This window comes from Lolium rigidum, chromosome 1, assembly GCF_022539505.1.
Source record: "Lolium rigidum isolate FL_2022 chromosome 1, APGP_CSIRO_Lrig_0.1, whole genome shotgun sequence".
Lineage (NCBI taxonomy): Eukaryota > Viridiplantae > Streptophyta > Magnoliopsida > Poales > Poaceae > Lolium > Lolium rigidum.
Window position 1 is genome coordinate 59,323,811 of NC_061508.1, and position 72,089 is coordinate 59,395,899.

General features: G+C 45.8%; 3 protein-coding genes and 2 pseudogenes across 3 annotated transcripts; 4 read left to right on the plus strand and 1 right to left on the minus strand.

Annotated features, from left to right (window-relative positions):
- Window positions 1-596: 596 nt before the first annotated feature.
- LOC124673796 (xyloglucan galactosyltransferase KATAMARI1 homolog) lies at window positions 597-2,208 on the plus strand. Its single transcript, XM_047209836.1, has 2 exons — window positions 597-1,048; window positions 1,158-2,208. The coding sequence occupies exons 1-2, from the start codon at window positions 597-599 to the stop codon at window positions 2,206-2,208; spliced, it is 1,503 nt and encodes a 500-aa protein (XP_047065792.1).
- Window positions 2,209-5,030: 2,822 nt separating this feature from the next.
- On the plus strand, window positions 5,031-5,837 carry LOC124673825 (annotated as a pseudogene).
- Window positions 5,838-24,638: 18,801 nt separating this feature from the next.
- On the plus strand, window positions 24,639-26,656 carry LOC124673804 (xyloglucan galactosyltransferase KATAMARI1 homolog). The gene is made up of 3 exons (XM_047209847.1): window positions 24,639-25,090; window positions 25,201-26,119; window positions 26,528-26,656. Exons 1-3 carry the CDS (start codon window positions 24,639-24,641, stop codon window positions 26,654-26,656), a joined length of 1,500 nt encoding a protein of 499 aa, XP_047065803.1.
- A 7,426-nt stretch (window positions 26,657-34,082) lies between these two features.
- LOC124673813 lies at window positions 34,083-37,104 on the plus strand (annotated as a pseudogene).
- Window positions 37,105-40,878: 3,774 nt separating this feature from the next.
- On the minus strand, window positions 40,879-42,669 carry LOC124673833 (pentatricopeptide repeat-containing protein OGR1, mitochondrial-like). Its single transcript, XM_047209871.1, has one exon. The coding sequence runs from the start codon at window positions 42,667-42,669 to the stop codon at window positions 40,879-40,881; it is 1,791 nt and encodes a 596-aa protein (XP_047065827.1).
- Between the last annotated feature and the right edge of the window lie 29,420 nt (window positions 42,670-72,089).

A 72,089-nucleotide genomic window follows, 5' to 3' on the forward strand; every position in this document is an offset into this window, starting at 1 on the left:
AGTGCGTACCAACTACTAGTGCATATGTGTACAGAGGTCACGAATGATGAGGCGTACTTTACATGTCTAATAGACGCAACAGAAACATGCAACTGTACCATGTTAATCATCGTGCTTTATGTCGTTTGATATGCTTTGGAAAAATATCACCGACGAAAATTGAGCTAACCTGCTTCACACGAACTGAGGGATCATGCATCATGTGTAGGCTGAATATCACGATCGTGCGTCCCATGAACTAAGAACCAGAGGCAGACTTGGATGCATAGTGCATACTTCGTGTACCAACTGCAAGATGCCACGATGCAATTCTATCACAATGGCACAATTGCGTGCGAGCAACTGAGCTAGCTGGCTAGTTAACCACCGTAGTACGCCGACGATCAAAGGTCACATATAAAATCAACAACGGAAAGCCTAATATAACTAGTACCTAACATTGATTGAATATATAGGATAGTAACATTCTTCATAATTAGTTTGCTATTAGCTTATTACCACTTGGTGTGCTACAAAAACCCTAGCCATATCGATTATCATGCTGTCAGCTGCCTCCTCATCTAGCTAGAGCCTAGAGCTAGCAAAGCCAGCCAACCATGGAAGCTGGGTACCCTAGGTACCTCCTCTACGGCCTCCTCATCCTGGGGTCATGGCTCGTCTCCTTCAGCCTCCACTTCCAGTTCGTTCACATCTACCTCTTGTCCTCTGAACCCCGCTCAGGACCGGCGCTCGTCGTCCTCCGGCCCTCGGTTCCCATCGCGCTCGACGCCACCTTGCCTCGAGCTCCCTCAACCATCGGGGCCGATGAGAATGGCCGCCCTTCGTCTGTGGCATCGTCGCCGGCGTCCTGCGAAGGGAGGTACGTGTACATGCTAGATGTGCCTTCCCGGTTCGATGTTCTCAGCGGCTGCGTCGAGGGCGCTCCGGCGTTTCAGGACGAGTACAGCATGTGCTCCCTCTTGGTCAATGCTGGCATGGGCCCCGTGCTCCCTCCCGCCACCGGCGATGGCAGTGACGGTGACACCGGCGTCATCCCCCAGACCGGATGGTAAGCTCGTTCATCATCAACTGACAGTGTAGCCTCCATCAACTGATAGAGCTTGGCTACATTTATTATCAGCAATTCAGCACGCGTCTAAGAATGCACGTCGGTGCAGGTACAACACGTACCAGTACGCCCTGGAGGTGATCGTCCACAACCGTATGCGGCGGTACGAGTGCCTCACCGACGACCCGGCGGCAGCCACGGCGGTGTACGTGCCCTACTACCCAGCGCTGGAGCTCCAAGAGCATATCTGCGACCTCAATTACACGGTGCGCAGCGGTCCCTCCTCCGAGTTCCTCCGGTGGCTGTCGTCGCGGCCGCAGTGGGCGGCCTTCGGGGGCCGCGACCACTTCATGGTCGCCGCCAAGACCAGCTGGATGTTCCGCAAGGACGCGACTGGGGCGTGCGGCAACGACTTTCTCGAGCACCCCGAGTCCGGCAACATGACGGTGCTGACCTACGAGTCCAACATCTGGGAGCCGCGCAACAGGGAATACGCCGTGCCGTACCCAAGCTACTTCCACCCCAAGTCTGCCGGCGAGGTGGCCGCGTGGCAGGACCGCGCCCGCGCTGCGGAGCGGCCATGGCTCTTTGCCTTCACCGGCGCGAGGCGCGCCAACGGGACGCTGGTCATCCGCGACCGCATCATGGATTCCTGCGCGTCATCGAGCCGGTGCCGGCTTGTCGACTGCAGCCACGGCATACAGGGCAGCAAGACCTGCCAGTCGCCGCGGACGGTCGTCTCCGCCTTCGCCGCCTCCCGCTTCTGCCTGCAGCCGAGAGGCGACTCCTTCATGCGCCGCTCCTCGGTGGACGCTATAATGGCCGGGTGCATCCCCGTCTTCTTCCACGAGGGCTCCACCTTCCAGAAGCAGTACCGGTGGCACCACCCGGACCCGGACGGCAGCGACCGCCGGTACTCGGTGCTCATGGACGCCGACGAAATCCTGGAAGGCAAGGTGGATATCGAGGAGGTGCTGGCTAGCTACACAGACGAGGAGGTGGCCGCCATGAGGGAAGAGGTCATCAAGATGATCCCGAGGTTCCTGTACGAGGACCCCAGGGCGAGGTTCCACGGGGACATGAGGGATGCGTTCGACATCTCCTTCGATGCGGTAATGGGGAGAGTGAGCAGGATCAAGAACGGCGAGGATTTGGGATAGTTTTTTTAGTGGTATACGGAGTATAAAGCAACGCTGTATACTAATGAGTAATTCTCATTTTGTTGATAATTAACTTAATTCATTCCTAATAATGTGACGTCATCAAATGTGAATTACAATCCACGTTGAAACTCATGAGTTACGACTTACGACTCATATGCAAGTACTAAAATCTCAGTTATAACCAATAGGTCAACTTTAGGCATCATCCGGCTGTAAAAAAGCCACCTACCATCATTCTTCCGGATCGTCGGATCAACTTAACTGACCGAATCTCACGCGTCCGATCGTGGTACAAAAGCGGTTCGTATGCAACAATTTTTATATAGTATGTACTATTTGTCTCTAATATTTTTCATTTTGTCGCAAAAAAGTTGTACAATTTTTTTGTCAATGGTACAAAAATCCTAAATGTAACATTTTTCTCTGCCTATGTAACATTTTCAAAGATGCAACATTATTATACAATATTTCTCTACAATGCATCCAACATTTTAGTTCAATGTATCCAACATTACGTGATAACACATCTAACATTGGTGCGAATCTCAATGTACCAAAATAATGGTACACAAACTGTTGAATAGTCAATTTTTTTTAAAAGTTTCACAGAGAGCCAAGATTCTACCGTTTGGCATGCGAACTAAAGTGCATGGGGGGTAAAGCTAGCTAGGCACTTGCAGAGCTAGCTAGGCATTCTAATTAAGTGCATCGGGCCAATCTAGCTAGGCATGCTAAGAAAAGTTCGATGTGAACAAGCCGCTGCTCAGCCATGTGTGCGTGGACAGGCGCAACAGTGGTGATGTGCTGGCTTAGGCTGCGTGGGACAAGCCGCTGAACTGAAAATGTGGAGGCAACGCGTGAGCCAGGACGTGGAACGCGGTCCAAAAAACCGAGGAGCGCTCGTCTCGTCTAAACCTGTTGTAGCTACAACCGGATGACATAGAGTTTTCCTAACTATTATTGCAATCATAGTAGGATGGGAAAGAAATTTTGATCAAGGCATGTGCACATGCAATCCCTACTTTTGCTTTGTCATGTTTTGATTTAACGAAGGGCATGTGTGATCAAATCTCGGCAATGGTGTGTCGGTTCTGGTGGGCTCAGCAAAAGAATGAGAACAAAGTACACTGGCTAAGTTGGGAAACTTTGACACTACAAAAGAAGGAGGGTGGCTTGGGGTATAAGGATATGTATGAATTCGATATGGCCATGTTATCTAAGCAGGCGTGGCGCATACTCACCAATCCAAGCTCATTGTGTGCCCGAGTTCTCAAGGCTCATAGCAATACCTGCAAATGGCATTTCCTATACCTGGCGTAGCATACTGAAGGGTGTAGCTTTGTCGAAGGATGGTATTTGATGAGGACATCCCAACAATCAACACCACACCGACCAACAATGGACCTATCACAAGACGTCGTGCGAAACAAATTAGTGACAGGTGAACGCTAACTTAATTTATTCATATAACCTCAACCTTGATGATACAACTATGCTTTCATTTACTTTATTACTGGTTGAATTCAGGAACAAGGTTGAAGGAAGCCAACAACATTAAAAACAAAGTTATCAACAACAAGTTTCAACTAAATCTGATGCTGTCAAAATTTCCTCTGAACTTTCAACTGTTCTCGCACCCACCTGGATGAGAGGCGGGGCCTTTGGGGTATACCAACAGAAGTTACATCAAATTTACTTTCCAAAAAAAACCTCACATCATTTGAAGTTATGTAGGCCAAGTTCTGACTCTTTTGGTGAGAGGTGTACAAGCTGTCAAAAGTTCGCGAAGTTCCGAGGAGCTCTCCATTAACTCCCCAAGTTAACTGCTTATTCTCCCAAAGAAGCCATGCAAATGCTGAGTTATTTCCAACCCTTTCACACCTATCTAAGGGGGATTGTTCCAGCTATAAAACCACATCTCCCCGATCTTTGACCTTTTATCATACCATTCAGCTACAAGCTTATGGAGCAAGACTGCTATATATCTGAGAGATCCTTACTATCTTTGCTCTTGTGCGTTCATTCGGATTCGCGAGAAGGAGCCTCTGGTCCCCCCTATCTTGTGCTCTACGGTTCCGGCCGTTTTGTATGGGTTAGTCCCGACTTGTGGTTGTGCGATTGTTCGGACAGCGGGTTGAAGTTCTTGTAGCTTCTATCAGCCATCCCCAACGTACCAGTTGCATCCAACGTTGGTAGGTTAAAGCTAGTTATCCTCGGCTGCTTGCAGCTGTTTATCCTCCCCAATTTGATCATACAACGTGAAGATTGGGCCTCAATCAAGCGTGAACTCCTCCAACAGGCTCGTGCCTATCATCTGGCATCAGAGCTTTCGTTTACATGGTAGGATCTGCTATCTTGTTATCATTCCTTGCCAGCTGGACGGTCGCGTTGTGTTTGTTTGATGACAGATCAAATCTAGCATCAGGTGGGGAGTCATCTACTTCCACACTGCAGTAACCGCACTTCCGCATGCATATATCGCCCCGGTAATGAGAACACAGAACATTGTGTTTTGGAGTTGTATACACGAACAGATGGAGATATAGAGAGTGACACTACATTTAGCATCTTTGACAAACACATCAATACATTGAGGGTTTCCTCTCTAGATCTTTGACCTGATTTGATTCCCTCCATGTGGCAGAGAGCGAGCTCATCACTGACGTGCTTCATCTTCCCTCTTTCAACTGGAAGTAAAAGGTGCGTCTCAGACGGTACATCCAAAAAAAAATCATACTCTGTCCCGGCTTAAGATGCTCCCAAGTTGAGCTACATTGCATATCCTCACTCGCCACTAGTCACTACTCGTCAGCAGCGCAATGGAGGAAACCCCAGTGATTCCTCGCGTCCGGCTCGGCACCCAAGGACTGCAGGTGAGTCGATCGATCGATCGATCATCTTCCCTTCTCTCTTTCAGTCTCGCTCCCGCGCGGCACCCAATGTGTGAATCGAAATATCGAATGATCCAACAACGTGACGATGCTAGGTGTCCAAGCTGGGGTTAGGGTGCATGGGTCTGACGGGCTCCTACAACTCCCCGCTCGACGACGACGCCGGCGTGGCCGTCATCGCGCACGCCTTCCGCCGCGGCGTCACCTTCTTCGACACCTCCGACTTCTACGGCCCCCACACCAACGAGACACTCCTGGGCAAGGCGCTGAAGCAGCTGCCGCGGGAGCAGGTGCAAGTGGCCACCAAGTTCGGGATCCAGCTATACGAGTACGGCGCCGGAGCTGGCGCCATCTGCGGCAGGCCGGAGTACGTGCGCGCCTGCTGCGAGGCCAGCCTACGCCGCCTCGGCATTGACCACATCGACCTCTACTACCAGCACCGGATAGACACCACCGTCCCCATCGAGGATACGGTCTGACGCCTATTCTTCATGTCGTTCATTGCTTAAACGAATACTTGAATGGTGCGGTTGCTCACTGCAACTCTCGTGCTGAAGATGGGTGAGCTGAAGAAGCTAGTGGAGGAGGGGAAGGTCAAGTACATCGGGTTATCGGAGGCGAGCCCTGACACCATCAGGCGTGCTCACGCAGTGCACCCGATCTCCGCGGTGCAGATGGAAGTGGTCCCTCTGGGCTCGAGACATCGAGCCCGAGATTGTGCCGCTCTGCAGGTAAATTCGGCGTTGCAAATTCTACTTGTGAGCTTCCATTTTCTTCTTGAGGCTGCTCATAGTGCAGAGTAATTTAGACTAGTAACATATGTCATATTACTAGTCTAAATTACTATCTTCATAGTGGGTAGTAACTTAGATGTGGTGTCATGCAATGTGTCATTAATTATGTTGTAGACTCATATTGCCTTGAGATGTGTGATGTTATGGTAACATACTCACTCTCTTTTCTTCATTTATTAGTATGCCATGTCACCAAAATGCCTTGAGATGTGTGATGTTACTACCTATGTTACTCACACTATGAGCAGTCTGATAATGGACGCTTTATTACTCATAGAAAGCAATTACACCCGACCTCTGCATAGCTAAGATGCACACAGCTGTTTAAAGAGTTTTAATATTCTCGCGAGCTAAAAGGCGAATTACATATCAGATATGAGAAAATTTAAAACGCCTAAGGTGAAGGCGGAGGCCCAATCCGTAGATTATGCTGCCACTAATGTAGGAAAAATGTATCCATCGCCGTGTCCTCCAACCGTGTACAGACCTCCGTAAACAGGTCGCGGTTCTCCACCTTCTGCAGCGCAGACCACGAAAGGAGAGTAGCGGTACATCTGTAGATAACTTGCAAGAGAGAACAATTATTATCATTAATTTTTTTTTGTCATTTCTACACAGCCATATCGATCATATAATGGCAAGCGTTCCCACCCTAATAAACGTTCTAAATCTGTGATCGATCCCGTGGAGCCAACTACCGAAGATGTTGGTCCACTAGTTGGCGGATACAGATCAGAAGCTATTTGGATGCATGGCCATATAGATCTGGCAAAACGACATTGGAAGAACAAGTGTTTAATCGTCTCATCGTGTTGACAAAAAACACACCGCATACTCCCATGCCAGTTGCTTATGGGAGACAACCCATTATTTTACTTCTGCACTTTTGTTTTATATTTGAGTCTTGGAAGTTGTTACTACTGTAGCAACCTCTCCTTATCTTTATTTTATTGCATTGTTGTGCCAAGTAAAGTCTTTGATAGTAAAGTCAATACTAGATTTGGATTACTGCGCAGAAACAGATTTCTTACTGTCACGAAATTGAGCAGCCCCTTCTGTAGGAAATTTAGAAAAATCTGCCAATTTACGTGCGTGATCCTCAGATATGTACGCAACTTTCATTCAATTTGGGCATTTTCATCTGAGCAAGTTAAGTGCCCCTGAAAAATTCGTTTTTACGGACTGTTCTGTTTTGACAGATTCTGCCTTTTATTTCGCATTGCCTGTTTTGCTATGTTTGATGAATTTCTTTGTTCCATTAACTTTCAGTAGCTTTGTGCAATGTCCAGAAGTGTTAAGAATGATTATGTCACCTCTGAATATATGAATTTTCAATTATGCACTAACCCTCTAATGAGTTTGTTTTGAGTTTGGTGTGGAGGAAGTTTTCAAGGGTCAAGAGAGGAGGATGATACAATATGATCAAGAAGAGTGAAAAGTCTAAGCTTGGGGATGCCCCGTGGTTCATCCCTGCATATTTTAAGAAGACTCAAGCATCTAAGCTTGGGGATGCCCAAGGCATCCCTTCTTCATCGACAACTTATCGGGTCACCTCTAGTGAAACTATATTTTTATTCCGTCACATCTTATGTGCTTTACTTGGAGCGTCTGTTTGTTTTTGTTTTTGTTTGAATAAAATCGGATCCTAGCATTCTTTGTTTGGGAGAGAGACACGCTCCGCTGTTTCGTATGAACACATATGTTCTTAGCTTTACTTTTAATGTTCATGGCGAAGGTTGAAACCGCTTCGTTCATTGTTATATGGTTGGAAACAGAAAATGCCGCATGTGGTAAATTGGTATAATGTCTTGAATAATTTGATACTTGGCAATTGTTGTGCTCATATAGATCATGTTTAAGCTCTTGCATCATGTACTTTGCACCTATTAATGAAGAACTACATAGAGCTTGTTAAAATTTGGTTTGCATGATTGGTCTCTAGAGTCTAGATATTTTCTGGTTAAGGTGTTTGAACAACAAGGAAGACGATGTAAAGTCTTATAATGCTTACAATATGTTCATATGTAAGCTTTGCTGTACCGTTTTATACTTGAGTTTGCTTCAAACAACCTTTCTAGCCTAGCCTTGTATTGAGAGGAATTCTTCTCGTGCATCCAAATCCTTGAGCCAAAAACTATGCCATTTGTGTCCACCATACCTACCTACTACATGGTATTTCTCTGCCATTCCAAAGTAAATTAACTGAGTGCTACCTTTAAAAATTCTATCCTTTGTCTTTGCAATATATAGCTCATGGGAAAAATAGCCTTAAAAACTATTGTGGTGAAGAATATGTACTTATGTATCTTATTTCTTAATAAGTTGCTTGTTGAGCGGTAACCATGCTTCTGGGAACGCCATCAACTATTACACCTTTGTTGAATATCATGTGAGTTGCTATGCATGTTCGTCTTGTCTGAAGTAAGGACGATTTTTATGATCAAATGGTTTGAGTATGCATATTGTTAGAGAAGAACATTGGGCCGCTAACTAAAGCCATGATCCATGGTGGAAGTTTCAGTTTGGATAATCAATCCTCAATCTCTTATGAGAATATTATCTGTTGTTGAATGCTTATGCATTAAAGAGGAGTCCATTATCTGTTGTCTATGTTGTCCCGGTATGGATGTCTAAGTTGAGAATAATCAAAAACGAGAAATCAAATGCGATCTTTCTCCTTAGACCTTTGTACAAGCGGCATAGAGGTACCCCTTTGTGACACTTGGTTGAAACATATGTTATGCAATGATAATCCATGTTAATCCAAGCTAATTAGGACAAGGTGCGGGCACTATTGGTATACTATGCATGAGGCTTGCAACTTATAGGATATCTTATACATAACACATATGATTTATTACTACCGTTAACAAAATTGTTTCTATGTTTTCAAAATGAAAAGCTCTAGCACAAAAATAGTAATCCATGCTTCCCTCTGCGAAGAGCCTATCTTCTACTTTATTGTTGAGTCAGTTCACCTAATTCTTTCTATCTCAGAAGAAAACACTTGTATCAACTGTGTGCATTGATTCTTACATGTTTACCTATTGCACTTGTTATATTACTTTGTGTTGACAATTATCCATGAGATGAACATGTTGAAGTTGAAAGCAACTGCTGAAATTTATATTTTCCTTTGTGTTGCTTCAAAGCTTTCTACTAAGAATTTATTGCTTTATGAGTAATTCTTATGCAAGTCTTATTGATGCTTGTCTTGAAAGTATTATTCATGAAAAGTCGTTGCTATATGATTCAGTTGTTTACTCATTGTCTTCACCATTGCTTCGAATCGCTGCATTCATCTCATATGCTTTACAATAGTATTGATCAAGATTATGATAGCATGTCACTTCAGAAATTATCCTTGTTATCGTTTACCTACTCGAGGGCGAGTAGGATCTATGCTTGGGGATGCTTGATACGTCTCAAACGTATCTATAATTTCTTATGTTCCATGCTACTTTTATGATGATACTCACATGTTTTATACACATTTTATGTCATTATTATGCATTTTCCGGCACTAACCTATTGACGAGATGCGAAGAGCCAGTTGTTGTTTTCTGCTGTTTTTGGTTTCAGAAATCCTACAAAGGAAATATTCTCGGAATTGGACGAAATCAACGCCCAGGGTCTTATTTTTCCACGAAGATTCCAGAAGACCGAAAGGGAAACGAAGTGGGCCAAGGGTGGCCCCGCGCCACCCTATGGTGTGGGGCCCCCGTCAGCCCTCCAACTCCGCCCTTCCGCCTACTTAAAGCCTTCGTCGCGAAAACCCCAGTACCGCGAGCCACGATACGGAAAACCTTCCAGAGACGCCGCCGCCGCCAATCCCATCTCGGGGATTCAGAGATCGCCTCCGCACCCTCGCCGGAGAGGGGAATCATCTCCCGGAGGACTATTCATCACCATGATCACCTCCGGATCGATGTGTGAGTAGTTCACCCTCGGACTATGGGTCCATAGCAGTAGCTAGATGGTTGTCTTCTCCTCATTGTGCTATCATGTTAGATCTTGTGAGCTGCCTATCATGATCAAGATCATCTATTTGTAATGCTACATGTTGTGTTTGTTGGGATCCGATGAATATGGAATACTATGTTAAGTTGATTATCAATCTATCATATATATGTTGTTTATGTTCTTGCATGCTCTCCGTTGCTAGTAGAGGCTCTGGCCAAGTTGATACTTGTGACTCCAAGAGGGAGTATTTATGCTCGATAGTGGGTTCATGCCTCCATTGAATCTGGGACAGTGACAGAAAATTCTAAGGTTGTGGATGTGCTGTTGCCACTAGGGATAAAACATCAATGCTTTGTCTAAGGATATTTGTGTTGATTACATTACGCACCATACTTAATGCAATTGTCTGTTGTTTGCAACTTAATACTGGAAGGGGTTCGGATGATAACTCGAAGGTGGACTTTTTAGGCATAGATGCATGCTGGATAGCGGTCTATGTACTTTGTCGTAATGCCTTGATTAAATCTCATAGTACTCATTGTGATATATGTATGTGCATTGTTATGCCTTCTTTATTTGTCAATTGCCCAACTGTAATTTGTTCACCCAACATGCTATTTCTTATCGGAGAGACACCACTAGTGAACTGTGGACCCCGGTCCATTCTTTACATCCGAAATACAATCTACCGCAATACTTGTTCTTTACTTGTTCTTCGCAAACAAACATCATCTTCCACACTATACATCTAATCCTTTGTTTACGAGCAAGCCGGTGAGATTGACAACCTCACCGTTACGTTGGGGAAAAGTACTTTGATTGTGTTGTGCGAGGTTCCACGTTGGCGCCGGAATCCCTGGTGTTGCGCCGCACTACACTCCGCCACCAACAACCTTCACGTGTTCCTTGACTCCTACTGGTTCGATAACCTTGGTTTCTTACTGAGGGAAAACTTGTCGCTGTACACATCACACCTTCCTCTTGGGGTTCCCAACGGACGTGTGTCTTACACGCCATCACCCCCTCCGTCTCGTCTTCTGGCTCCGTGAGTCTTCGGGTGAAATATGGATTTTGCGATATTTTTCCGGTAATTTTCCTGAAAGTTGAATTTCTGCACAAAAACGAGACACGAGAGCAATTATGCTGAAAACAACATCAGTCTGTGTTAGTTGGGTTCAAAACATACAAGATAGAGGGCAAACAACCGCAAACGTGTTCAGAAAAGTAGATACGTTTTGGACGTATCATGCACCGCCCTAGAGAACAGGGTTATCATCACACTCCTGTCATGCAGATCACTGTAGAGCGGCAATATCCTGTGACAGGCGGGATTGGAAGTCTTCGTGGACTTTCGCACCCGGACGAGTGTCCTAATGGCTTCGCCTGCAAGGCTCCGCCAACTTCTAGAGCCGGCCATCGAAATAATGAAGCCGGCCCAACGATGAGCACAGCTAGCTCGGCAATGCCAAAGCAGGCCAATCCCATCTAAAGCCATCCAGACGATGCCAAAGCTGCCCAAGACCATGGCGCATCACGCCCATGGCCAAGCCAACCTAGACGAGGATCCAGCCGGCCCCGAGGCAACCGGCCACGGTCACAGAAGGTCTAGCTAATCTAGGTGAGTTGATAATAATTGTAGCCTTTTTGTGCTGTGGTCTAAGTTATTATCTCTATAGTAGGTAGTACTCACTTAGATGTGGTTTAATGCAATGTGTCATTAATTATGTTGTAGACTCATATTGCTTTGGGATGTGTGATGTTATGGTAAGAGCAATTCTAATAGTATAGCCAACTGTTGGCTATAACAAGATGTCATATGATTTGTAGTCATCATATAGCTAACATGTACAATAGTTGGCTATAAGAATGTAGTACTTTACTAATATATGGCCCACCTTTCACTCTCACAAGGTGCCTAGGAGCACGTGCAAGAGCTGGCTATTGCATAGTAGCCCACCTCCCTTCTCTCTCCTCTTCTCTCTCCTCCAACTCATCTAAAATATATTATTTAATGTCTTATAGTCAGCTGACTGGACTCTATTGTACTTGCTCTAACATAGCTAAATAGGAGCTAGGTTTAGGAAGCTAGTTCCCTTCTATAGCTAATCTAGGTTGTAACCTTGTTAGATGTGGTGTTCGTCTCTTCTGATAGGTTCCTGTCCCTTGAAGTAGTTGTTGACTCCTTGGTCTTCGGGTTGCACTGTAGATCCTCCTTTGATGCCTCCATATCTAAGCAGAGGATTTAAGAGTGGGATGAGTACGAGCGTACTCAACAAGTTCATTATAGGAAAGAGGTGTTTAATGCACTAGCTACAGCATTAGACCAGAAAGTCTAATACCAATGCAGGTTTTAATAACCATTTTTTCAAAAGGTTGCTTTTATTCAGAAGAACTATGTCCGTCAGCCTTCACCGGTTTACTAGAACTTCATGGAGTTCCTTTCCGGCAGCGTTCGCAGTTCCAATCCCGGAACAGGGAGTGACAGGTCACGATTCATTACACTCTGTAGAGGTGTGTTGCTTTACCCATAAGAGATCTTAACCTTGGTGCCAACCGGGCAATTTCCCCGTCCACACTTCCTTTGGTGTGAGGCCCGGTATAAGGTCATAGCCAATCATATTCCTCCGCTACCTCATACACCCACCCTTTGTTGCATCCCCGACCCTGGGTCCTCGCCGGTCCTCTTACACCAATTAAGGATGGACCCCGACCACGACAACAATCTGGGATCGAACCAAACTCCTTCGCCGGTAGATGCAACCCCTCATAGACCGCAATATCGTGGGGACTTTAGGCTTCCCCGACCACCGCTTGATCCTCGGGCTGCAAGTGTCTACGGACTATGCCGTGGGGACTTTAGGCTTCCCGACCACCGCTTGCACCTTTGGAATACAAGTGTGTACGGTGAAAGCGCGTCCGTTGATGTACAAGAGGTGGAAATACAATTGACTATTCCGTCCCACTCCGGATCTTATGGTTAACACGGTTATTACGGCACAAGAATCACTCGGACGACATTTGTTGTTTAATCCTAGATGGATATAAACCCTTGCAATGGAACCTCTACCATATCAACACAATCCATGGTTCCATTGCCCACCACTTAGTCATATTCATAGTTATGAAAATAGTGGTTTTGCTTTTTATGCAATAGTGATAAACATAATACTTTGCAAGTAATTTGGTAAAAATACTCAAATGACATGAGCAAGTGATGAACTTGCCTTTCTTGACTGCAAGATTATGCAGGCAAGGTCTTCGATACGCAATAACTCCAGATTCTGAAATAGCATCATCGTCCGGTAAGGACGATGTTTAAAAGATTGGCAAGGATGCAATAATGCATAAGTATGAGATGCAATCGCTCTAAGCATGACATAACCCCGATGATTTAGGATTAGTGAGTTGTAATGATTAGTTTCGGGTGTGTTGCACTTTTAGAGTGATTCACAAGCAAGGTTCTTATTAAGGTTGATTACTAGGTATCCTAAACAAGTAGTAGAATGCATAACAACAATCATACACACCAAGGGATAGTAGTTGTATAATAAGTAAAAGACAGTTGTCAATTTTAATTCCTATACTGTATGGTTGATGATTACTTGTTATGTACTTCAAAAGAATAACTTTTGAAGAACATGTTCTTTAATAAAGAACAAGTATGATAATTAGGCTGGTGGGGTTCTATGGTTGACTATGGTTCCAAGTAGCTTCTGGAATAAGGATTTAGATGGATCCTAACAAGGTTGAAAGTATATTTTTGGCAATTCATTAAACATGGGTGCTATCAAGGTTGGTATACCTTGTTGGTGACAGCTGGCTAGGGTTTATGGATCCTATTAAGCAGGGTTGATGATGATTCCTTACTTTCTTCAAAAGAATAACTTTTGAAGAACATACTTCTTAAATAGTAAGAAGTATAGCAATTAGGGTTGAGGTGGTCTAGGTTTTATTGTTGATTTTATTAATTAAGGATTAATTGGCTCCTAAATAGGATGATTCATAATTATCCAACACTAGTAGGGTTTAGTGGAGTATGGTATGTAAGATAAAACATTGGGCATAGTTGCTATGAGGATTCATCACCATGGTGTGATGCTAATTAAGGTTAATTAAGATGATGGTTTTGGTAATAGGAGCTAGGGTTTAGACTTGGTTGATCCTACTTGGTCAACTAGGTTGGATAGGTATGCATACATGGAATACAAAATTATTGATAATAGGGCTCCTACATTTTATGTGGCATGGCAAGTATTTAATTGCTAATTATGATTCTATGAATCAAAAGGAAGTACATGATCTCATGTTATATCTAGGGTTTAGGTTTTAGAAACAATTTAGGGTTCCAATTGATTAATGGAGCTAGTGTTCTCAATGGCATTAGGGTTTTAGAATCCCACATAAAATTATGAACTACTATTTTAGGTATAATGGAATTAGGGTGTCCTAATCTACCATCTAGTTCTTAAGGTAATAACTTCATTATAAAGTTGAAGTTATTAATCACTTTAAAATAAAAATAAAATTGGATTTGGCATTTTATTATTTTTAAAGATTTTAATTACTAGTAAAAATACCCGTGCATTGCACCGGAAGAAAAAAAAACTCAAATGTTACAGCGAAGCATCTGTGATAACACTTGTGTGCCACCATCGTTGATTATTTGTCACGTTTTTTCCTACCCATGACAAACATGATCAATTCTAAAAAAGATGAGCTTGGGAAGCCTTTGAACATTGAAGTTGTCTTATATTTCACCCAATTATCGTACAGTAAACTACAATCCCATGTTCCGCATTATAGTAAGATCACATGTTCCGCCATTAGTGAACTTATTAAGAGAAAAGCTTTCATCCAATCGACAACCCATGTATTACCTATTAAATGACTTTTCGGTTAGGATTTGAAAGAAGAACAATCTATACAATTTGAGGCCACTTGAGGCAGCCAAATCTGAACATATGCTTCTATGTAGGAGTAAGTGACAAATCAAGACGGTTCTATTTTAAGCATGATTTCCAAAAATCTTCTAACAGTATGACCATGTAAGATTTGAATGTAGATGATGCAGGCACATCAATTAGACCGAAACCTACTTTCAGACAGAAAAAATAAACGGCATGATTTGCTTTATCAACAATCACCTCACATTACTGATGTGCTCGAAGCCATAATATCGTTTCTTGTTCGACCATGCTATATACTCGTCACATCCAATGAAAAGTAGCAAATCTATCTATATCTATACCTAATAATAAAGAAAATAAGGCTTCTTGTTGGTCCGTCTGTTTTTGCCCCTAATTTTTGATCTAAATTACAGGGTTGCCACCGCTTTAGTTGAAAAAACGATTCGCTCTGTCCGTCGCACAAACCAACTCACGCAAGCCGATCAGCCCCCGTCGTCTGGTTCATCTCAAAAAAAAAAAAAGCCCCCGTCGTCTGGTTGGTTCATTGGTTGGCCCTGGTCCAGCAGCCCAAACATGTGCTCCAAGTCGAGCGCTATAAAGGCTGGCCCAGGTGGCCAGGTCAATCGATCAGCAGGCCCTGGTGTCGTCCTGATTCATGGCGATCGATTTATCGCTGGGTGTGTGGCTCTAACGTGCCCCGATCGATCGCTGGTTGTGAGCCGGTCCAATCAAGAGCTAGCAACCAGCTTTGATCGCACCATGCGACCGTGTACTAATCCAATTACAGGCACACCCTGGTTCTGTGTATACATATACCCATGAGATCGATCGAGGAGACGAGATCGACCAGGATGAAAACTACCCAATCTCGGCGATAAACCGGAAGCGTAGGCCTATCTCGACGGCACACAAGAAGCATCCACCAATGGCACCGTGAAAGAGCAGGGATCGACGCAAAAAACGGAACGCCATGGTTGGTGTACATGAACACTTAGTTCTACAGGTCGACCTAAAAACATGGAGAATTTGTCGTCGGTGTCGCTTCAGTCCTGCCGCTGTGAACTTTGACGTCCCTGGCGTTCTTCTGAGACGCGGATGCCCCTGAGGTCCACATTGGCAGCATCTCCTTCATGCTCTTCCGGGCGTCGGGCGTCCTGGTTCGAGTCTAGGTACGTCCAGTCCAGCATTTGCCGTGTCTCTCCATTACTGCAAAGGGCGGCAGCGAGCAAAGCGTTGGCTTCCTCTACTGGAAGTGGAAGGCCACACGACACGTCGAGCTGCGCGTTCCCGAGGGACTAAGATGAAGTTCCTGTTAGGTTTTAATCTTGATTATGTATCAGCATGTTTAGATTCATCTGCATGTAGTAGTTGTCGAGCAGGTGAAGCTACACTCCAGCGCGTATACGGCGAGATGCCCAGCTCGTGCGATGCGGGTGCACGGCGTGATGCAGGTGTTGTGCGATGCAGCAGGGCCGTGGGAAGCGGCGCGTAGAGTTGAGCTGATCCTTTGAGTTGCAGAGTCATGGACGACCAAGTGAATTGGTCTAGTTAGTTGCATGCATGAATTAGTCAGTGGGTTAGCCGCATGCTGGAGTGATTCCAGGAAACTGGGTTAGTGCGTTAGTGGAGTAAGTGCATGAGGTGTGAGTCCTTATCTTGTACTACTACTATTTAAGCCAAACAAATGAATGAGACGAGGGCAGCCGTAAGGGCAGAGAAACAATGTAGCCAATATGGTCTCACCGGGAGGAAGTTGCAAAGCAAATATTCTCCTTGGTGAGGTGTGCGTGCGTGTGTTGTGTAGTCTTTCTCACCATGTGTGTGTGTTCTTGTGAGGTGAGAGAGACAAGAGAGATTGTGAGAGATCAGAGGTAGAAGAAGAAGATGGGGCTGCGAGGTGCAGCCCCCAACAGTTCCATGCACACCAGCACCCATGTTCGTGTGCCGATCATGACGAGAAAGAAGCGGCAGTACATCACCTGTCGTTTAGACTAAATGGCCTGCACAGCTGGCTGCGCCCCACCCGGCGCCGCTCAAGAACTTCACAACTCTGATGTGATAACCCATGTGGCCATGTCAAGGTGCTTAATGTGTTCGGTTCGTAGGATTTTTCATGAAGACTGCTGCAGAAAACTGCTAGCAGAAATTGCAATGTTTCAAGGATCTTTCACTAAAAACGGTGAATTTTGCTTATGCACATCGTGGCATGAGTTCTGAGGCTATGAAGTTTTTACATCAGCTGCAACCTGAGGGCATGTCTCGGGATTCAGTTTTTTCATGATGCAGGAAGTAAAGCCTGCACCAAGTCCAACAATATTGTCCGCAACACTTCTTGCAGCTTCAATACAACATGGGAACGCATGCGTGCATTAATATGTACCAGGAGAGTCTGAATCCAGAGCAAAGGCTTATACTCCGTACTCAATTGATATCACCACCAAGACGAACAGTGTTGCCTCACGTCATGCAAACATCGCGACCCATTATTAATCTCTGCTGAGGATGGTAAGTACTGTAATAAGTCTATAATACACTAATAATAAAACAGCGTAGTGCATTTTTTTTGACAATAGCGTAGTGCATGTTCTCTGTCCTTATATGTGAATAGTTACAATTAGATGGAAGAGAGGAGGCATGATCAAGATTGGATGTTGTATAAAGCAAACTTATCTCCAGTCTATGTATGTGTCAAGTTTGAGGTTAGGATCACAAAATCCACTGGCCATCCTAATGCTAACAGTTCGGAGATGAGTATCTACTTCCACATGTGCAACAAGCCAATACGATTTGTGCAGGTTTCTGGCAAAACTCCTAATCTTCTTTATCAAGATTTACATTATTTTCCATTACTCATGGTTTGTGTTTCTCGCCCATTATTGATAAAATCAATGCTTTAAATAGCCGGCTACAGGCTATAACCGCGGCATCCCAAAACAGCTATATCCCGGCTATAGCTCGGCTATAGCCGGCTATTTAAGAACTTTTATATCTTTTAGCAGGCTAATGCAGTTAGCCGCATCATACGGGAGAGGCTGCCGGCTACAGGCTATAGCCGCGGTATCCCAAAACAGCTATATCCCGGCTATAGCTCGGCTATAGCCGGCTATTTAAGAACTTTTATATCTTTTAGCGGGCTAATGCAGTTAGCCGCATCATACGGGAAAGGCTATAGCGGGCCATAGCCCAGCTATAGCCGGCTATTTTAAACTATGAAAATTATACTAAACTGAGAAGTATTTATTTATTGTTGCATGTTTTGCAAGTTTCTCGATTTAATTTCAACACTTAATGATTGTATGAAACACGGAAATGTTTCTCATTAACAAGTGTCATCTAAATTTTCTTCCCCGATGCAACGCATGGGCAATTTTACTAGTCTATACCTAATAATAAAGAAAATAAGGCTTCTTGTTCGTCCATCTATTATTGCCACGAGTTTTTGCAGAAATTACGGTGAATGCCACCGCTAAGTCAGAAAAAACGGTTCGGTAATATGTACACGCGTGACCTCGCTCCCGATTTCGGCCCAAGTTCCCCGTTCCTCTCACCCGGACATCCGCGTCCCTCTCATTGGCCGTACTTCGCATGTATCTCACCGGAGAAGAGGGAGTAAGAGGAGAGGTGCTGGATGTACGTCGTCGGAATTGGGTTGGCCCGAGTACAGAGTACTCCAGGACTCTCACCGGCCGGACTCCCCCGTGCATCTCACCGGAGACGAGGGAGGAAGAGGACGCGTGCTGGATGGGCTTCGCCAGAATTATGGTTGGCGAGATGGGTGGCCACCGTCGATAGACGCGTGGGAAGTTGCGGCGCGGAGCTCGTAGGAGAAGCGGCGCGGAGCTCGTAAGCGCTGCGGCGGGAGCACCGTGGCGCCGCAAGAGAAAGAGAGAGCCATGGAAGTGGGGGCCGGCGCTGCGTTGGTAGCGAGGACTCCGGGGCTCCGGCCGGACGAAATGAATCAGGCCGAGCCGGGAAGATGGCGACGCCGGTGGCAACTGGTGGCCTGGGGTGATTCAGGGAGAGCCGTGGGTCGTGGGCACGAACGGATAAGGTGGGATATTTTTCTTTTCTTTGGGTTCGCTTCATCCGTCACTTTCCAGGTTTCTTGGCCCAGTTTAAATTTCTTGGTGGCCCATCTACCCACACGAGTTTACAAAGTCAGCTTCACTGCTAAAAAAAAACCTAATAAAAAATGAAGTTCACGATCCAGCTTCCGTGCAAAAAAAGAAAAACAATAACTACACGGCTCAGTCCATATTTGCATGTCCACACTGAGCTGCCGCGAATGCTCCGCAACACCAGGTGTCTAGGTGGGATAAGTCTTGGATCAATTACTTGATTTTTTCAAAAAAGCTGAAATTAGTACAATTTGTCTGGAGCGGGTAAAAAATATAAAACCTTGGGCCCATGGTTTAGAAGGGTGGTTGCTAATCGAGGAGCAACTAACATGAACACCCACCAGATCCCAGATCCTAGAAGATTCGTCGAGAAGATAACTCCACACGCCCTCCGTCGGTGCCCACCGGATCCTAGAAAATCCGTCGAGAAGACAACTCCACATGCCCTCCGCGGTGCTAGGCGCACCACCGGAACATGATAGGGAACGAATGACCTTTTTATAACTTTAGGATGTAGTCATCGCCTCGCCATCCTAAACAAGACACTGCATATTCCTAAAAAAGAAGAATTGAACCTCATGTCCGCATGAGCCCGCGATCCACCGCAAATCCAAGGCCACCGGAGGCGGGGCGAACCGATGGCGTTGCCGGCAACGGGGGTGGGGGGCGAAACCTTAGATTGGTTTTCTTGGACTGCCTCCTATTTGGTGTGAATATTATTGATACCATATCACATTCCATTTTTGTCGCAATTTATATTAATTTTCACACACCGATTTGTTCACTGAAAAGCTTGAGATATAGTCACCATTTGTCTGACCGGAGTCGCTTAGAGGTCCTCCTCCTACCAAGAAGCTGGTTGGATTCTACAACATGACACGTCCTTAATTACTTTATACGCTTGCATGACATAAATTTTATCTACCCGTCGCAACGCACGGACATGTTTCCTAGTATTAATTTAACATGGATGATAGAATTCCGTCCTGATAAGAACTGATATCAAGGAGTCTGCAAAAAGTACTACGAATTTCCAGCAACAGCAACATACCTTCGTGTGTTGCAGTGTTGCCTTGGCAGAGTTCATTTGCCGACGGATGATCAGGCACGTATCCTCTCTCATTCTCTCTCCAACCAATTCGATAACCACGCGTTATTTAATTTTGGGCAAGGTACCCATCCATTGAGTCTGTACCTGTCCGTGGCGTCATCATCCTGGTAGCTAGGTTTTAGCAGCATCGTTGACCCTTTCGCATTGAGCAGATACATAGGGTTCCAACACTGATCGATATTCTCTGCCATTAATTGTTCCCTCCGATATCAAGCTGACCCAACAACATAATTGGAATGACCGGTCAGCAGATACATACAGACACCGCTTATTAGAAGCCAAAACCAGCCAAATAAACCGAATCGAAGCATGAAAGTCTCATGGACGGCACTACCACCAGCAGCAAGAGCAAGATATTGTGGCTTGGTTCGCTGCAAATAAAATACTACAGCATGTCAGCATCTAGTCCAAAATCGATATACAAGGAATTAGGAAAATTCAGAACTGAGTTGCGGAGAGAGAGCAGGATGCAGTCATGACTCATGACATAGGTCGTCCCATCTATCCTACGAAGAGCTGGATGCCCAGTTGCTTGCCCACTTCCGAGACAGGCGCCTAGTAGGTAGCCTTTTTGATAATAATTGTAGCCTTTTTGTGCTGTGGTCTAAGTTATTATCTCTATAGTAGGTAGTACTCACTTAGATGTGGTTTAATGCAATGTGTCATTAATTATGTTGTAGACTCGTATTGCTTTGGGATGTGAGGCGCGGGAGCTCCACCGGCGGGAACATGCGACCGCGCGCAGGAGTCCGTCAGCGCGAGGCAAGGGAGATCGCCGGCGCCAAGGGAGGAAGTGCGCCCGTCGTCGCGAGGCGTGGGTGCTCCACCGGTGCGAGAAGCGCGGGAGTCCGCGAGAGCCAAGGGAGGGAGGTCGCCCGCCGGCGCAAGGCGCGGGAGCTCCACCGGCGCGAGAAGCGCGGGAACCCACCGGCGGGAAGGTGCGTCGGGTGGATTGGATCGCGAGATCGGACGACTTGGTGTTTATTCAAAATAAGAAGGGCGTAAATGAAAAAAACATTTTAAACTACACGTCCGACACATAAATCGTGACGAAGGGATAATGTGATGTCACGTTGATTGCAATAATGTGTGTACTTTTTGCAAAACTGATGTAAATAGCAGTTGAAAAGCATAGAGCAGCGAAACAATTGCCTTAAATGCATGAATAGGCAGGCAGCGAGGCATCAATTATTAGCACAGTAGCGCAAACTGTAGGGAGCAGCGACGCAGGCAGCGAGCAGCAGCGAGCAGCCCGCCAGCCACTAATCCTAGCGGGAGTAAACGGCCTAGCTGCAGAGTCCCGTTCAGCTTAAAAGGCCACAAACGGCATTTGGTGGGCCGCCACGGACGTGTCCGTTTACAGGTATAACTGCACCTTAGAGTGCCAACTTTTTAAGGGACCATAATGTAAATTGTACGGGACGTACGACGTACGGCCGATTCCCGTTTAATAGTAAAGATTCTTCCGGTTGTTAGGCTGCTCGTAACATATGTCATGTTACTTAATCTAGTGTCACCATGATCATCAGCCGACTAACAAGTACACTTCAACTTCAATGATGGAGCTTATGGACAGTAAAAAATTGAATGGACATATTTTACAAAGACACTGCCTGCTCAATACAAAAGAAATGCAGCATGGTTTTTAAGCACAAATGAAATATGCTTACATGAAGAAAATGCAGCCTGGATTGTAAGTACAGATGAGATATGCTTACATCAAGATTAGCGAACAAGCCAACGTGAGCTAGCTAACAATCTTTGCTGTCCACCAGAACTAAACGTGTATTCAGATTAGGAAAACAACTGCCATGCAGATCACTGTAGAGCGGCAATATCCTGTGACAGGCGGGATTGGAAGTCTTCGTGGACTTTCGCACCCGGACGAGTGTCCTAATGGCTTCGCCTGCAAGGCTCCGCCAACTTCTAGAGCCGGCCATCGAAATAATGAAGCCGGCCCAACGATGAGCACAGCTAGCCTGGCAATGCCAAAGCAGGCCAATCCCATCTAAAGCCATCCAGACGATGCCAAAGCTGCCCAAGACCATGGCGCATCACGCCCATGGCCAAGCCAACCTAGACGAGGATCCAGCCGGCCCCGAGGCAACCGGCCATGGTCAAGCCGGCTGCTCCTCAACCGACCCTACCGCGGCGCAGCTGGCCCCAGGCCAACTGTTTCCCAACCCTTTGACATACCTGGGGTCATCCCCCCGATGGCGTCCATTTGTTCCACGCCAACCGCACGCCTTATGCAGTTATACCCACTAGTATCAGGGACAATTTCAATATTCAACGGTAAGTATTTTACTCTAATTTATAATACGATATGATGGTAGCAAAAGAATTCCAATAAGGCCTTCGCAAACTAAGACTTCACTCTCAAGCACACATGTCTGTCAATGATATAAAAAGAGAGTTGTGAATGGTAGCCGCAAATCAAATGAAAATGAACAATTGTAAAATTAAGAAGAGGAGTAGATTTCCAATTGTTAATCAAAAAAGTTTATGTTTGTGAACTTTCAATAACTTAAAACATAAGCGCAGAGTGATTAGTGGAACGTTGCATGGATGAGATCATGCATGCAATGATCCAAAATTAACGTTATTATGTCTAGCTCTGGCTCATTGAACATGGGCATGTTTTCCTTATATAGTTGTGTGTGCCAGCGTGATAACTTGCACAATATCTATTTTCCTACACTCCCATTTCATTGAAGCCACTTTATTTTGTTATGGTAATTAAGGATGATTTTTTCCAGTCACCCTGATCGACGCATCAATATTTCATGAGCACATGGACTCCTCAAACTATAACATATTCTCTTTGATATACATATATGCCCCTCTTAGGATTGCATGTTCAACATTATAGCAGGTAATAACACACTTATGCAGATAAATACCAAACATATATATGATAAGGCAATAAAGATTCAGTACTAAAATTATGTCAGCTTGGCCCAAGTATCAAGCATTACACATACTACCTCTGTCCATTTTTAGATGTCAAAAATTTGTTAAATTCAAATGTATCTAGACATTTTTTAGACATAGATACATTTAAATTCAGATGAACCACTGGACATCTATTAATGGACGGAGGGAGCAGATAGTCCCTGCTCTCAAAACAATGCCTTCAACAAGATCATTGCCAGGCACAACCAGTTAAGGCCAGACCTTGGATTTTCATCCTGAAAGGTAAGGCTCTGAATTTCACCTGTGTTGCCGCCCCCACTTGCATATTGCTGTTGTGAAACTCAGAACATCAAGCAAACCCCTCAACAATACATAGACTCCAACATCCATTGCTAGTCCTCCAATCCGGCCTTTGAATGATATCCCCCGCCTCTGATTTCACCATGTACCAGAATGTCATCTGATGACAACATAGAACAGAGCTTCGCGTAGCTCCCTCTAGAACCAAATTGTCGGAATAAAAGCACGGGTGCGCACGACCGAATACCATCCGATCCAGCAAACTCTAGCCAAAAGATGCACTCTTCTATTCGCCGAAGCTTTTCGGAACTCATCACTCCAACTAGATCAAGATGGACGACAAGCCTCATGTAGGTCTTCAACTTCGCATAAGAGAGACCCGAGGACCGCCATCATTATTCAGGTCGGGCCCAGCGCCGCCGACCATCCCAGGCCGGCCGAGGCAACGCGGCGAGACACCTTGCAACCGGCGACAACCAAGATCACAGAGATGGAAAGGAGAAGACCGACCTAGGGTTTACACCCATCTGGTCCGTCCCACCTCGCACCTCCATCGCCAGCGGCCACCACCACCATCACTAGGACGATGCCCAGACCGGCGCCCAGGTCGCCGTCCGCCGCACCGCTGATGCCCTAGGCGCACCGCCGCTCACGCCGCCGCACATCGAGCAGCCAACACGCCGTGGTGCCCGACGAGCGCACCGCACCCAAACCGGGGAGGATCCTTCCCGCACCGATCCACCACGCTAGGGGACGAGTAGGCCCCGCCGCCGCCGACAACGACCTCATTCATATAAGATTTCCTCGAGAAAAATGGCATTTGACTTTAGTACATGTATTCTCAGATATCGTGTAGTGTCAAACATGGATGCACAGTGGGTACCAACTACTAGTGCATATGTGTACAGAGGTCACGAATGATGGCGCGTATTACATGTCTAATAGACGCAACAGACACATACAACTGTACCATGTTAATCATCGTGCTTTATGTTTGATATGCTTTGCAAAAATATCACCGACGAAAATTGAGCTAACCTGCTTCACACGAACTTAGGGATCATGCATCATGTGTAGGCTGAATAACGATCGTGCGTCCCATGAACTAAGAACCAGAGGCAGACTTGGATGCATAGTGCATACTTCGTGTACCAACTGCAAGATGCCACGATGCAATTCTATCACAATGTCGTAGTAGCTGGCTAGTTAACCATCGTAGTACGCCGACGATCAAAGGTCACATATAAAATCAACAACGGAAAGCCTAACTAGTAACTACCTAACATTGATTGAATAGGATAGTAATATTCTTCATAATTAGCCTATTACCACTTGGTGTGCTACAAAACCCCTAGCCATATCGATTATCATGCTGTCAGCTGCCTCCTCATCTAGCTAGAGCCTAGAGCTAGCAAAGCCAGCCAACTATGGAAGCTGGCTACCCGAGGTACCTCCTCTACGGCCTCCTCATCCTGGGGTCATGGCTCGTCTCCTTCAGCCTCCACTTCCAGTTCGTTCACATCTACCTCTTGTCCTCTGAACCCCGTTCAGGACCGGCGCTCGTCGTCCTCCGGCCCTCGGTTCCCATGGCGCTCGACGCCACCCTCCCTCCAGCTCCCTCTGCCATCGGGGCCGATGAGGATGGCCGTCCTTCGTCTGTGGCATCGTCGTCGGCGTCGTGCGAGGGGAGGTACGTGTACATGCTAGATGTGCCTTCCCGGTTCGATGTTCTCAGCGGCTGCGTCGAGGGCGCGCCGGCGTTTCAAGACGAGTACAGCATGTGCTCCCTCTTGGTCAATGCTGGCATGGGCCCCGTGCTCCCTCCCGCCACCGGCGACGGCAGTGACGGTGACACCGGCGTCATCCCCAACATCGGATGGTAAGCTCGTTGATCATCAACTGACAGTGTATACTCCATTAATCGATGGGGCTTGGCTTCATATATTATCAGCATTCAGCACGCATCTGAGAATGCGCACGTCGTTGCAGGTACAACACGTACCAGTACGCCCTGGAGGTGATCGTCCACAACCGGATGCGGCGGTACGAGTGCCTCACCGACGACCCGGCGGCAGCCACGGCGGTGTACGTGCCCTACTACCCAGCGCTGGAGCTCCAAGAGCACATCTGCGACCTCAACTACACGGTGCGCAGCGGTCCCTCCTCCGAGTTCCTCCGGTGGCTGTCGTCTCGGCCGCAGTGGGGGGCCTTTGGGGGCCGCGATCACTTCATGGTCGCCGCCAAGACCAGCTGGATGTTCCGCAAGGACGCCACTGGGACGTGCGGCAACGACTTTCTCGAGCACCCCGAGTCCGGCAACATGACGGTGCTGACCTACGAGTCCAACATCTGGGAGCCGCGGGACAGGGACTTCGCCGTGCCGTACCCAAGCTACTTCCACCCCAAGTCGGCCGGCGAGGCGGCCGCGTGGCAGGACCGCGCCCGCGCTGCGGAGCGGCCGTGGCTCTTTGCCTTCACCGGCGCGAGGCGCGCCAACGGGACGCTGGTCATCCGCGACCGCATCATGGATTCCTGCGCGTCATCGAGCCGGTGTCGGCTTGTCGACTGCAGCCACGGCATACAGGGCAGCAAGACCTGCCAGTCGCCGCGGACGGTCGTCTCCGCCTTCGCCGCCTCCCGCTTCTGCCTGCAGCCGAGAGGCGACTCCTTCATGCGCCGCTCCTCGGTGGACGCTATAATGGCCGGGTGCATCCCCGTCTTCTTCCACGAGGGCTCCACCTTCCAGAAGCAGTACAGGTGGCACCACCCGGACCCGGACGGCAGCGACCGCCGGTACTCGGTGCTCATCGACGCCGACGAAATCCTGGAAGGCAAGGTGGATATCGAGGAGGTGCTGGCTAGCTACACAGACGAGGAGGTGGCCGCCATGAGGGAAGAGGTCATCAATGTTATTTTGTGATCCAAATTCATATACTAAAGGGAGGCTAACTTCTGACGAGCGGAGCGAGGCCCGTCGCCGGAGGCTTGGGCCGAAGCGTAGCGTAGTCAGAAGTTAGCCCATACGTCGTGCCCTACAGGGACGCCTGCGGGGGTGCGGGGGGCGGCAGCCCCCCACGGTACGGATCGTTGCCACCGTCTATATATATTCCCTGTAAGCCGCCGCTAGGGTTATCATCGCATCATTGTACACCCACGGCGTTTGTAAACACCACCGAAATAGTGAAGTTTTGCTGGCTGGCGCCCGTGGTTTTTCCCTTGTGTGTTGCAAGGGTTTTCCACGTTAAAATCTCGTGTCCCCTGCAGTGTTTTACTTTTCGTTCTTCGTTTATTGTGCATCTCAAATATAACAATCAAGATGATCCCGAGGTTCCTGTACGAGGACCCCAGGTCGAGGTTCCAGGGGGACATGCGGGATGCGTTCGACATCTCCTTGGATGCGGTAATGGGGAGAGTGAGGAGGATCAAGAACGGCGAGGATTTATGATACGGAGTACTAGTAGTTTTTTTTAGTGGTATATAAAGCAACGCTGTATACCGAGTAATTCTCATTTTTCTGATAATTAACTTAATTCATTCTCAATAATGTGACGTCATCAAATCTCAAATACAATCCATGTTAAAACTCACGAGTAAGCACATGTCAAATAAAATCCAACAGTTTGGAGTATTTTTTTTTTTCCTAAGTTACAACTCACAAGTCACAACTTATGTGCCAGTAGTAAAATCTCAATTATAAGTTTATAACCAATGTTGTAACTCACGGAGGCAGGAACTATGAGGCAATCCAAAAGTCTGTGTTTTTTTTTCAAAATAATACAAATTATTTATTAATTTACGGAAATATTATGCGTTTTCAAACAATTTCATTTTTCCGACTTACTCAGTTTTCTAGCTGCCAATCGGCCTACTGTCCGCCAACCAGGCCGTTGACAGAGCTGCGACGGGGCTGATTGGTCACTAGGGGCGTGTTTGGTTGCCTGGGCCGAATTCTTGCATATCTACGCCAACGAGATGGGAGGCATTGCGCGTCGCGAACGGGTCATGGGCCACTTTTCGCAGGTCGTTTGGTGGCCTGTGCGGCCTTTTGCGCGCCGGAGAAGGAACCCAGACCCCATCGTTTGGTTGCCCGTTTCCAGCCCATTCTTCCCAGGTCGTGCAACCCATAGCCTGTTTGGTTGTAGATAGCTCAGTGCTGTGGTAACCCCTTCACTTAGAGTGGTGAGGTTACCCAGTATTGAATAACAACACACATCAGATTCAGTTGATCAGAAGAGATGTTGGTAATACACAACAACTAGTACTTAGTGGGCGATACATCACGAACGAAGCAACTACTTCGTGATGCATCACAGGTTCGTCACGAGGGGTTAGTATATACCACCTGGAATAAGTTCATCATTACAAATCGGGGATCAGGTTGTAGCAAGTCCTAGCTAATGGAGGGATACAAGATCACCTCCCAAAATCAGCGGATCATGGGAAGGAAGCAGAAGCACTAAGCAGGAAACTGGTTGCGGAGCCAGGTCCTAAGCCAGCTTCTCCTCTCCAGTGGCTGCATCTTATAGTAGACGGCATACTCAGCTTCATTGTCTGCAATGAAGTCGATAATCCTGACCAGCAAGTTAGGCTGGAACAGCTGCGCCTTGTAGACGAACCGGGGAGTGAAGATCGTCTTCATCTGAGCGTAGTTGGTGATCGGGGTGCCGATGTACTGACGATGCTTCGGGTACCGCTGCAATCGACAAGGAACACCTGTTAGTGCGGACGACATTGACATGTACATACTTTCAGATCTGTGCAGGAGCTCAATGAGGATTCGTACCAGGATGTACTCGTCCGCCACCCCTTCATCACCGCCGTAGAAGCAGCAACCATCTTCGCTCCAGTTCAGAATGCGATCGGATTTCATCTTCATGATGACGCTCCACTTCGTCCTCCAGTTTCTGATGTGGTTGTACAGCTGAAGAGTGGTGACATGTACGCCGGCGAATGCAAGAACATCCGCAGCTACCTTCTTCATCTGCTGCTCATTGAATCCCATGTTGAAGTAGACGCCGCTACGGACGAGCTGAACCAACCGGTTCAACACAAACTCTGATAGTTCAGGTTTTCAAACCATGACTGGTTTGCTTGCTATTAGAGATGACTGAGCATTCACAGTTGACGCAGACAGATCAGGGGAGCTCAAATGTATGATCGCCTACATAACAAACACTAGCAGATCAATGAACTACCACATGGACATCCTTAAGCACTAGCACATCTATGAACTACCCGTACGGCAGTACCACATCAAAGAACAACGAGGTAGGTAAGATCGGTCTTACAGTCAAAGGAGCCACACGCAACACCGAGGTAGGGGAAACATGGGACCCTAGCGAAGATGCAGGCAGCACCACCATCCCAGTGGAAGATGCAGGTAGCACCACCGTTCCTGTCATAGAGTCAGATGGAACATGGAAAACCTCCAGAACCTCCACCGGCGACGAAGGAATGTCCTACAATAGATTCGTTCAGACCCCAGTTATGTACCCAAAAGATCTAGATCTAAGACTAGGGTTTGCGGAAGCTTACCACAACCGAAGTTATAGACGCAGACGAAGAAGACGACCATCCTCCGCGGCCAGTAGCCGCCGTCGCCGACCGTGCGGGTGAGGTAGAGCCGGCCATGTCGCTAGATCGGGGATGCTGGATGAGCTCGAAATGAGGGAAAATGGGGGATTTGAATTTGCCGGTGAGAGAGCCGCCCCTATATACGGTGGCGAAAATTCAAGCGCGGCGACCGAATTCATGGCGCCGAGATTTCGCAGTCCCGCGCGAGCTCCCGCCATCTCCCGCGGTGGCTCTGCAAGGACGTCGCGTTCTCCACTTCTGCGGAAACGAGGTGGCTCGCTAGAAACGGCCAAACTGAGGGTTCCTCCAGGACCTGGCCCGAGCGTGCTTTAAGAACCGGTTGCTGCAAGAACGCGACGTCGACCAGATAACCAAACAGACTGAAAAAAACTGGATCAATACGAGCCAATGAGCATGCAGACTACCAAACGCACCCTATACTGCTGCTAGCCGTGGGTTAGGCAGCGCCCGAGGAGATCCTGGTGCAGTCGGGCGAGCGCGCTTATGCGTCCAGGCGCTGGCCCTGTGTGCGCACGCCATGGACGGAGGCCGACAGCGAGGCAACGATTCCACGCCTCCATGGTTAATTCCACACCTCCGCGGTCGATTTCGCTCCTTTGTGGGCGATTCCGCACTTCGTTGCATGAATGTGGGCAGTGGTCAGCGGATTGGAGCTGGCGGGGCGCGAAAATTTCTTGGCGAGCGGAGGCATGCGCGCGGAGCGGAGAAGTGCGGACGAGGTTGGCCGTCGGCGGTTAAGCGTGTTATGCGAGGTGGACATCTGGTCCTGGCTCCTGGTGCGGTCGGGCGAGCGCGCTTGCGCGTCCTAGCGCTGGCCCTGCGCCAGCATGAGGGGTGAGCCTGGCAAAGGAGCCGCAGGTGGCATGGAAGACGTAGGGCGACGCGGCCGGCCGTACATGGCATCCATCATGAGCTGAATCAGCAACAGCAAGAACGAGGACGACCGAACGGAGAGCATCTGGCTAGAGCTGTGGACAGCTCTCTCGGGCGGACAGAGGAACGCTGGCGCATTTCGGAGGGCTAAAATATTATTTAGGTGTGTCCATTTGCCTCGGTCCGCTGCTGCGAAAATGGTCATGCGTCTGTGTTGCGTCGGGATGGCTCTAGCGGGCCGACATATTTCCGGCGCCAGCAAGTTTAGGTTTAGAAAATTCAGAAAACAGGTTGTAGCTTTAAATTGGTTTAAATTTACACGAAATTATAGCCTCAAATTGGCCAATTGTTTGGCGAAGGTTTCAGTCGCCCAGGAGCTGGCTAAACACTTCTGCTCCGGTGCTCCTCCCCTGGAAAAATTCTGGGTGCGTTGAACACAACAACGGTTGAGATCTATTCATATGTAAGCGGGGATACAATCATAATTTCAGTGTAGGTCCACCGTCAATACAACCTTGTACATGCCCATATGACCAACGTTGTGTTGTACCTCGTTTTTGTACGACGTAGGGCTGTACTTAGACGAATGAGATCGTTAACTGATCAACATGACCTCTTTTTTTCTTACGCGAGGTACACATACCGTATCAATACAGATGGTATGTATGGACTGGATATAGGTTTCGGTGGATCCAACACAGAAAAAATAACCAATTATTACCTTTTGACTTCGTTTAGGGGGGAGCACCGGAGCAAGGCTCCTGGCTAAAAAAGTGAACCCGATGACCAAAAATTTGGCAGGGGTCCAAAGAGTTGGCGTTAATCCAAACGAAAGCCTAGGCCTGTGGTCAACGCCAAAAATTTGGTTGGGTAGTACCCGGCTCCAATCCAAACAGACCCTAAGTTCCCGGCCTAATCGGCTTGCAGTGGGCCGATCGACGGAGAGGCGCCTGACTGTGGGGAGGTGGCCGATCAGTGTGTGGAGTGCCGACTGAGTCGCACAAACGAAAAAATTTCAAAACACATAATATTTCTGTAATCTGTAAATTAATAAATAATTTATATTATTTTTTAAAAAATCGCCCAAAAGTCTAGGGTTGACTAAGAACCATATCAATTCCTAGTCGTCCAAAAAATAGCAAAATCATTATTTAATAGTTGTGGCTAAATAACCTGATACAACTACACCAATCTCGGCGGGACATCCTACTATCCCAATACTCCCTCCACTTTCCATTTATGACGCCTTTTAAGAGTTATGTTTGCTTAAGAAAATTATATGATCAAGTATATGAACATTATTTGCTGGAAATATGACAACACTAGAAAATATCTTCGGTACGATGATATCAATTTTATATTATACAATCAAAAAATTGTATATTATGCCATAAATTACAAGTGCCTCGTCTACCAAGTTTTTGTCAGTTTTATAGTAGAACGTAAAACTTTTTTTCTCTCACTTTGATGGCCAGTGCATGGCACATGTTACCCACGTAATATATACTCGGCCGGTGCATGGTAGATGTCACTTTTTTCCATTGCATGTGCGAATTTGATTTTGATCATCATCGTCGGCTCTTTTGAAGGCTTCTAGAGCCACGATGATGGTGTTTCTAGCGAACATTTTTGGGCCACGCCCGCTGTTTTGATCTAGTTGACATTGCTCAATGCAGCCGTTTATGGTTTGGATGATGAATCTCGATGTCAGCTTCTGGTATTTTTCGACAAATCGTACCCTTTGGATAAACTATTGTCTCAACTCATCGGCAAAAAAAAAACATTTTGGAATCTGACCCCTAAGTTTGGCACCAATGGGGATGTGGAGCCGAAACTGTGCCAATTGGCGTCAATATTTTCTATCCCCAAAGCAAAGTCAAACTAGGTTGACACTAATATCATTGGTGTAGAACCACTTGAATTTTTTTGTAAAATTTAATTGACGTCAAATCGAATTTCTTTGGCACTGACCTGCATAATTTCAGCTTCATTCTCAGGGGTCAGATTTCTAAATAGTTTCATCGAGCGATCAAGTGAGGCATTAATTTTGTCTCGGGATCAGCTTTATTAAAAAAAAAGCACGAGCTTCTCCCTTCAAGAAAAATGTGTGCTACGTTAGATTATTTGTTACTCGTAATTGTGGGCTATTATTTAGTACAAAATGATAAATGTAAGCAAACTAATTTAATGTTTCTGAACTTTGAATAAACATTAAACGAAGCCAATAATAATACGAGGCGAAACCATGGTACATGGATTAATAAAATATAACCCTTCCTCAAGCGTTCACTGCCCAACTGACTAGGGCCTTGTGCTTGTAGACAAATGTTGTAATGATGGGGGTGGCATCATTTTGACAGCATCTGGAGCTGCAGTTTTAGTCTCCAACAGACCTCAATAGTGATATAGCATAACTTTATGAGACATATCGATGCAGAAAATATGATACAGCACATAACAGACTTCACATAAACATAGTGCCAACATTAATGAATCACACATATGCTTCTAAACTCCTGATAAGAATAACATGAAACAAATACGGAGTAATAATAATACCAAACTACATCATGTTACGTTAATCAAAACAATTACCTCTGAACAGTCCTTGCCTGGCTAGGCAGCGGCCTTGCGTTTCTTTGATGACAGGTCAATTCTTGCATCAGGTGGGGAGTCATCTAATTCCACACTGCAGCAGCACCGCACTTCCACACGTATATATCGCCCCGATAATGAGAATACAGAACGTTGTGTTGTAGAGTTTTATACACGAACAGTCGGAGATATAGAGTGACACTACATTTAGCATCTTTGACAAACACATCAAAGCATCGAGGGTTCCCTCTCAGATCTTTGACATGTTGTCGTGAGAGCATCTCCACCAGCGGTCTCCATAGTGGCTCCGACAGCCTTTTGAGGGCTGGTGTCATTTTTGGGTTCGCACCGGTCCGCTCCAAAAGGCGTCGGCTAGTTTTCAAGCCCAATAGAATCGCCGGTAACCCCATACCGGCCCATTCACGAAAGGCGCGAATCGGGCGCGCCGGCACCTTGTGGCACGGTGGTTTTCGCGGGTGGGGGCGCCTGCGAGAGGACGCGATGGTTCGTATTGGCCTCGACGCGGGAATGTTGGTCATCGGCGTTTAATGGTCTGAGGTCTCCCGCGCGGAAACCGAGGTGGCGACGAGCGCATCGACTGGCCACGCGGCGTCCACTCGCCTACACCACCGTAAAAGCGAGTATTTGGCACCCTATTTAGTACGTACGCCATCCACCGCCGCAGTACTATCCTCTCATCTCCACCGCCGCCGCCGCCGCGCTAGTCTCTCCTCGCCACCTGAAAAATGCCGCGCCGTCTTAAGACAACGTACTCCATGCTTGGCCTCAACGGCGGCGGGCTGGCTGCAGCGCCTCCACCACCACCGCAGCCGGAGCCGCAACCCGACGCGGACTACAGCTCCGACGATGTAGTGAACCCACGGTCCGCAGTGTGGCACGAGGCCTACGTCGCAGACGCGGAAGCTGAGGCTGCAGAGTAGGCGGCGCAGTGGGGCGAGCAGCCACAGGCCCCCGCAGACCCAAACCAGGCGGCGATCCTGGCGTTGTTGAACGCGCATCGCTTCCGGAGGTTGAAGGAGGAGCCGTGGGAGTTCGTCAACGACGCGAACCTCGAGCACGCCCTCGAGATCTCGCGCCATCGAGTGGCCACGGAGGAGGCGGGACGCCTCCTCATGGAGGCGGAGCGACAGAAGCTCATCGCAACTATGAGACGTTCGCCCGCGAGCAAGCGAGGCGCGCCGAGAACGAGGCTTCTCGTCAAAGGCTGGCAGCGGGCACAGCGCCGCCGGCAAGCTCATGCGATGCTAGCTGCCATGCTCCACCGCCAGATGCGCGAAGCAAGGACCGAGAGGCGAGCACAGATGCAGGCGGCAAAGGTGAAGAACGACGACGAGGCAGGCCCATCGCGCGCCCCAACCGACGGCCAGTAGATTAGGGTTAAGTTTAAGTTTTATTTAAGTTTAAATTCGAGTAAATTTTATATAAATTTCTTATGAATTTTGGTTTTAAAGTTCATTCCAAGTTTCAAATTCTACGGAGGCGTCGGTGTGGGAGCAGCATCCCAAATGGAGAATGCTCTGGTAACGCCTCCATACGGCAGTGCCGGCGCCCCGCCGACACCTATTTGAGAGTCGCCGGTGGAGATGCTCTGATGTGATTCCCTCCATGTGGTAGAGAGCGAGCTCATCACTGACGTGCTTCATCTTCCCTCTTTCATCTGGAAGTAAAAGGTGCGTCTCAGACGGTACATCCAAAAAAATCATACTCTGTCCCTGCTTAAGATACTCCCAAGTTGAGCTACACTGCATATGCTCACTCGCCACTAGTCACTACTCGTCAGCGGCGCCATGGAGGAAACCCCAGTGATTCCTCGTGTCCGGCTCGGCACCCAAGGACTGCAGGTGAGTCGATCGATCGATCGATCATCTTCCCTTCTCTCTTTCAGTCTCGCTCCCGCGCGGCACCCAATGTGTGAATCGAAATATCGAATGATCCAACAACGTGACGATGCTAGGTGTCCAAGCTGGGGTTAGAGCATGTCTAACAGGCCCCGTATTTCGCTGCCCCGTATAAGTCTCTTATTTCGCTCCGTATCGAAAAACTGCTCCATTTCGAGCCATGCCGTCTAGCAGACCCCGTATTTCGCCCCGTATTTTCAAAAATTAAAACCCCGGGAAGTTCTTCTTCATTGATCATACTAGGGATCATACATACATTTTGATCATACTACAGATCATACTACATCTAAACCTACCTCTACTCGTCCAGGATGACGTAGGGGATGAAGGCGATCCTCGCCGCCTCCTCCCGCGCCTCCCGGGCCTCTCGCGCCTGCCGCGCCTCGAACTCCTGGACGGCGGCGATGGCCGCCGCCTCCTCCTCTCGCCTCCGCCGCCGCTTTCTCGGCGGCATCCGCCTCGGACAAGGCGACCGCACGGCGGTAGGCCGCCTCCTCTTCCTCCTCTTCCGCCGCCGCCGCTTCCTCCTCGCCGCCTCCGCTTCCTCCGCCGCTGCTGCGGCGGCCGATGGTCGCCCTCCATTCCGCCAACGCCGCGCGGTCGCGCGGCCCATCGCGCGCGCCATTTCTCGAACGCCTCGCCGCTCATCGGCTTGAGCGGCGGGTCCTGCTTGTACCACCGCCCACCCGCGGCGAACTCGCGGAGCGGGTCCGGCACGTACAGCGCGCCTGCGTACTTGCAGGCCGCGCGACGGCTCCCGGCGGCGGAAAGTTTGCACTTCGCCCGCCACGCTTCCTCTACGGTGTCCGGCGAGCGGGATCGCTCGATCCGCTCGCCGGCGAGGCCCCATCGCGGCGGCGGGAGTCCATCCTAGCTTTTGGGGTGGAATGCGTGGCGGGGGAGCGGCTAATTGCTCGCCGGAGCAGGAGGAGGAGGCGGCGGCGCGCGGCGGAGCTAGGGTTGCGAGTGAGGGGTTAACCCCTCACTCGCACCTCGCGCCCACTATATGTACGGGGCGACGGGGCCGATTTCCTGGGCCCCGTATTCCGCCGAAACGGGGCGGCCCGAATACGGGGCCTGCTAGACGGCCCAAACCGCGCCTGCCCCGTATGTCGCCGGAATTTTACGGGGTGGGCGGGTTATACGGGGCCTGTTAGACATGCTCTTAGGGTGCATGGGTCTGACGGGCTCCTACAACTCCCCGCTCGGCGACGACGCCGGCGTGGCCGTCGTCGCGCACGCCTTCCGCCATGGCGTCACCTTCTTCGACACCTCCGACTTCTACGGCCCCCACACCAACGAGACACTCCTGGGCAAGGCGCTGAAGCAGCTGCCGCGGGAGCAGGTGCAGGTGGCCACCAAGTTCGGGATCCAGCTACACGAGTACGGCGCCGGCGCTGGCGCCATCTGCGGCAGGCCGGAGTACGTGCGCCCCTGCTGCGAGGCCAGCCTATGCCGCCTCGGCATTGACCACATCGACCTCTACTACCAGCACCGGATAGACACCACCGTCCCCATCGAGGATACGGTCTGGCGCCTATTCTTCATGTTGTTCATTGCTTAAACGGTTGCTTGAATGGTGCGGTTGCTCACTGCAACTCTCCTGCTGAAGATGGGTGAGCTGAAGAAGCTAGTGGAGGAGGGGAAGGTCAAGTACATTGGGCTATCCGAGGCGAGCCCTGACACCATCAGGCGTGCTCACGCCGTGCACCCGATCTCCGCGGTGCAGATGGAGTGGTCTCTCTGGGCTTCTCTGGGCTAGCGACATCGAGCCCGAGATTGTGCCGCTCTGCAGGTGAATTCTGCATTGCAAATTCTACTTGCGAGCTTCCATAAATGACTGATAGTCCTGAATGACTTCATTGATTGTGTAAATAAACTGATTCTTCTGCTCTATGGACTCCAGAGAATTGGGGATTGGAATTGTTCCTTACAGCCCCATTGGCCGCGGGTTTTTCGGTGGAAGAGGAGTCACGGAACAAGTGTCCTCTGAATCTGATCTGGTACCAATACAGCCAGTTGCTTGATATGCAGCAGTCAGTTCTTTTCAGTTACTTAGGCTTGAACCCATTATCTTTTTCCCTTTGCAGAAAGGGCATCCACGGTTTTCAGCAGAAAATCTGGAGAAGAACAAGCATCTGTACCTGAAAATGGAAGAACTAGCTAAGAAACACCAGTGCAGCACTGCTCAGCTAGCTTTAGCTTGGGTTCTGCATCGAGGGGATGATGTGGTTCCCATACCAGGTTAATGTTATGAACCTTTCTCATGTCATTGACAGCACATAGTGTTAAACATGTAGGGTGATATTATTGAGCTCTCAATTGTCATAGTAGGTAAAAGCCTGAAGATCGTATTGGTTGCATATGCTTTCTCATAGAAGTGAAATTTGCAGTTTAAGAAATCTTAATGAAGTGTAGGTGACACAGAGAGACATATCGACTGCAATCCAAGCTTTCTTTGCAGAGAAACATGGTAGACGAACAATCATGGTGGTCTTTTGCTATACAGTAACATCTGTGCCATGGTGTTAATTTTGAACTGACATTAAACTGAACTGCAAAATGCTTTGATGCCTCCAAACATGGGGTAGTTCATCTACAAAGAGAACTCTTGTGTTTATTTTCACTTCCAAGTTCCAATCCCCAATTCACAGTAGTCAATTCCGTATTTCTAGTAGACTGGCATTTCATAACTGATAGCTTTGCTCTGCAATTTCTCAGGGACAACCAAGATCAAGAATCTGGAATCCAACATTGACTCCTTAAAGGTAGACCTCGCAGAAGATGACCTAAAAGAAATTAACAATCAGATACATGAAGAAGATGTGGCCGGTGGAAGGAGTTATACTTCCTTTGCCCATGCCAACTGGAACTATGCAGACACACCAAAGAAGTAATACTACAAAAGACATGACAGACAGTGAATATGTGAGAACTAAATGGTGCAGTCTGTACCTTGTGAACGTTCCACGCTAAATAATGTAGTGCAAATAAGAAAAGTGCAATGTCTCCAGGAACCATGTAAATTTATGTCTGCTCATATAACAGAAGACTGGGGCTGTAAGGCACACTTTGGCTCGCAAGTTTGCAATATTTGAGAAAGTTTGGATGGTACAAATATGAAATATGTAAGAAAGATTGAACATACAGAATAGCAGCGCCTGAATATAGGGGTGGGGGTAGATTGCTTAAACTTTTACCCTGTGATAGGACACATATTTCAAACAAGCATCGAGTAGTACACACATGGAGCCGCATGCATGGTTCTGACAGATATTTGTCATTGTAAAATGTGCGCAGCATGTAAACTATGAAATCACAAAATTTTATCATGTTTACTCTCATGAACACGAGTGGCATGCACATCTGACATCCTCGGCTCCACATGCTTTTGGTTCTCTCTTCCATAAGTAGAGCAGCTGCAGTAGCTTTCACAGACAGATGATTGCAGTCCAGTCCAAAGACATATGACCCAAATTTCATTTACTAACACAATTTTATTATCTGATATATCAAAGAGCCATCAGGCACCTGCATTACGGTTTGCAGTCCTGCACTGGATAAGCAGCAACTCTGGTGTGAGAATGGGTAAGTTTGCAATGAAATGACTAAATCAATGTTGATTATAGCAAAGGCTAACCAGGTTGGTTAAGAGCCAATGGGGAGCTCTAAGCCTCTAACAACCCAACGGATACCTACCACTGACTCCATGTGAATGTATTTGAAGGCCTGTCTGTTGCACTGCTTCCGGACAATCAATACTCCAGAGGAAGAGCAGGAGCATGGTACACCAGAGGCTTTTGTATCAACTCCAAATAATTCATTTCATTATTGCCTCTTTAATCTCCTACTTATTGACTCTGACTAGCTCTATTCTTTCCAACTGCAAGAATAATTCAGCACCATTGAATATCAGTTCAAATAATCTTCAAATGTCCAAACATTATCTGAATTTCCATAGATAATTTTTTTTCGAGAACCCGCAGGAGATCTGCGCGTCATTGTATTATGCTCGAAGAAGCGGACGAAGAGGTCCTTTACATCGTTGTTTACAACCGTAGGTAGCAAACAAAGATGCACCACCGAAAGAAAATGCCACACGGGGCCAAAAAAAAGGCCTAAGGCTACCAGCTAACTAATCTCTCTCGTAATCCCACTCCTACAAGCCAACCAAGCCCGCCACTCATCCGTGATCAAGTTAAGGGTGACCACCATGGATGTGCGCTTGCCCTCAAAGATCCTCGCATTACGCTCAAGCCAGATCATGCGCAGGGTGAGCATGATCAGCGAGTTTGCCTTCCTCCGCTCCGCCAGAACAAAGCAATGAGCAGCCTGAATTCACCAATCGTTGATGCCAATGGTGCCATCGGGTATGATGTCCAGCAGCCCCAAACGGGTGACCAGACCGGACCAGACTCCGCGCGCGAAACCACAATGAAGAGATAGGTGGTCTAGCATCTCGCTAGCAGCATCACAGAGCGGACAGAGAGTGTGAGAGGGCAGTCCACGGCGCAGCCGAGGTCTGCCGTCCAACAGCGCCGGCGAAGAGCCAGCCAAGCGTGCAGCTTGTATTTGAGCGGTGCGAAGGAGCTCCATACAAGTTGCGCGCAAGGGAGGCCGCTCATGCCTTGGAAGAGCAAGCGGTACGCCGTGCGCGACGAGAACTGGCCGTCCCCTCGCTACTTCCATCGAAAGGAGTCAGGCGCAAGAGCGTCACCCCCACCGAACGGCACACCCCTGACCGCTGCCCAAAGCCTCAGGTATTGCACGACCACGTCAACCGTAAGCGTGCCCGTGATGTCGACAGCCCAGCTGTTGCCGGCCAGGCCATCCTGAACGGTGCGGCGCCGCCGCACAGCCAGCCGGACAAACTAAGGTGGTCGGGCACGATGGCACCGGCCGTGAGACTGCCAAGCCAGGCATCCTCCCAAAACAAAACCGAGGCACCACCCCCAGCTCAATCCAAACAGAGGCGTTGAACAGCGCGAGGGAATCCTGGCACACTTGCACGCCGAGACCACTCCAGGGCTTGGAGCTCTCCGTCTTTTTAAGCCACACCCAACACGCGCGGAGGGCGACGTTCATCCGCCTCAGGTCATGCAAGCCCAGCCCGCCGAGGCTCTTGGGCTGGAAAACCAGGCTCCATGCTACGGCGCAACAGCCGCCTTGGGCATCATCCTTGATTGAAAATTCACATGCATAGCTTCTTGATTGAAAATTCATGCTCATATTGTTTCCATACCAAGGAAGTTTATACAGGATAAACTTCAACTTTATCCGTAGAGTATATGGGCTAATCAATTCTATTTCACAAGACCAATGGAACTATCACTATGTTATGCTGATATGGAATAGAATACCTGAATTGCCTTTACAAGAGCAGAATGCTCCTGGTTGGACGCATTATATCTATTCATTTCTGAATGTCTCCCATTCTTTCTTTGCAGCCTGCTCTTGCAGGGATTACCCGTCCACGGAGTGTTGCATAGAGTTTCTGTACATGTCAGCATGCATAACAAACAAGTATTGAGAAAATACCAAACTAAGAGAGAGGAAAATACAAGAAGACAATATTACAGGTTCACGACACGATCTGCGATTCATGCTTGGATGAAAGGAACAAGCAACAAAAGTAAATACTGAAAGCGGTTGGAATATAAATAGGAAAACCAAGGCAAGAAGAGAGGTTTCCTTGACAAACTTGAATCTTCAGACATTCTAAAATAATAATATCAAACTACAACAGTCAGTCAGTTATTTCATTTTGCTTAGTGAAATTTTGTATCTGCTGCTTGTACAATTGAGTAAAAAAATGTCATGTCAACACGTTTTGCATTTGTGAAAAAACATTATGTCTTTTTCAAATTGTGTAACCACGCTAGTGCATTTCAAAATGAAGAAAGGAACAGAGTGATAACCTCGATTTAATTTGACTCCATTTATAATACTATGGTCTTGTGACCACAAATATTAGAGTGTTCAGAAGCATCTTATTCTGCAGATTCAAAAGTCTTTTCTAACAAATAATTCCATCCTCGAAGGTTACAGAATTTGATACCAGATGAAGTCAGTGGTATATATTAATGTAAATAAAAAGCCACGAGTATAATCTATCATGGTACTGCAAGCTGGTTTGGAGAAACTAAAAAGCAATGTAAAAGAAATTGCTCTACAAATACAAAATTTTCTCTCAGCTCCCAGGAAGGAAAAAATATCATGAGTCAAATCCCACACAGACCTGGAAGTTCTCGCTAATACAATAATAGCATAATGCTAGTACGAACTATCTTTTTTTTAATCGAACTACGGCGGGCTTACGCCAGCCTGAACACTTTCATATATAACTCAAGAGTCTAGTACGAACTATCATCAGCCTACACCTTATAGGTGCAATATCTGATAAACTTTTGGTGACCATACACCTGGATGGATTAACCACAGAGCAAAGTTCAAGCTCATGGGGTTGGCTTCACTTGCAAGATTCTTCTCATATGGAAATTGAATCACATGAATTCACACTAATAAGCTGGGTTGTATGAATGTATCTGCTGACAAGCTTGTGAAGTGCTAACCATGTGAAGTCAGTGGCTCATTATCAGTATCCATCCATGTATTAGACCACAAAAGTCGGTCACCCTTTTTGGCCCAAAGTTTAACCCTGCAAATGGTCCAGTATGCCAGTATTTCACCAGTAATCCCTGCAAGAGCAGTGCCCATCTTCAAACCGATGGAATCTTGCTCTATCCCGAATGACAATCACCCGGCTATAAGCTTTGGAGATTAGCTTTGCTACTACATGACAGTCCCCACATATTCGGAGATTTTTTATCACCCGCAGGGTCTCCCCGGGTGGCGTAGCAATCAACCCAAATGCAATGGCCAGCTTTTCGCTATGATAGCACAATGCGTTCTGCTTCTCTTCCTCCCCAATGTCATGAAGCACATTGTCTGTCTCTGGCTCATATCCCAACTCACCTATTCTTGACACGATTCCCTCTAGTGCTTTGTATATCTCCTGCCACCTAGGGTGATCTCTATCACCATTAATAAACTTATGCATTACACCACCTATCTCAGTGTAACTGAAGCCAGGTACTTTCTGCACATCATTGCTTCGCATTGTATCACGAACTCGATCAACATCTGCCCACCGCGCCTTGGACGCATAAACATTAGAGAGGAGCACATAGTCACCGTCAACATTTGAACCAAGCTCAGCAAGCTTTGTGGCAGCTACCTCCGCGAGCTCAACATCACCATGCTTCTTGGACGCGCCCAGCAATGTCTGCCAGAGGACGATGTCTGCTGGAAAAGGCATAGACTTGATGGTATCATACGCCTCAGCAAGGCGGCCTGCACGGCCAAGAAGGTCCACAACAGCGCCATAGTGCTTCACATTAGGAGGAACCCTCATGCCATGAAAAACCCTGAGGCCATCGTCCACAAGCCCAGCATGGTTACACCCACCCAACACGGCTATGTATGTCACTTCGTCCGGCTCGATAGATGTCGGCATTTCATCAAACAACCTCAGTGCATCCGCCCCATGGCCATGCATGGAAACTGCTTGTATTGCGGTGTTGTACGACACAAGCGTCCGGTCTTCTCGTCTGATGGAGTGGAACACTTGTAGCGCCGGGCCCAGCGAACAGCACTTGGAGTACATGTCAATAAGCGCGTTGCAAACACGAACGTTGCCGCTGATCCCAATTTTACGGGCAAACTCGTGCACATACAGCCCGTCCTGCAACGAGCCAATCTGTGCACACGCAGAAAGCGCCGCGACGATGGTTAACTCGTTGGGTGCCTCCCTTGGCGGCAGCTCGTGGAAGCTCCCTGCCAGTCTGTGGAACAGCGCCAGCGCGAGGGTCGGTTCAGTCCCCTGGGCCAGCCCAGCAAGCAACGAGTTCCATGAGGCCACGTCCCGGACAATCATTTCATCGAACACCTTCCGCGCGGACCCGAGTTCGCCACACTTGGCATAGGAGTCGACCAGCGTGGTCATGAGCCGGACGTCGGGTGTGCATCCGAGGCGCACGACGAGCGCGTGGAGCTGGAGGGTGGCGGGGCCGTCGGAGCACCGGGCGGAGGCCTTGAGCGCGAAGGAGAGGGAGAGCGCGTCGAGGCGGGGAGGCGGCGGGGACGGCGAGGGGAGGAGGCGGCCGGCGAGGAGGAGGAGGGAGCGCGCCGGGTGGGGAGAGGCGGCGAGGCCTCGGAGGGCGGCATTGAAGTCGTTGGTGGCGGGAGACGGGAGGGAGCGGAGGAGGAGGAGGGCGTGCGGCAGCGCCTCCGGGTGCGCGGAGAGCGCGAGGCGGTCGAGGAAGCGCGCGCGGAGGAAGGTGTCGGAGTGGAGGCGGGCGGAGGTGAGGAGGCGCGCGTGGAACTGCTTGTAGTGTGAGAGCGTGGTCAGGCGCGGGAGGAAGGATTCCAGGTGCTGCACCGCCGCCGCCGCCGTTGCCGCCGGCGGGGGTGGCATTTGTGGCTGGACCGGTTCGGCGCCAATGATTCGGCTGCTTTCGCTGGACCTGCTTGAAATGTTGGACTGGATTTTCTGTTTTCTGCTTTCTTGGGCTTGCGTCGAGGACTACCACTCTTCATAGTTCATACACTTTTCTCACTTTTTTAGAATGAAACCTTTAGAAGTCGTTTTTTATCCATCATTTGAGCCTGGAATCACAAAATTCATTTTGAAATTTTATAGGTGGGCTGTTTGGTTGCCACAGAATTGGACCGTCATTTTATTTAGGAACCAGCAAAATGATGCCATATGTAAACATAATTCCGAGCTGAGACCTGTCATTTGCGTTTCTCTATGGAAGCCATTTACAAATTTAATATTGAATTCTGTTGTCATTTGCAATTCCCGTGGCAACCAAACAAGTGTTCATTTCTGAAATCACAATGTAAATGTAAATGAAATGAATACGTATTCATTTCAAAATACTGCAAATGAAATAAAAGACTGGCTTCCAAACGACTTCTTAGGGCTTTCGGTACTGGGCTTTGGGCAGCAGCGTGCTGCCTCGGTCGTCGGTCCTGTCTCTACCATATTTTCTACAGGCACCTTCCTGCGGGTTTTTTTTCTCTGTGGTCAGTTTTTTTTTAAGCAAACCCTGTTGGCGGTTATTTATTTATTAATTGAGAAAAGAGCTACTACATCACTTATTGCAAATGGAAAAACAAAATTTGGGGGATGGGTTTCATTCGAAGCCTCCCTTAGACAATGTTTAGAAAGAAATCTCATTTATTGTGCTACCCTTCTAGAAACATTCCACCAAACCTGTTATATATGGATTCCACATCTCGATCACTCCATCTACACGTCTGAATCAATTCGAGCGAATCAGACTCAATTGATACTCGATTGCATCCAATGATCTCTAAGTACTCCAGTCCCTTGGGCAAAGCCCTTTGTAGTCTACCCGCAAAAAAAAAGCCCTTTGTAGTCGCCGCATAAAAAACATTCAGCAATAGACAATAGGATCCTCACATCACCTTGACCTTGTGATCACGCAAGATGACCCTTGCGGCACCTATACCATCACTATGAAATGAAGCATCAATATTATGTTTAAATGTCCATGCCAAAGGCTTAACCCAAGATACTTCCTCCTCTTTTGCATTCGGTCGAGCTGCACCAAAAATTGTAGTCAGTGAATTGATTGCATGTGCTTATTTGGAGGGTTTTGCAACATATGCTCCTTTCACGAACTCACGAAGTTGCCTCCAAATATACAAGCATCCAACCGCAATAATTTCTTGAAACCCCAAGTTTTCGAGAACATGCGATTTCTTGCAGCGCCGGAAGGACTTCATCTTGAGCTTGAGTTTGGCAAGAGTACGACTAATTCATCCACGAGATATGATCTCGTTACCACTTTGGATCCTCAAGGGTAAAAGTTTACATCTATCTCGTTGCTTCAATCTAGTAGATTAGATCTTGGCTTTTTTCAGATTGGATCTTGGTTTTGTTCGTTCTAGCTGTATAATTTTTTGTTTTCTATGCTACGAACCCACCATGGTGGCCATGCCTTCTATTCCCTCGAGCACGACAACGGTGGACCTTACAACTTCTCCCTCTTCCCCAACCTTCGTGTTGAATCTTGTACCTCTGGTTGTAAGGAACCTCTAACCCTTGATGTTGTAGCTCCCCTAATCTGTTGACTTCCTCCAAATCCTCAGTGGTGTTGCCTGACATATTCTAGATGTAGCCTCCCAATATTATCCATGCACGATCTAGATATTTATGCATGCAAACCTTCAATGATTTCGCAAGATTCTGTGTCAAAGTCTATCCTCAATAGGATGGTTGAGCTTGGAAAGAGTGGGTAAGCTATAAAAATATATTTAGAGAAATCCGAATGCAGAAGGATGGCAATGACGTGCTTGAATTCCATGGGATCATAGTGACAAGTCTTAAGTTGCACGACCACCTCAGGAAGTGGCGAATGAGGTGGAACACAATATGGAGGATTGGAGAGCAAGGTGATGATGCGCGTAGATGACACGTCCGTTGGGAACCCCAAGAGGAAGGTGTGATGCGCACAGCAGCAAGTTTTCCCTCAGTAAGAAACCAAGGTTATCGAACCAGTAGGAGCCAAGAAGCACGTCGAAGGTTGATGGCGGCGGGATGTAGTGCGGCGCAACACCAGGGATTCCGGCGCCAACGTGGAACCCGAACAACACAACCAAAGTACTTTGCCCCAACGAAACGGTGAGGTTGTCAATCTCACCGGCTTGTCTGTAACAAAGGATTAGATGTATAGTGTGGATGATGATTGTTTGCGAGAAAACGAGTAGAACAAGTATTGCAGTAGATTGTATTCGATGTAAAAGAATGGACCGGGGTCCACAGTTCACTAGAGGTGTCTCTCCCATAAGATAAATAGCATGTTGGGTGAACAAATTACGGTTGGGCAATTGACAAATAGAGAGGGCATGACCATGCACATACATGATATGATGAGTATAGTGAGATTTAATTGGGCATTACGACAAAGTACATAGACCGCTATCCGAGCATGCATCTATGCCTAAAAAGTCCACCTTCGAGGTTATCATCCGAACCCCTTCCAGTATTAAGTTGCAAACAACAGACAATTGCATTAAGTATGGTGCGTAATGTAATCAATAACTACATCCTCGGACATAGCATCAATGTTTTATCCCTAGTGGCAACAAGCACATCCACAACCTTAGAACTTTCGTCACTCGTCCCGGATTTAATGGAGGCATGAACCCACTATCGAGCATAAATACTCCCTCTTGGAGTTAAGAGTAAAAACTTGGCCGGAGCCTCTACTAATAACGGAGAGCATGCAAGATCATAAACAACACATAGGTAATAGATTGATAATCAACATAACATAGTATTCTCTATCCATCGGATCCCAACAAACACAACATATAGCATTACAGATAGATGATCTTGATCATGTTAGGCAGCTCACAAGATCCGACAATGAAGCACATAAGGAGAAGACGACCATCTAGCTACTGCTATGGACCCATAGTCTAGGGGTGAACTACTCACTCATCACTCCGGAGGCGACCATGGCGGTGAAGAGTCCTCCGGGAGATGATTCCCCTCTCCGGCGAGGGTGCCGGAGGCGATCTCCCGAATCCCCCGAGATGGGATTGGCGGCGGCGGCGTCTGCGGAAGGTTTTCCGTATCGTGGCTCTCGGATGCGGGGGTTTCGCGACGAAGACTATATGTAGGCGGAAGGGCAGGTCAGGGGGCCACACGAGGGCCCCATACGCAGGGCCGCGCGGCCAAGGCCCAGGCCGCGCCGCCCTAGTGTGGCGGTGCCCCGTGGCCCCACTTCGTCTTCTCTTTGGTCTTCTGGAAGCTTCGTGGCAAAATAGGCCCCTGGGCGTTGATTTCGTCCAATTCCGAGAATATTTCCTTACTAGGATTTCTGGAACCAAAAATAGCGAAAACAACGAATCGGCTCTTCGGCATCTCGTTAATAGGTTAGTGCCGGAAAATGCATAAATATGACATAAAGTATGCATAAAACATGTAGATATCATCAATAATGTGGCATGGAACATAAGAAATTATCGATACGTCGGAGATGTATCAGCATCCCCAAGCTTAGTTCCTGCTCGTCCCGAACAGGTAAACGATAACAAACATAATTTCTGGAGTGACATGCCATCATAACCTTGATCATACTATTGTAAGCATATGTAATGAATGCAACGATCAAAACAATGGTAATGACATGAGTAAACAAATGAATCATAAAGCAAAGACTTTTCATGAATAGTACTTTCAAGACAAGCATCAATAAGTCTTGCATAAGAGTTAACTCATAAAGCAATAAATCAAAGTAAAGGTATTGAAGCAACACAAAGGAAGATTAAGTTTCAGCGGTTGCTTTCAACTTATAACATGTATATCTCATGGATATTGTCAATGTAACGTAATATAACAAGTGCAATATGCAAGTATGTAGGAATCAATGCACAGTTCACACAAGTGTTTGCTTCTTGAGGTGGAGATGAAGGAGATATGCCCTAGAGGCAATAATAAAGTGGTTATTATTTATATCTTTATGTTTATGATAAATGTTTATATATCATGCTATAATTGTATTAACCGAAACATTAGTACATGTGTGATATGTAGACAAACAAAGAGTCCCTAGTATGCCTCTTAACTAGCTTGTTGATTAATGGATGATTAGTTTCATAATCATGAACATTGGATGTTATTAATAAACAAGGTTATATCATTGTATGAATGATGTAATGGACACACCCAATTAAGCGTAGCATAAGATCTCGTCATTAAGTTATTTGCTATAAGCTTTCGATACATAGTTACCTAGTCCTTATGACCATGAGATCATGTAAATCACTTATACAGGAAAGGTACTTTGATTACATCAAACGCCACTCGCGTAAATGGGTGGTTATAAAGGTGGGATTAAGTATCCGGAAAGTATGAGTTGAGGCATATGGATCAACAGTGGGATTTGTCCATCCCGATGACGGATAGATATACTCCGGGCCCTCTCGGTGGAATGTCGTCTAATGTCTTGCAAGCATATGAATAAGTTCATAAGAGACCACATACCACGGTACGAGTAAAGAGTACTTGTCGGGAGACGAGGTTGAACAAGGTATAGAGTGATACCGAAGATCAAACCTCGGACAAGTAAAATATCGCGTGACAAAGGGAATTGGTATCGTATGTGAATGGTTCATTCGATCACTAAAGTCATCGTTGAATATGTGGGAGCCATTATGGATCTCCGGATCCCGCTATTGGTTATTGGTCGGAGTGAGTACTCAACCATGTCCGCATAGTTCACGAACCGTAGGGTGACACACTTAAAGTTGGATGTTGAAATGGTAGTACTTGAATATGGAATGGAGTTCGAATATTTGTTCGGAGTCCCGGATGAGATCCCGGACATCACGAGGAGTTCCGGAATGGTCCGGAGAATAAGATTCATATATAGGATGTCATTTTATGTGAATTAAAATGATCCGGAAGGTTCTACGGAAGGTTCTAGAAGGTTCTAGAAAAGTCCGGAAGAAATAAGGATGGAAGGTGGAGTCCCAGAGGGACTCCACCCACCTTGGCCGGCCAACCTAAGGGAGGAGGAGTCCCAAGTGGACTCCCCACCATGGTGGCCGGCCACCCCACCAAGGAAAGGGGGAGTCCCACTCCCCTAGGTTTGGACACTTGGAAGGTTTTGTTGGGGTCTTATTCGGACTCTTTGACCTAAACCTTGGGGCCTCCACCTATATAAAGAGGGGGAGAGAGGGGCTGGCCGGCCACTCAAGCCACCACCATGGCCGCACCCCTCAAGGGTGCCCTAGCCGGCACCCCTCTCCCCAAACCCTAGCGGTCTCTCTCCTCCACCATATCCCGCACGCTTAAGCGAAGCTCCGCCGGATTTCTCCACCACCACCAACACCACGCCGTCGTGCTGTCGGATTCAAGAGGAGCTACTACTTCCGGTGCCCGCTGGAACGGGGAGGTGGACGTCGTCTTCATCAACAACCGAACGTGTGACCGAGTACGGAGGTGCTGCCCGTTCGTGGCGCCGGAAGCGATCGTGATCAAGATCTTCTACGCGCTTTTGCAAGCGGCAAGTGAACATCTACCGCAGCAACAAGAGCCTCATCTTGTAGGCTTTGGAATCTCTTCAAGGGTGAGACTCGATATCCCCTCGTTGCTACCGTCTTCTAGATTGCATCTTGGCTTGGATTGCGTGTTCGCGGTAGGAAATTTTTTGTTTTCTATGCAACGTTATCCTACGAGTGGTATCGGAGCCGTGTCTATGCATAGATGGTTGCACGAGTAGAACACAATGGTTTTGTGGGCGTTGATGCTCTTGTTATCTTTAGTTTGAGTACTTTGCATCTTTGTGGCATAGTGGGATGAAGCGGCCCGGACTAACTTTACATGACCGCGTTCATGAGACTTGTTCCTCGTTCGACATGCAACTTGTATTGCATAAGAGGCTTTGCGGGTGTCTCGTCTCTCCTACTATAGTGAAGATTCAACTTACTCTTCTATTGACAACACTAGTATCACCGTTGTGGTTCATGTTCGTAGGTAGATTAGATCTTACTCGAAAACCCTAAACCACGTAAAATATGCAAACCAAATTAGAGACGTCTAACTTGTTTTTGCAGGGTTTGGTGATGTGATATGCCCATGATATGATGATGAATATGTATGAGATGATCATTATTGTATTGTGGCAACCGGCAGGAGCATTATGGTTGTCTTTAATTTTCATGTTGAGTAGTATTTCAAAGTAGTTGTAATAGTTGCTACATGAGGTGAACAACCATGAAGACGGCTCCATGAACCTTGACGCTACGCCGACGATGATGGAGATCATGCCCGTTAATGATGGAGATCATGTTCGTGCTTTAGAGATGAAGATCGAAGGCGCAAAGACAAAACGGCCATATCATATCACATATGAATTGCATGTGATGTTAATCCTTTATGCATCTTATTTTGCTTAGAACGCGACGGTAGCATTATAAGATGATCCCTCACATTAATATCAAGATAATAAAGTGTTCTCCCCTCGTATGCACCGTTGTAACAGTTCGTCGTTTCAAAGCATCTCGTGATGATCGGATGTGATAGATTCAACGATTCACATACAACGGGTGTAAGCCATGTTGCACACGCGGAATGCTTGGGTTTGCTTGACGAGCCTAGCATGTACAGACATGGCCTCGGGACAACGGAAACCGAAAGGTTGAACACGAGTCATATGGATGATATGATCAACATGTTGATGTTCACCATTGAAGCTACATCATCTCACGTGATGATCGGTTTTGGTGTAGTGGATTTGGATCGTGTACCACTTAACAACTATGAGGGATGTTGTATTAAGTGGGAGTTCATTAGTAATAAGATTAGAACATGAACTAATTATCATAAACATAGTCTGAGTAGTATTTTGAATTACTTTTTTGTAGTATTGGCATCCGTTTTCTGCTATGCGCTAGTCTTGTTATTGAGATAGAAATACTGTTAAAATATGATGAGAAACTTTACGGATTGGTACCGTATTGTTAATGAATCAAGAATTGATTAAGTCCTATTGCAAACTTTTAGTAAACCTCACATTGTTGATTCAAAGAGCTATGGTTTCAATTAGTACCTAAAGTTATCTTGTCTCCGTGAAACTTGAAGTTCAAATTTGTTTGAAAAGTAAGGAGCTGAAAATTTAGTTTTCAGAAATAATCAAGGTATGAGATATATGTGATATCTAAGACCTTATTGCAAGATGATAGAATATAAATTTGGTGAGACTACATAAACTCATAAGTTTTATGGGAATGTATGAAGGTTGAAGACGCCAGGCGTCACAATCCTCCAACTATTGGGGCACTAACGATATTCGCATATCCATGAAGTGACCATCCTTAATATGCACCGTTGCTAAGACTCGTAGTTTCGAAGCATCACGTGATGATCGGGTGTGATAGATTCTACGTGTGCATACAACGGGTGCAAGCTAGATTTGCACATGCAAATACCAAGGTTAAAACTTTACGAGCCTAGCATGTACAGACATGGTCTCAGAAAGTCGTCATGATATGATGGATAAAATTATGAGTGAAATTGTTCATCATATTACAAAGTTACTAATAAGTGAAATCTAGAACACTTATCATATGATGATCAACTTCAAAGTAAGAACCTCAAGGTTATTGGTATTTGACCAACAAACCTAGAAGTTATTGATGTTGAAGTGTTTTTCTGAATAATGAGGAAAGCTAAAAGAGAAACTGCAAAAGATATTATGGCAAAAAGATAAGAAAAGACTAGAAAGTCTAGCTTAGGTGTATATAAATGATATACATGTTATGGTTGTATTCCTAGTTAAGTCACACAATAAAATTCTTGGGTATTAGTACTATATTGGTTGGTATGAAGTGTCATACAAAACAACGCAATACAAGAATACAATGGCCTAAGTGACTCGACAAGGAATATGATAAGAATGCACGCACTGGAACAAAATAAAGTGTTATTATGTTCGTCGTTAGCATTCTATCTAGCCCTTAGAATTTATAATAAAGAACTTAATAATTGTTATTTTGCTCTGGTCAAATGAAAACAATGAGTTGTTTAAATTATGACATTACTCCATGTACAATGGATAAGTTATTATAAATCTTAAATGGTGAAACACACATACATAACACTGACGCTAAAAATGCCATAAGGCAAATGATTTGAATTCCACTTATTTGTGGAACCGCCATTTAGGTCATGTTAGAAAGGATCGCATGAAGGAACTCCATGCAAATGGATTTTTGGAGTCATTCGATTTGTTGAATCGTTTGGCACTTGCAAAATCTTTTCTAAAAGGTAATGACTGAAATACCGTTCATAGGCCGAAGAGTTGAACGGGCAACTAACTTAGTGAAAACATACATAATGATATATGTGGTTCATCGGGCATAGTTGTGTGCGGAAGATTCTTCTACTTCATGAAAACTTTCAAACAATGAATTGAGTATATATGTGGATATATTCAATAAGGAAAAGTTTGAAACATTTGAATAGGATACAAATAAATTTCAGCATGAAGTGGAAATCATCGTAATAGAAAAGTCAAATATCTATGATTGGATCATGGTGAAAATATTTGAATTACGAGTTTTAGCGAACATCTAAGAGAGTCATGAAATTGTTCTACAACTCACATTTCTTGGAGTATCACAATGATGATATAGTATCCGAGAGATGTATCCAAACCTTGTTGGATTAATGATGAGATAAAATATTATGATGCCATTATATTTTTGTGGATTATGCTTTAGTGACTACCGCTTTTACACTAAATAGAGCATCATCATGATCCGTTGAAATGACACCATACGAGTTATGGCATGGGTATAAATCCTAATAGTCCTTTCTTTAAATTTTGGTCTAAGAGTTTACAAACCAAAATCGGATGAATGTCTTTGTTGGTTATCCCAGAGATTTAATTGGGAATTCTTCCCACAAGACAAAGACAAAAGTGTTTGTCAATGTTTCTTATTTCCGAGAAATTGTTTCTAGTGAAGTATTTGAGTGGGAGGACAATATATTTTGATAAGGTTTATGAACCTGAGCATAATGATCAGAGTAGCGCAGCATCGGAATTGGTTTCGGAAGCGGCCACGACAATCATGGCTCCCATGACTACAAAGTGTTTTAGCCATGGAGATCGAAGTACATATTGAACCTTGTAGGTATGGTTTACTTTGTGATCAAATAAATGATTTGTGGACAAAGGATTGATTTTGAACAATGATAAACCAACTACAAACAAAGAAGTTATGATGGGCCATGACTCCGTTAAAATGGCTATACGCCATGAAATCCAAGATAGATGAATACTTTTTGAAAGTAAATAGATCTATAAAATTGATGGACTTGGATGAAATATCCTTGAAGAAGCTTGACTTGTCGAAAAGTTGTTTACGACAAAGTTCAAAGAATTGACTACGACAAGATTAGATCTTCCGTAGCAATGCTTATAGTCTATATGGATTATTCTAGTAATCACTACATATTTCCTTTATGAGATATGTTAGTAGGATGGCAAAATACATTACTTATCGAAGTGTGTATTAAAGGGGTATACAAGATACAACCAAGAGTTTTGCTGGTCCGTATAATACTAGATAGGTATACGAACTTCAATTGGATGAAGTAAGTATCACGGAGTTGGAATCTTCACCAGATGAAATAGTCAAAGAGTTTTTGATTTCATCAGAGACGATGAAGAGGCTTGCATTTGCAAGAAATTAAGTGGGAGCGCTAAGACACATTTATAATACTTTATGTAGGTGACATATAGTTGGTTATAAATGATGTAATTATATACTTGATTAAAAGGTTCATTGAGAAATTAATTTCAATGAAAGGATATGGACTGAAACATATCTAGTGTCAAGATCTATGAAGATAGATTGAAACACAAAATAAGTTTAAGTCAAAGTACATAGAATGGATATTGAAAATAGTTCAATATAGAAATATTAAGAAAATATTCTTGTCGTGTGAAGTTTTAACAAGACTTGAGTGTATCTGACACTCAATGAGTAAAAACACATGAGTGATTATAGATCACGAATAATATGTACACAATCAGATATCATGTGCTATAAAGTGTTATGAGCATATACCAGAATGATTCATATGATAATCATTGGACGACAGTAAGAATATCCTTGAGTACTTTAGAAGAACTAAGGATATATATATATATTTGTATGAAGAAATGACAAACAAATCGCTGTAAGGTGTTACACCGATATTGGTTTTGTCACATATAAAATATAATTTCATTCTCAAATTAGATTAAGTGTTGTTTAAAAGGTAGCACAATGAGCTAGAAGTTGTCTATGCTAGATTTAGAATAGTTCTAAATATTGTGACGGATTCTACAAAAGAAAGCAGAGTATGTCATTGTTTTGACAATGACAAAGGATGTTAAGTCAAGAGGTTCTTTGAGAACTTGGTGTATTTCCGACAGAGTCAGAACTTTGAAGCTATATTGTGTGTGACAATATTAGTGACATATTTCAGACCGCGGAATTAAGGTTCCACCAAAAGACCAAACATATTTAATACCGACTCATTTGGAAATGAGTGATGCTTTGAGACGCAAATGAATTACAAAATACATACGTTTCTGAGCGTGTCAGATCCGTTGACTAAAAACCTCTCCCGTGAGCAATACATGATAAAGCACCATAAGGCCAAGGTGTTATATCTTTACAAATGTAAACTAGATTATTGACTCTAGTGCAAGTGGGAGACTCGAAGGAGATATGCCCTAGAGGCAATAATAAAGTGGTTATTATTTATATCTTTATGTTTATGATAAATGTTTATATATCATGCTATAATTGTATTAACCGAAACATTAGTACATGTGTGATATGTAGACAAACAAAGAGTCCCTAGTATGCCTCTTAACTAGCTTGTTGATTAATGGATGATTAGTTTCATAATCATGAACATTGGATGTTATTAATAAACAAGGTTATATCATTGTATGAATGATGTAATGGACACACCCAATTAAGCGTAGCATAAGATCTCGTCATTAAGTTATTTGCTATAAGCTTTCGATACATAGTTACCTAGTCCTTATGACCATGAGATCATGTAAATCACTTATACCGGAAAGGTACTTTGATTACATCAAACGCCATCTGCGTAAATGGGTGGTTATAAAGGTGGGATTAAGTATCCGGAAAGTATGAGTTGAGGCATATGGATCAACGAGTGGGATTTGTCCATCCCGATGACGGATAGATATACTCCGGGCCCTCTCGGTGGAATGTCGTCTAATGTCTTGCAAGCATATGAATAAGTTCATAAGAGACCACATACCACGGTACGAGTAAAGAGTACTTGTCGGAGACGAGGTTGAACAAGGTATAGAGTGATACCGAAGATCAAACCTCGGACAAGTAAAATATCGCGTGACAAAGGGAATTGGTATCGTATGTGAATGGTTCATTCGATCACTAAAGTCATCGTTGAATATGTGGGAGCCATTATGGATCTCCGGATCCCGCTATTGGTTATTGGTCGGAGTGAGTACTCAACCATGTCCGCATAGTTCACGAACCGTAGGGTGACACACTTAAAGTTGGATGTTGAAATGGTAGTACTTGAATATGGAATGGAGTTCGAATATTTGTTCGGAGTCCCGGATGAGATCCCGGACATCACGAGGAGTTCCGGAATGGTCCGGAGAATAAGATTCATATATAGGATGTCATTTTATGTGAATTAAAATGATCCGGAAGGTTCTACGGAAGGTTCTAGAAGGTTCTAGAAAAGTCCGGAAGAAATAAGGATGGAAGGTGGAGTCCCAGAGGGACTTCACCCACCTTGGCCGGCCAACCTAAGGGAGGAGGAGTCCCAAGTGGACTCCCCACCATGGTGGCCGGCCACCCCACCAAGGAAAAGGGGGAGTCCCACTCCCCTAGGTTTGGACACTTGGAAGGTTTTGTTGGGGTCTTATTCGGACTCTTTGACCTAAACCTTGGGGCCTCCACCTATATAAAGAGGGGGAGAGAGGGGCTGGCCGGCCACTCAAGCCACCACCATGGCCGCACCCCTCAAGGGTGCCCTAGCCGGCACCCCTCTCCCCAAACCCTAGCGGTCTCTCTCCTCCACCATATCCCGCACGCTTAAGCGAAGCTCCGCCGGATTTCTCCACCACCACCGACACCACGCCGTCGTGATGTCGAATTCAAGAGGAGCTACTACTTCCGCTGCCCGCTGGAACGGGGAGGTGGACGTCGTCTTCATCAACAACCGAACGTGTGACCGAGTACGGAGGTGCTGCCCGTTCGTGGCGCCGGAAGCGATCGTGATCAAGATCTTCTACGCGCTTTTGCAAGCGGCAAGTGAACATCTACCGCAGCAACAAGAGCCTCATCTTGTAGGCTTTGTAATCTCTTCAAGGGTGAGACTCGATATCCCCTCGTTGCTACCGTCTTCTAGATTGCATCTTGGCTTGGATTGCGTGTTCGCGGTAGGAAAATTTTTGTTTTCTATGCAACGTTATCCTACAGGAGAGAGATAGGTGAACTGACTCAACATAAAAGTAAAAGAAAAGCCCTTCACAGAGGGAAGCATTGATTGCTATATTTGTGCTAGAGGTTTGATTTTGAAAACAAGAAACAATTTTGTCAATGGTAGTAATAAAGCATATGTATCATGTAAATTATATCTTACAAGTTGCAAGCCTCATGCATAGTATACTAATAGTGCCCGCACCTTGTCCTAATTAGCTTGGATTAACACTAATTATCACTGCATAGCATATGTTTCAACCAAGTGTCACAAAGGGGTACCTCTATGCCGCCTGTACAAAGGTCTAAGGAGAAAGCTCGCATTGGATTTCTCGCTTTTGATTATTCTCAACTTAGACATCCATACCGGGACAACATAGACAACAGATAATAGACTCCACTTTAATGCATAAGCATGTAGCAACAATTAATGTTCTCATATGAGATTGAGGATATATGTCCAAAACTGAAACTTCCACCATGGATCATGGCTTTAGTTAGCGTCCCAATGTTCTTCTCTAACATTATGCATGCTCTAACCATTTGATTGTGAGAACCGCCCTTACTTCAGACAAGACGAACATGCATAGCAACTCACATGATTATTCAACAAAGGTAAAGTTGATGGCGTCCCCAGGAACATGGTTATCGCACAACAAACAACTTAATAAGAGATAAAGTGCATAAGTACATATTCAATACCACAATAGTTTTTAAGCTATTTGTCCCATGAGCTATATATTGCAAAGGTAAAGAATGGAAATTTTAAAGGTAGCACTCAAGAAATTTTCTTTGGAATGGCGGAGAAATACCATGTAGTAGGTAGGTATGGTGGACACAAATGGCATAGTGGTTGGCTCAAGGATTTTGGATGCATGAGAAGTATTCCCTCTCGATACAAGGTTTAGGCTAGCAAGGTTATTTGAAACAAACACAAGGATGAACAGGTGCAGCAAAACTCACATAAAAGACATATTGTAAACATTATAAGACTCTACACCGTCTTCCTTGTTGTTCAAACTCAATACTAGAAATTATCTAGACTTTAGAGAGACCAAATATGCAAACCAAATTTATCAAGCTCTAGGTGTTTCTTCATTAATAGGTGCAAAGTATATGATGCAAGAGCTTAAACATGAGCACAACAATTGCCAAGTATCAAATTATTCAAGACATTTTAGAATTACTACATGTAGCATTTCCCGATTCCAACCATATAACAATTTAACGAAGAAGATTCAACCTTCGCCATGAATACTATGAGTAAAGCCTAAGGACATATTTGTCCATATGCAACAGCGGAGGGTGTCTCTCTCCCACACAATGAATGCTAGGATCCATTTTATTCAAACAAAAACAAAAATAAAAACAAACCGACGCTCCAAGCAAAGCACATAAGATGTGATGGAATAAAAATATAGTTTCAGGGGAGGAACTCGATAATGTTGTCGATGAAGAAGGGGATGCCTTGGGCATCCCCAAGCTTAGACGCTTGAGTCTTCTTAAAATATGCAGGGGTGAACCACCGGGGCATCCCCAAGCTTAGAGCTTTCACTCTCCTTGATCATATTGTATCATCTCCCTCTCTTGATCCTTGAAAACTTCCTCCACGCCAAACTCAAAACAACTCATTAGAGGGTTAGTGCACAATTAAAATTTACATGTTCAGAGGTGACATAATCATTCTTAACACTTCTGGACATTGCACAAAGCTACTCGAAAGTCAATGGAATAGAAAAATCCATCAAGCATAGCAAAACAGGCAATGCGAAATAAAAGGCAGAATCTGTCAAAACAGAACAGTTCGTAAAGACGAATTTTATTGAGGCACCAGACTTGCTCAGATGAAAATGCTCAAATTTAATGAAAGTTGCTTACATATCTGAGGATCACTCACGTAAACTGGCATAATTTTCTGAGTTACCTAAAGAGAATTAGGCCCAGATTCGTGCCAGCAAAGAAATCTGTTTCTGCGCAGTAATCCAAATCTAGTATGAACCTTACTATCAACGACTTTACTTGGCACAACAATGCACAAAATTAAGATAAGGAGAGGTTGCTACATTAGTGACAACTTCCAAGACTCAAATATAAAATAAAAGTACTGTAGTAAAAACATGGGTTGTCTCCCATAAGCGCTTTTCTTTAACGCCTTTCAGCTAGGCGCAGAAAGTGTATATCAAGTATTATCAAGAGACGAAGTATCAACATCATAACTTGTTCTAATAATAGAATCAAAAGGTAACTTCATTCTCTTTCTAGGGAAGTGTTCCATACCTTTCTTGAGAGGAAATTGATATTTAATATTACCTTCCTTCATATCAATGATAGCTCCAACGAGTTCGAAGAAAAGGTCTTCCCAATATAATGGGACAAGATGCATTGCATTCAATATCCAAGACAACAAAATCAACGGGGACAAGGTTATTGTTAACGGTAATGCGAACATTATCAACTCTCCCCAAAGGTTTCTTTGTAGAATGATCAGCAAGATTAACATCCAAATAACAATTTTTCAATGGTGGCAAGTCAAGCATATTATAAATCTTCTTAGGCATAACGGAAATACTTGCACCAAGATCACATAAAGCATTACAATCAAAGTCATTGACCTTCATCTTAATTTATCACAAGCAAAGACTACAGCTAACAATTCTTTTTCAGTAGTAGCTGATGGCGTGTATTTCACACGTTCGTTGGGGAACCCCAAGAGGAAGGTATGATGCGCACAGCAGCAAGTTTTCCCTCAGAAAGAAACCAAGGTTTATCGAACCAGGAGGAGCCAAGAAGCACGTTGAAGGTTGATGGCGGCGGGATGTAGTGCGGCGCAACACCAGGGATTCCGGCGCCAACGTGGAACCTGCACAACACAACCAAAGTACTTTGCCCCAACGAAACAGTGAGGTTGTCAATCTCACTGGGCTTGCTGTAACAAAGGATTAACCGTATTGTGTGGAAAATGATTGTTTGCGAGAGAAAACGAGTAAAACAAGTATTGCGAGCAGATTTGTATTTCGAGTATTAAAGAATGGACCGGGGTCCACAGTTCACTAGAGGTGTCTCTCCCATAAGATAAAAGCATGTTGGGTGAACAAATTACGGTCGGGCAATTGACAAATAGAGAGGGCATAACAATGCACATACATGTCATGAAAAGTATAGTGAGATTTAATTGGGCATTACGACAAAGTACATAGACCGCCATCCAAGCTGCATCTATGCCTAAAAAGTCCACCTTCAGAGTTATCGTCCGAACCCCTTCCAGTATTAAGTTGCAAAGCAACAGACAATTGCATTAAGTATGGTGCGTAATGTAATCAACAACTACATCCTCGGACATAGCGCCAATGTTTTATCCCTAGTGGCAACGAGCACAACACAACCTTAGAACTTTGCGTCATCTGTCCCGGTGTCAATGCAGACATGAACCCACTATCGAGCATAAATACTCCCTCTTGGAGTTAAGAGCAAAAACTTGGCCAGAGCCTCTACTAATAACGGAGAGCATGCAAGATCATAAACAACACATATGTAATAACTTGATAATTAACATAACATGGTATTCTCTATCCATCGGATCCCGACAAACACAACATAGAGTATTACGGATAGATGATCTTGATCATGTTAGGCAGCTCACAAGATCCAACAATGAAGCACAATGAGGAGAAGACAACCATCTAGCTACTGCTATGGACCCATAGTCCAGGGGTGAACTACTCACTCATCACTCCGGAGGCGACCATGGCGGTGTAGAGTCCTCCGGGAGATGAATCCCCTCTCCGGCAGGGTGCCGGAGGAGATCTCCAGAATCCCCCGAGATGGGATTGGCGGCGGCGGAGTCTCTAGAAGGTTTTCCGTATCGTGGTTTTTCTTATCAGGGGTTTCGCGACGAAGGCTTTAAGTAGGCGGAAGGGCGGAGTCGGAGGGCTGACGAGGGGCCCACACCACAGGGCGGCGCGGGCCCCCCCTTGGCCGCGCCGCCTTGTGGTTTGGCCACCTCGTGGCCCCACTTCGTATGCTCTTCGGTCTTCTGGAAGGTTCGTGGCAAAATAGGCCCCTGGGTCTTTGTTTCGTCCAATTCCGAGAATATTTCGTTACTAGGATTTCGAAACCAAAAACAGCAGAAAACAACAAGCGGCACTTCGGCATCTTGTTAATAGGTTAGTTCCAGAAAATGCACGAATATGACATAAAGTGTGCATAAAACATGTAGGTATCATCAATAATATGGCATGGAACATAAGAAATTATCGATACGTCGGAGACGTATCAAGCATCCCCAAGCTTAGTTCTGCTCGTCCCGAGCAGGTAAAACGATAACAAAGATAATTTATGAAGTGACATGCCATCATAACCTTGATCATACTATTTGTAAACATATGTAGTGGATGCAGCGATCAAAACAATGGTAATGACATGAGTAAACAAGTGAATCATAAAGCAAAGACTTTTCATGAATAGTACTTCAAGACAAGCATTAATAAGTCTTGCATAAGAGTTAACTCATAAAGCAATAAATCAAAGTAAAGGTATTGAAGCAACACAAAGGAAGATTAAGTTTCAGCGGTTGCTTTCAACTTATAACATGTATATCTCATGGATGATTGTCAACATAGAGTAATATAACAAGTGCAATATGCAAGTATGTAGGAATCAATGCATAGTTCACACAAGTGTTTGCTTCTTGAGGTGGAGAGAGATAGGTGAACTGACTCAACATCAAAGTAAAAAGAATGGTCCTTCAAAGAGGAAAGCATCGATTGCTATATTTGTGCTAGAGCTTTTATTTTGAAAACATGAAACAATTTTGTCAACGGTAGTAATAAAGCATATGAGTTATGTAAATTATATCTTACAAGTTGCAAGTCTCATGCATAGTATACTAATAGTGCCCGCACCTTGTCCTAATTAGCTTGGACTACCGGATCTTTGCAATGCACATGTTTTAACCAAGTGTCACAAAGGGGTACCTCCATGCCGCTTGTACAAAGGTCTAAGGAGAAAGCTCGCATTTTGGATTTCTCGCTTTTGATTATTCTCAACTTAGACATCCATACTCGGGACAACATGGACAATAGATAATGGACTCCTCTTTAATGCATAAGCATGTGGCAACAATTATTATTCTCATATGAGATTGAGGATGTATGTCCAAAACTGAAACTTCCACCATGAATCATGGCTTTAGTTAGCGGCCCAATGCTCTTCTCTAACAATATGCATGCTCCAACCATAAAGGTGGTAGATCTCTCTTACTTCAGACAAGACGGACATGCATAGCAACTCACATGATATTCAACAAAGAATAGTTGATGGCGTCCCCGTAAGCATGGTTATCGCACAACAAGCAACTTAATAAGAGATAAAGTGCATAAGTACATATTCAATACCACAATAGTTTTTAAGCTATTTGTCCCATGAGCTATATATTGCAAAGGTGAATGATGGAATTTTAAAGGTAGCACTCAAGCAATTTACTTTGGAATGGCGGATAAATACCATGTAGTAGGTAGGTATGGTGGACACAAATGGCATAGTGGTTGGCTCAAGTATTTTGGATGCATGAGAAGTATTCCCTCTCGATACAAGGTTTAGGCTAGCAAGGTTATTTGAAACAAACACAAGGATGAACGGTGCAGCAAAACTCACATAAAAGACATATTGTAAACATTATAAGACTCTACACCGTCTTCCTTGTTGTTCAAAACTCAATACTAGATATTATCTAGACTCTAGAGAAACCAAATATGCAAACCAAACGCAAGCTCTAAGTGTTTCTTCATTAATAGGTGCAAAGTATATGATGCAAGAGCTTAAACATGAGCACAAAAATTGCCAAGTATCAAATTATCCAAGACATTTTAGAATTACTACATGTAGCATTTTCCAATTCCAACCATATAACAATTTAACGAAGAAGAAACTTCGCCATGAATACTATGAGTAGAGCCTAAGGACATATTTGTCCATATGCTACAGACGGAGCGTGTCTCTCTCCCACAAAGTGAATTCTAGGATCCATTTTATTCAAACAAGACAAAAACAAAAACAAGCCGACGCTCCAAGCAAAGTGCATAAGATGTGACGGAATAAAAATATAGTTTCAGGGGAGGAACCTGATAATGTTGTCGATGAAGAAGGGGATGCCTTGGGCATCCCCTAGCTTAGACGCTTGAGTCTTCTTAAAATATGCAGGGGTGAACCACCGGGGCATCCCCAAGCTTAGAGCTTTCACTCTCCTTGATCATATTGCATCATACTCCTCTCTTGATCCTTGAAAACTTCCTCCACACCAAACTCGAAACAACTCATTAGAGGGTTAGTGCATAATAAAAATTAACATGTTCAGAGGTGACACAATCATTCTTAACACTTCTGGACATTGCATAAAGCTACTGGACATTAATGGATCAAAGAAATTCATCCAACATAGCAAAAGAGGCAATGCGAAATAAAAAGGCAGAATCTGTCAAAACAGAATAGTCCGTAAAGATGGATTTTATTAGGCCACCAGACTTGCTCAAATGAAAATGCTCAAATTGAATGAAAGTTGCGTACATATCAGAGGATCATGCACGTAAATTGGCTTAATTTTCGGAGCTACCTACAGGGAGGTAGACCCAGATTCGTGACAGCAAAGAAATCTGGAACTGCGCAGTAATCCAAATCTAGTACTTACTTTACTATCAAAGACTTTACTTGGCACAACAAAACTCAAAACTAAGATAAGGAGAGGTTGCTACAGTAGTAAACAACTTCCAAGACTCAAATATAAAACAAAAATACTGTAGTAAAAATATGGGTTGTCTCCCATAAGCGCTTTTCTTTAACGCCTTTCGGCTAGGCGCGAAAGTGTAACTCAAGTAACATCAAGAGACGAAGCATCAACATCATAATTTGTTCTAATAATAGAATCATAAGGTAACTTCATTCTCTTTCTAGGGAAGTGTTCCATACCTTTCTTGAGAGGAAATTGATATTTAATATTACCTTCCTTCATATCAATAGTAGCACCAACGGTTCGAAGAAAAGGTCTTCCCAATATAATGGGGCAAGATGCATTGCATTCAATATCCAAGACAACAAAATCAACGGGGACAAGGTTATTTTTAACCATAATATGAACATTATCAACTTTCCCCAAAGGTTTCTTTTTAGCATTATCAGCGAGATTAACATCCAGATAACAATTTTTCAATGGTGGCAAGTCAAGCATATCATAGACTTTTTTAGGCATAACAGAAATACTTGCACAAAGATCACATAAAGCATTACAATCAAAATCTTTGACTCTCATTTTAATGATGGGCTCCCAACCATCCTCTAGCTTCCTAGGAATAGAAGCTTCACGTTCTAGTTTCTCTTCTCTAGCTTTTATGAGAGCATTTGTAATATGTTTTGTAAAGGCCAAATTTATAGCACTAGCATTGGGACTTTTAGCAAGTTTTTGTAAGAACTTTATAACTTCAGAGATGTGGCAATCATCAAAATCCAAACCATTATAATCTAAAACAATGGGATCATCATCCCCAATGTTGGAAAAAATTTCAGCAGTTTTATCACAGGCAGTTTCAGCAGTTTTAGCAGTTTCAGCGGTTTGCGGGCTTTGCATTAGAAGTGGAAACATTGCCAACACCAATTCTTTTACCATTATTAGTAGGAGGTGCAGCAACATGTGGAGCATTAGCATTGCTAGTGGTGGTAATAGTCCAAACTTTAGCTATATTATCTTCTTTAGCATTTTCTTCTTTCTCCCACCTAGCACGCAATTCGGCCATCAATCTTATATTCTCATTAATTCTAACTTGGATGGCATTTGCTGTAGTAACAATTTTATTATTATGATTTTCATTAGGCATAACTTTCGATTTCAAAAGATCAACATCAAGCAACAAGACTATCAACTTTAGAAGCAAGTATATCAATTTTCCCAAGCTTTTCTTCAACGGATTTGTTAAAAGCGGTTTGTGTACTAATAAATTCTTTAAGCATAGCTTCAAGTCCAGGGGTGTGTTCCTATTATTGTTGTAAGAATTCCCATAAGAATTACCATAACCGTTACCATTATTATAAGGATATGGCCTATAGTTATTACTAGAGTTGTTCCGATAAGCATTGTTGTTGAAATTATTATTTTTAATGAAGTTTACATCAACATGTTCTTCTTGAGCAACCAATGAAGCTAACGGAACATTATTAGGTCAACATTAGTCCTATCATTCACAAGCATAGACATAATAGCATCAATCTTATCACTAAAGGAAGAGGTTTGTTCGACAGAATTTACCTTCTTACCTTGTGGAGCTCTTTCCGCGTGCCATTCAGAGTAATTAATCATCATATTATCAAGAAGCTTTGTTGCCGCCCCCAAAGTGATGGACATAAAGCTACCTCCAGCAGCTGAATCCAATATGTTCCGCGAAGAAAAGTTCAGTCCTGCATAAAAGGTTTGGATGATCATCCAAGTAGTCAGTCCATGGGTTGGGCAATTTTTAACCAAAGATTTCATTCTTTCCCAAGCTTGTGCAACATGCTCATTATCCAATTGTTTAAAATTCATTATGCTACTCCTCAAAGATATAATTTTAGCAGGGGATAATATCTACCAATAAAAGCATCCTTACATTTAGTCCATGAATCAATACTATTTCTAGGCGAGAGATAGCAACCAATCTTTAGCTCTTCCTCTTAAAGAGAAAGGAAACAATTTTAATTTTATAATGTCACCATCTACATCCTTATACTTTTGCATTTCACATAGTTCAACAAAATTATTAAGATGGGCAGCGACATCATCGGAACTAACACCGAGAAAATTGCTCTCGCATAACAAGATTCGATAAAGCGAGGTTTAATTTCAAAGAATTCTGTTGTAGTAGCAGGTGGAGCAATAGGTGTGCATAAGAAATCATTATTATTTGTGGTTGTGAAGTCACACAACTTAGTATTTTCAGGAGTACCCATTTTAGCAGTAGTAAATAAAGCAAACTAGATAAAATAAATGCAAAGAACTAATTTTTTTGTGTTTTTGATATAGAGTGCAAGACAGTAAATAAAGTAAAGCTAGCAACTAATTTTTTGTGTTTTGATATAATGCAGCAAACAAGAAAGTAAATAAAATAAAGCAAGACAAAAACAAAGTAAAGAGATTGGATTGTGGAGACTCCCCTTGCAGCGTGTCTTGATCTCCCCGGCAACGGCGCCAGAAAACAGTCTTGATGCGCGTAGATGACACGTCCGTTGGGAACCCCAAGAGGAAGGTGTGATGCGCACAGCAGCAAGTTTTCCTTCAGTAAGAAACCAAGGTTATCGAACCAGTAGGAGCCAAGAAGCACGTCGAAGGTTGATGGCGGTGGAACGTGGAACCTGCACAACACAACCAAAGTACTTTGCCCCAACGAAACAGTGAGGTTGTCAATCTCACCGGCTTGCTGTAACAAAGGATTAGATGTATAGTGTGGATGATGATTGTTTGCAGAAAACGAGTAGAACAAGTATTGCGAGTAGATTGTATTCGATGTAAAAGAATGGACCGGGGTCCACGAGTTCACTAGAGGTGTCTCTCCCATAAGATAAATAGCATGTTGGGTGAACAAATTACGGTTGGGCAATTGACAAATAGAGAGGACATGACCATGCACATACATGATATGATGAGTATAGTGAGATTTAATTGGGCATTACGACAAAGTACATAGACCGCTATCCAGCATGCATCTATGCCTAAAAAGTCCACCTTCGGAGTTATCATCCGAACCCCTTCCAGTATTAAGTTGCAAACAACAGACAATTGCATTAAGTATGGTGCGTAATGTAATCAATAACTACATCCTCGGACATAACATCAATGTTTTATCCCTAGTGGCATAATCACATCCACAACCTTAGAACTTTACATCACTGTCCCGCATTTAATGGAGGCATGAACCCACTATCGAGCATAAATACTCCCTCTTGGAGTTAAGAGTAAAAACTTGGCCGAGCCTCTACTAATAACGGAGAGCATGCAAGATCATAAACAACACATAGGTAATAGATTGATAATCAACATAACATAGTATTCTCTATCTATCGGATCCCAACAAACACAACATATAGCATTACAGATAGATGATCTTGATCATGTTAGGCAGCTCACAAGATCCGACAATGAAGCACATAAGGAGAAGACGACCATCTAGCTACTGCTATGGACCCATAGTCCAGGGGTGAACTACTCACTCATCACTCCGGAGGCGACCATGGCGGTGAAGAGTCCTCCGGGAGATGATTCCCCTCTCCGGCAGGGTGCCGGAGGCGATCTCCTGAATCCCCGAGATGGGATTGGCGGCGGCGGCGTCTCCGGAAGGTTTTCCGTATCGTGGCTCTCGGTGCTCGGGGGTTTCGCGACGAAGACTATATGTAGGCGGAAGGGCAGGTCGGGGGGCCACACGAGGGCCCCACACGCCGGGGCCGCGCGGCCAAGGCCGCAGCGCGCGCCGCCCTAGTGTGGCGGCGCCCGTGTCCCCACTTCGTCTTCTCTTCGGTCTTCCGGAAGCTTCGTGGCAAAATAGGCCCACGGGCGTTGATTTCGTCCAATTCCGAGAATATTTCCTTACTAGGATTTCCGAAACCAAAAACAGCGAGAAAAACGAGCAAGCGGCTCTTCGGCATCTCGTTAATAGGTTAGTGCCGGAAAATGCATAAATATGACATAAAGTATGCATAAAACATGTAGATATCATCAATAATGTGGCATGGAACGTAAGAAATTATCGATACGTCGGAGACGTATCAGGTGACATCAGGTTATGCAATGACAATACATGCTTTCAGATCAATGATGACAAGAAGCTGATGCAGCATTTCATGCTAAGATAACATGGCACTGTTTTTGTTTCACTAGTTTATAACCTACATATTGATCTGTACTAACACACTAATTTCTCAATCTTAGACCTGTCCTAAGCATGTTGATTTGGTGAACAAGCCCATAGTGAACTATGCTATGATGAAGATGATCTTCACACTCAAATATCTCTTAGATCCACTCTTGTCAATCAAGGCAATAGACTACCTCGGTGACAGCACGGCTAAAGGAGGCGATTATGCTAAGATGGCATCAGATGAGAGGCGGGCCTAGCTTAAGATGTGGCTACACAGACACTTTGATTAGTGTTGCTTCTTTCTTACTCATCTTCTGTCGATGGTGGTCATGATCTGGTGATGAGATCATGCATATTTTGAGAGGAGGCTTGATATCCTTCTGTTAGTTAGGACTTGAGTAAAACTGATCCTTGGTGTGTAATATAGTGGGAGATGGTATGTACTAATACTAATCCCTTCGATGTTGAACTTGTGATGCATCGTGAGCTATAATTGCATTATTTGTGGTGTATCATCCATTAGGGTAACTGCAAGTTACGGTGGTGCTGCATATTGGCAACCTCTTTTGATAAACTGAATATTGATAACCTTATGGTGTTTTGACTCATAGGTCTAAATTGCACCTATTAAGAAAATTGCATTTTAAATTTATTCTAAAATGACAAAAAAATTATGAAGAAAAATCCCGTATGTATATTTAAACGTGCTATGTTCACTCACAAAAAGTTCGTGGAAAAACCATTTTGGGTGGCCTACGTAAAAAATAAATAAACATGTTATGTAAAAAAGCTATTTTGAATCACCGAAAATTGTCTTTTATACACAACCCATAGAAAATATCTTTTCCCTATGAAACTTAGTGTGTGAACATAGAATTTTACGATGTACATCTTAAATTTTCTTTTGGAATTCTTAGACATCTTGAAATATACTTTTTAGACATCGGGTGTATTTATATTTATGAGCCAAAGGGAATTTCCCCTTCTTACTGCTCCAATATAAAAGGTTACCATAATATTCGTGTCTGCAACCAAACATGAGTGATGTGCATCAGCTGCTGAGCCGTAATAACTTGTGCAACATACCCGAAAAAAAAGAGCAGGTAGTGAAAAAAAGATACCAATCGAAGTGAAAAAAGACTTTGGTATCATTTCGGACAGGCATGTCTCATGGTCTATCCGGCAGACGCCAAAATCGTTGCAATCTAACAAACACGACCCTGCTATTAGGCCTGGAATTCGAGCCGAACCAACCTGTCTTGACTAGTCATTAAAGCTCGGTCAACAAAAAGTTTGCTCGACTCAACTCGTTTAATAAGAGCATCTCCAGTCGCGTCCCCCAAACCGTCCCCCAAACCGCGCCGGATTGAGCGTTTGGGGGACGTGTTTTGTTCGTGCCGCGTTTGGGGGACGTCGCTCGCCAGCCGCGTCCCCCAAACGCCGCCCTCAATCAGAAATTCAAATAGATGCATTCAAAAGAGATCGTTCCCGCCGGTTCGTCGCGATCAGAGTAGCGGCGATCGATCAAAGTACTGGGCGCGCGATCATATTACAGACCGGTGGTGCATGCAAATTAGAAGAAGGGGTTGGTCGACGGCGTCGTGTCCTGAGTCGACGCAGGCCCGTCGAGCACGACGACCTCGTCGCGATCTGCCTGTTCCTGTGCATGGTGCGTCTGCTCCGTCGCCGACGCGGAGGCCGACGCAGGTGTAGCAGTAGAAGACGCGTCGGCCTGCTCTTCTTGCTGCGCTGCCGCTGCCGCCGATGCCGATGCCGCTGCCGGGGCCGCCGCGTCCGCCGCCGCCATTTTGGCTTCGATGTCGTCGAGGATCTGGCCTTTGAAGAAGTTGTGCGCCGCTCGCGTCCGGGGAGACATTCCCTCTGTCGACGTTCTCGGCGGGGACATGTCGTCCCTGCGTTTCTTGAGCTCCGGCTTCTCCTCTTGCCTCTTGAGCAGCTCGGCCCACCTTTGGTCGGCCTTCTTGTCGCGGGAGATAAAGGTCGAGGAGACGTCGGCGAGGCATTTCGTGATCGACGCTGCGTCTTCTCGGACGACGCAGCGTCGGCCAAGGCGGCCTTGGCAGCCTTGTTGCCGATGGGACGCCACTGCCGACGTTGCCGGCGGCGCGTCCGGATCAATGGCGTCCTTCCCCTTGGACAACGACAGGCGCGTCAACTTCCATTTCTCATTCACTTTGAGCTTGCCATAGCAATGCGTCGGCGCGAACGGCTTGTGACCATCCGAGTACTTGGCGTACAATTCCATAGCCCGATCAAACTAACCAAAGAAAGCGGAGTCATTTCATCGAACACAATGTGGGCGCTACGGATTATGGAAGAAACGGTCGTACCGGTTGGCCGACGTCGGCGCCGCTGTCGCCTCGGTCTCTAAGTCGTGATGGTACCCATGGAAGGAGTTCACCGACGCCTGGATGATGGCCCATCGCGTCGACATTGCCTTCCGGATCCTCTTCATTGGCACTTTCCGGTAGTCGCTGTTGATCGGCTTGCGCTCATCGAACTCGGCCTTGATCCTCGCCCAATACTTCCCGCCTTTTTGGTTGGCGCCGATGATGGAGTCATGGCTCACCGTCGCCCACGACTCGCACGAGACAAAGATCTTCCGGAACCGTCCACTTCGGGCCTCGTGTGCCCGACGCCTTCTTCTTCTTCTTCTTCGTCCTCACGCCGTCCGCGTCTACCTCCACGAGATCATCGTCACCGGCACCCTCGTCGTCCTCTTCCTCGCCGCCCTCTTCCTCGCCGCCCTCTTCGTCCTCAACGTCGTCCTCCTCGTCGTCCTCCACCCCGTCCTCTTCCTCGTCGTACTCCTCCTCAACCCCGTCGTCCTCCTCAGCACCGGCGCCGTCGTATTCGAGCGGACCCCTGCGGCCGGTGAAAGGGCCGCCGTCCGGGACCGGGTCCCGGCTCGCGTTGCTCGTACGCCGGGGAGTAGAGGTTGTTGGGGTTGAAGCCGCCGTGCGGCAGCGCATCCTGGTAGTGCGGCGACAAGTTAGGCGTCACGCACCCGGGAGTGGCGGAGGGGCCGTCGTTGTAGAAGGCGGCTTGCGACGGAGAGAAGACTCCCGAACGTACACCGGCACGTTCGTACTATATGGGCTCGCGTTGGTGGCGGCGATACACCCGGCGATTATGCGGCTGGTGCGGCGCGCGCGCGAGCCTTCTTCTCCGGCTCCGCCGCCCTCCGTCCTTTCCGCTCCGCCGTCGATAGCTTCCGGCGCGAGGCAATCTTGCTGCCATTCATCTTCGGTCATGCCTTCGAGGCTTCTTCTTCGCAGCCGGCGCCTTCCGCGGCTTCGCGAACGGCGCTTTCGCCCCTATCGTCGCATTGCCCGGCGGCTTCTTGGCCGCTTTCTTCGCCATCTTTTTGGGGGCTGTCGGCGGCGCCATGGAATGGGGAGAGGGTAGCGGCGGCGGCGGGTGCACGGCGGGAGGAAGAAAGAAATCGGCGGGATAGGAGAAATGAATCGGCGGCAGGATATGTTTTGGGAGGCCTGTGCGCGGCGGTATAGGCGCGATTTGGCGGGAGCGGCGGGATTTGGCGGGAGTGTGAGACGTCGATTGGCCTCGCTTTTCGTTGTGTCCGGCGTCCCCGGTGCGTCCCCTGTGGGACGGGGACGGGCTCGGGGCGCCGGACACCGTATCGGGGCGCGCCGGACAAAAAAGGGCTTTGGGGGACGCGGCTGGAACGCTTTTTTTGTCCGGCGCGCCCCAAATCCCTTTGGGGGACGCGACTGGAGATGCTCTAACTGAATTTAGATTTGAAACTTGGCTTAACTCGCAAAACTCGTGAGTTGCTCATGAGTACCTCGCTAAAAGCTATTAAAAGGAATATGTATAATATATGATGTATATTTTTGATTATTTGAGCATAAATAATATACAACAATCATTAAAAATATGGTATCACAATAATATAATTGATAAACCACAACAATTAATAATTATATCACACGAATAATATTAGCAGATCATTAGGCAAGACATAAACCATATTAACCAGAAACATTGCAACGCAAATCAATAAACAACATGTGTACTTGAGTTATCACATAACACAAGCGGCCACTTGGACTAGATTAGCTTCTTTGGCTAGATTGTACAACCTAATATTGATTTTACTGAGCTAAACGAGCAACTCGCCGACGAATTCGGCTCGTTTAGCTCGAACTCGTTTAGCAACCAAATTTGAAACTCGTGCCAACTCGTTATATGTTGAGTTCCAGTTGAATTGCGAATTACTCATCGAGTTTTAATTTCAACCTACCTACTATCTCGATCGAACGTTAGATATGGTCCATCAAAGAAAAGGGAAAAGTAACAAGCGTGTAGCAGTTCAGAGTTTCATAGGAACAACCGCACTGTCACCGGCTGCAATCCCCCTAGATTAATTTAGCCAGCCGAACGGGATGGTCGGTCAGAACGCATCTTCTCGTGCGACGTGCCACGTGCGAGCCAGCCACCGCTACCAACTCCGGCACGGCGTTTGACCCTACGCGCCGCGGCCTCCTGCTACCGTCCGTTCGGCGTCTTTTTAAAAGTTTGTGGAGTGGTTTGGCTGGAAGTCTTTGGAAACTGGCCGGATTATTACGCTCCCGTTGGTTGGCAACGAGATAACGCCATGGCCGCCGCTTGAAGAGGCGAGCACCAGGAGTACTACGCTGGCTAGTGTAGCGGGCAAAGCTCTATCATCGCGCGCCCGGTGTAAGCTCGAAAATGGCAAGGCGTTCGGCCATCGCTGCTAAGCAGTAAGTGATCCGTGGACACATATGTGTTTTTGTTTAACCAACCGAACGGAATGGTCCATGGATCGATGTAACGGGCCGGCCGGCCGGCGTCCGATCGGCGGTCCTAATCGGCCGGTGATTGTGTAGTTATTCGACGGAACAGCAATGCACATTGTATGATGAGTGACTTCTTCCTGAAAGATACACGCACTTGTGTGTCGTTGTTTACAAATTAACCCACCTATATATCCATGGCATATACATATCTCCCTACTTCTTTTCGTTCAAAGACCGCAACTATCTCGATCTTCTGAACGTCAACTAACAGTGGGCAACAATTAATCTAAGGTGCTCGAGGCGCTAAGCCAAGCAAAGCGACAAATCTACCACAAAAAAAGATAACGAAAACGAAACGAGAAGTGGACTACCCACCGACTACCCAGAACAGAAGCAGGTCGATTACAAGCCTACGCCCAGGATATATTGCAGTCTGACGCCGACTCTCTCTCTGAAGTCTGAACTAACACCCAACAGCACCTCAAATAAACAGACAGAAGATTAAGCTTTTCGCATGGATCGATCTTCTTGTTTGTCTCAGGAACACAAGGCCGATTGGCAAAGCCTCCGGTAACTGTGGCTGTGAGCGTAAAAGCTGTCCCGCCGTACGTTGTTGGTCCAGCGCTGTCGATGCATTCGAAGTAAAACAGGCTACATGCCAAAGGTGTGAATGGCATCTGGCTTTAGACAAAAGAGGTGTCGCGATGTGGAACAAAGCTTGGGCTATAGCTCTGCACTAGAAGCATCTGTCTGTTGTGTTTTTTCTGGGATTAAAGATCGGACTTTGCCTGTTTCAGCTGATTTTGGATGCAAGATGTTGGACCGTGTGGAAGAAGCTGAGCTAATAGCACTGTCAGATTGTCAGGTGTCACATCTAGATCTCTGAAGCGCTGCGAAAATGTTCACGCACGTACATCCTGGAATCCTGGATCAGAAGATCGGCTAACACGTCCGTGATTGCCAAAATGCGTTCGTAAGAAATGAAAAGGACATTAAAAATTAGGAATAACTAGGTAAAAACCCCGATCTAGGGTTTGTGGCGGCCGCGTGCCTACTTGGACCAGAGGTGGCGCCGGAGCAGCTCCTTGTCATCGTCAGCGGACAGATCGATGTACTCATGCATGGGCCACGAG

What these genes read in the sequence shown, in the direction of transcription:
- LOC124673796 (XM_047209836.1), top strand. Translation starts at nt 597, where the DNA reads ATGGAAGCTGGGTACCCTAGGTACCTCCTCTACGGCCTCCTCATCCTG. An exon ending in GTCATCCCCCAGACCGGATG is followed by an intron (nt 1,049 to 1,157) that starts GTAAGCTCGTTC and finishes ACGTCGGTGCAG; the next exon opens with GTACAACACGTACCAGTACG.
- LOC124673804 (XM_047209847.1), top strand. Translation starts at nt 24,639, where the DNA reads ATGGAAGCTGGCTACCCGAGGTACCTCCTCTACGGCCTCCTCATCCTG. An exon ending in GTCATCCCCAACATCGGATG is followed by an intron (nt 25,091 to 25,200) that starts GTAAGCTCGTTG and finishes ACGTCGTTGCAG; the next exon opens with GTACAACACGTACCAGTACG. An exon ending in TGAGGGAAGAGGTCATCAAT is followed by an intron (nt 26,120 to 26,527) that starts GTTATTTTGTGA and finishes ATAACAATCAAG; the next exon opens with ATGATCCCGAGGTTCCTGTA.
- LOC124673833 (XM_047209871.1), bottom strand. Translation starts at nt 42,669, where the DNA reads ATGCCACCCCCGCCGGCGGCAACGGCGGCGGCGGCGGTGCAGCACCTG.